This window comes from Drosophila grimshawi, unplaced genomic scaffold (genome assembly GCF_018153295.1).
Source record: "Drosophila grimshawi isolate 15287-2541.00 unplaced genomic scaffold, ASM1815329v1 contig_311, whole genome shotgun sequence".
NCBI lineage: Eukaryota > Metazoa > Arthropoda > Insecta > Diptera > Drosophilidae > Drosophila > Drosophila grimshawi.
In genome coordinates this window covers 23,457,136-23,529,224 of record NW_025063098.1, presented here as the reverse complement: position 1 = coordinate 23,529,224, position 72,089 = coordinate 23,457,136, and the positions used below count along the sequence as shown (strand labels likewise).

Here is a 72,089-nt window from a genome sequence, read left to right as displayed (position 1 = left end):
TGTACAAACTGAAATATTAAAAAATAAATCAACTTGAATATTTATTATATAAGACCAAATGCGACACGTGACTTAGCAAATGTTGCATAACATGTTTTAATTTAAATGATTATTTAAACATGTAAAATTGAGAACATCTCTTGGGTTGTTTTGTAAATATTTGGGACAAAATACATTTAAATGCAAAGCAATAACTCAAATCATGGCAGGTTAGCTTGTATAAGCTTTAAAAATTTTAATTTATCAGAAATCGAAATCGAATTTGGTTTTTTGATTGATTGGTCATTTGAGAATATTTTATTTGACAGTTATAAGATTATAAACTAATATATTCTAGTATGTATTTTATTTTATAATTACGCCGTTTTGGTAAAAATAAACCAAAAAATATATAAATAATTATTTTACGATTGAAAGCAACTCTGCAGTGACACGGAATTAAATAATTGATTATTTGAAAGTAATTCGAGTATAATTATTCATCAATTGAAAACGTATCTGAATTGACCAAAGTGTTTCTTTAGAAAATGACGTATTTTTAGATGTGAGCACAGTCAGGGCATATCTATAAATAGTTAATATACTAACTACATACATAATACGTGTGTGTATAATTTCTATCATTATTCAAGCCGGAAACAAATGGACTTGGTTGTGCGTAATGCCTAATTGCCAACGAGCAGTGAGCGAAGCGGCGAGAGAAAGTGTTTGTCATTGCGGCGATCGTTTTGGTTAATGGGTGAAGACGACACCGTTTTGGGGCACCTTCAAGCAAACTGCGGATTACGAACGCAGCCTTCGACTCAGGGGGAGGGGAGGAGGGGGGATACCAAAACGCATTAAAACCCAATCAGAGTGACGGGGCGTGGCAAACGCTGATATCGGAGCCATCAGCTAATGAGACTTTGACTGCGACTCCGTCTCTCCTTTCAGTTGCCCCTGGGCTGATGGCTGTTTAGTTTTCGATTTGGCTGCCACACACATACACACACACACACACCAAATAACAAAAGAATGAGAGAAAAAAAAAACAAAGAAAACTATGCCCCGCGCCCTGGCAGACCGACAAACTGTCAACGCATGTCAAATGAAAGATACATTTGACAGCCAGCCCAGCCAGGAAAACAGACAGACGCTCAATTAAAGCCGCCAAATGAGCCTGGTCAAAACGCAAACGAGGTTGGGGGGGTGATGGGGGAGGGGCAGCTTCGAATAGAAATCAATTAGTGCAAATTAGTGTGGCAGCAGCAAGTTTTTGGGCACAGACGCAATTCTCGAGGCGGCAACTATTTGACTGAGCTTTTTATTGTTGGCATTGTAAGTAAATTATTTGGCTTTCTACCATTTGGCTTATTGTGGTTTGGCTTTTGATACTCAATAATTTTGCGGCTAATGAATTTTTGAGTAGAAATTCATCAGAAATTTGACTCGAATTCAAATACAAAAATCCAAAAAAAGAAACAAAAACTACTTATGAATTAATCTTAAGTGGATTTGGCTTTTAAGCCGCTGGTTCATTGGCCTCCCCCTCCTCCTCCTCCTCTCCCTCGAGCGCTGAGTGATTAACGGTACTCGAATTCAATTAGTGCATTTTGAGTGCGGCCCCAGGCTAATGTCACCTAATTGCAGCCGCTGCAACTGCAACATCGACTGCGACTGCAACTGTGGCAATAACAGCAGCTAATGTTGCCACTCGTTAAATTATGCGCTTATCTTAATGCAACCAAATGGGCTTCCGAACCGGGGAGGGACTGCGCCTGGGTGAGGCATGAATAGCAGTCGAGTGCAGTCGACCAAATTACAAGAGTGCAAATGAAAAACGAAATGCGAAGCCAATTTAGGTATCAGTTTTGAATACACAACCATATACAAAATGCACAAATCAGACATAATGGAAAAATTACACTCTGATTGCAAATGCAATACGCACATTTCCACCCTGTACGCATCTCAGTTCCTAGCATGAGGCATATAAGACTTAAAAGTGTAAAGAAATTCAAAAATATACATATTAATTCTATATTTGCTATTCCACAATTAATGAAATCTAGTTTTGCGTAGCAGCTAAATAGTTAAGCTGTGCTCAATATTTAAAATTTATATCCTGAGAGAGAGATATAGATTCATTGAATAATAAATAATGAGACGAACGTCTAGTTGCTAATGCCCTTAAAATAGTATTTTGTACATAAATGTTAAACATTATATAGTTACCATTCATAAATAAATATAATTTGTATACTACGAAATATTAAGAATTCCGACGGCATTCATCCAGCGAAAAATACATTGTACTTATAAAAGAGTTCACTTGTCAATTAGCAATAAACAAATAAGTAATAAAGAATAGTTTTCGTTTTATTGAATAATTAAACAAAACACATGACTATTGTTGAAATATTTGTGAAAACAGACACATAAACAGTTTTTTTTTTTTAAATTAAATGTTCATTTATTCTATGACTCTGATTTTTATTGAATAAAAACTTTTGGTCAGAGAATTGTTTAACTTGGAATGCTTATTTATTAATTTTAAATATTTTATATTTCATTACATAAAAGTCACCGTTTCCTGTAATTTTTGGAAGATTGGTTTTAAGCTCATTTTGACAGTATATTAAGAGTAGTTCTGAAATATTTATAAGTTGATCAGATGTGGGTTGCCATAAAAATCAAAATCAAATGCCAGAAGTATCATCTTTCTACGACTGTCTTTCTCTCTCCCCCTCTCTCTCTATCACTCTCTCTCTCTTCTAGCACATATAGTCTGACTGGTAATTTTTAAGGTATATTTCTGGCTAAGTGTTTTCAATTATTCGGTTTCAGCATCAGCGCATTACAAGCCGATTAGGCGAAGTGGATTTGCCAGACCGAAAAAGCAAACATTTCATATTCAGTTTATTATTTGCAATTTTGTTGAATCTAGCTGTCCATCAATGCAAATGAAGTTATTGATTGACATTCGATCAGAGGGCCAAAACACCTTAATGACAAATAATTGCACCATTTTTCCGCGAAAAACATACGAAGCCAAAGAAAATTCGCCTTTTGCGTGCTTGTGATTTAGATTGTTGAATGTTTAACGAAGCCTTTTCGCGGAAACTAATTTAAGACACATACACTGGAAAGTAAACTAAGCCAATTGATTAAATTGATTTCACGGAAAGTGAATGCCACACAAACACACACTCGCACTCACTTGCTACGTAGGTAATTGGCTATGAATATTAGTGAGAGACAAGTGTTTCAAGGACTTCAGTGCAATTGTCTACGTATTCACACACTCGCACACACTCATACTCACACACCTACTCACTCACACTTGCATATAAATTATTCTAGTTAATTGAGAACACAAGCCTGCTAGCTAACCCAACCCTCCGTTCTGCATAGAAGGGAGTATCCCTTGTGCATTTCCGTTTCCGGCTTTGACAAGGTAAGAAATTGGATTGTGTTTCATGGGGCGGGCCGTGGAGGGGAGGGAGATAGTTGTTGCACTGCAACCAATTCTGATTTATAATTAAGTACGGTGTGTGTATTATTTTCAGTAAGTTCGCATAAATAAACTAGCAATTTGGGGGGATACAAATTGTACACTGAAAAACATGAACAATAAAATTGACTGTGATAAAGTATTTAAATGAATTTGCTTTTGTTTTTTTAACTATTTGTCGTCTTTTAATAAATAAAGGCAGTCCAATTTTCTAAGCATTATTTTATTTTTAAGTGGATTAATAAATAAGAAGTTAAAATTGAATTAAAAGTTAAAGGTACGAATTAAATTATATTCAATTAAAATGTAGAAATTCATTTAAAGATTCGAATTAAATTATATAAAATAAAAAGCAAAAAAAAAAAATAAAAATAAATAAATTGAAAGAAGTATATATAAGAAATATTAATATTCCAATAAGTAAACCATTATTGGAATTTAATTGAATGTAAATACAAATATGTTATAAGAAATTAAATTGCGTTTAATTTCTTACTGTGCAACTATGCAATTGCAGCACTGCTGTGCGATATGCCTCACTTGGCTAATTCTAGTTTAATATTCAAATTATTTTACATTTTCACAAGCATGGAAATTTCTACCAAGGGAGGGCTCCCCCCACCTATTCTCTCTCTCTCTCTCTCTCTCTCCCTCCCTCTATCACTTTGTACCTGTGGTAATATTATTCCTCGAGCAGGGGTATTGTTGCAACAAACTTGTTGTTATTGTGGCTGTTGCTGTTGATGTTGCCTGTTTGAATTTGCTGTTGGTTGTTGGTTGCCTCATAGGTAGGGCAGACGAGGAGGCATTGTGTGTGTATTTTAACAGATACAAATTCTGTTTTATAAACCTGCAAATACAGGCCCAAAAACGCAACCGAATGCTGCTCTGCCAGGGTTCTGCTTGGCTGCCTCAACAGCAACCAACAACAGCAATAACAAAAACTTTAGTAACAGAAAGAACAACACACACACACATTGCCAGTGTGTGTTATATAAATTCATAAACGGTTGAGTTTAACGAACTGCGTTTCTGTTTTTTTTACGCTTTGTTTTGCTTTGAAGCCGCCCCGCAATGGCAAACCAATTTGGCGATCTCCATTCGCTTTTCGCATGCTTCTCTGCACAAAATACCAAAAAAAAAAACAGCAAAAAAAAAAACGAAAAAAAGGCAAAACAAATCAAATATAAATTGAAATTTTTTCGCAAGCAATTTGTGTTGCACAAGAATTTTTAATACAATTATGATTTTGACTCTCGTCTACCTTTTGACGCCTTCGCCTTTTCGGCCATCTGCCCAACACCTGCCTATTCAAGCGATTTGGCCTTAAGATTATTTCTGTCTTTACATGCAGCAGACAAGAATTGCTAAGAGTTCTTGCCAAAGTGAAAACATTGGCAAATGTTTATACATTTTTATCCCGCATTTAATTGCAATTTGAGATGGTTTTTCCATTTCTTCAAACTTGATTATACAGATGTGAAAATTTATTTCACAATTTATTCAGCTGCAGTTACGGTATGTTGGTATGTAAGTTTTATTCAATTATATATAAGTTAAGCAACAGCTGTGATTATGATTATTAAAAAACAAATATCAATAATATATAAATTTTCAACATTTTTTATCTAAGCCGAAGAAATTTTTATATAATTATTTCATAAATTCGTTTTATTAATATTCAATATACACATGCAAATGTCAACGAGCTATTTTTGTTAATTTGTGTTTCATGTGTATGAATATAAATGTCTCAACTGACTATAAAGATGTTGTATCTGATCTCTAAAGCGAACAATGTAAATCACAGAAGACAACAAGGCGATTATTTTGCTTGCCTGTCGACAAAATTACTTTTCTCTTTCAGAATTACGTATGCACAGCGAAGTAGATATTTTTGTACCAGATAAAAAAAGCTTTTGAAAACTATCAAAAAATCACACAGGTAAAAAAAAATCAATTAAAAATCGAAAAACATTATTCGAGTATAAAACATATGAAAAGTAAACAGAGCGGCAAAACTCTTTAACCAAGCATAAATATTTTGGTAAGATACTTTTGCTATAAAAGCCTGCCTGATAATTAAATTGTCAAATTTTATCAAATGATATTGGAATTTTTAGGTCAATATAACTCTGAATACCTCTTAAATCAATCATTAACATTTTTAGTAAATTGCTTTTGCCGGACTAACTGTTCGACTTACGAGCTGTTGATGACAATTGCTAAAATTAAATAATATTCTTAATCTCAGTTTCAAGCCTTATGCAATTAATAAAAATGCAATGATTGAGAAATGTTTTTTGATTAGCTTATACAGTTTTCAGCTAAGAAATGAAACAGCCTAATCAAAGGTAAAAAGAGCAAACGCTTTCCATAAGCTATATAATGATAAGGGCACAAACAAATGCAAAGTAGATGTGCTGGAGGACTACTCTGTCAGTTAGCTACTAGGCCAAGTTTAACGCTTATCCTTTTATGCCTCAACTCCCCCTCTTCCCCCAACATAAGAGCGATTTTCTAACGGAGATGCAACATTTTTCTTATTTACGAGCCACGTAGCCATAAAACGCATACATAAATTTTGCGAGCAGTGAAAACCAAAATAGCTAAAAGAGGAGTTCGAGTTGAAGGCGATGTTTGTATGTAAATGCAATTCCGAAAGGAATAAAGAAATTGATATAAATGTTTGTGCAAACAGACAAGCTGGCGTTTTCTATGTGTGTGTGTGTGTGTGTGTGTGTAGGCAAGTAGATAGAATTATGTGAAATGTGCGCAAATTTGTAGAAACGGCTGAGAAATGTGTCATCAGCTGGAGCAGCTATTTGAATGGATGGCTCTTTTATGATATCAAGTTTATGCATGTTTTTTAAATTGATGCGCAAGGCGTTTCACTTTAATTTCTAGATTTATTTAGCATACATGTGCATTTATATCGGTTGATTCAAGTAGAATCAAACGCATCGATGTATTTGCCAAAATTTCTGATTATGCGCCAACAATAATGAATTAAATAAAAATTAAAAATAAAAAATATAATTGAATAAAAACAAAAAAGAAATCAATTATGAAAAATTTAAAAAATTTAGCACCAATGCAGTTATGTGTGTTTTGAACATATTCCTTTCAGTTCATTTGGCCTGGCTTGAGGCAAAGTTGCGAGCACAAAATTTTATTTGCTACATAAAGCAAAACACACACACACTGATAGACACACACACCAAGCACTTTAATATTTTCGATTATTGCGCCGGGCTTTTTTGTTTTGGCACACTTTACACTCACGGCAATAACCATTAATAAAAATGGCAGGCATTTAAAAATAAATGACTCCAACGCACGCGCCTCAAACAAAAATTTCGGAGTTGGAGTTGGAGTCTGTGAGCCTTGCTAACAACAACTTTTGGGGGGAGAGTTAAAAACAAAAACTTTTGGCCAATTTCATTTGAAGTGGTGTGCGGCGTGGAATTTAAGGCCATTTGCATATCAAAACAAAATGAAAGCCTCCACAACACACACAGCTGGCGCCGCCAATGGAAATAAAATGTTGTTTTCGTCCAACTCCTGCCTGCCTGACTGCCTGCCTGCCGCTAGTCAAAGTGGTATTAGGGACAGGACGAAGAGGGGCTGAAAAACAATTAGCGGAAAATTTCCACGAATTTGACGCGCGCGCGCTTCGAGTTAATTGCAGTTGTTTTTTGGAATGAGGAGTGGGTGGCCCCCATCCCCATAGAAAATTCCCCTAAAATATCATTAACATGAATTTATAAACAATCGAAATGCCGGCTTAATTAAATTTTATTGTGTGGCCGTTTAGAAATTCAAATTAAAACGCTGTCTGATTGAAAACTTGGGCAGCAATGTCAGTTCCCCAAATGACAGCTGACTCTCATAAACTGAGGCCAAGATGGCAAAAAAAAACAAAACAAATAATAAATGTAAGAGATTGCCAACAATCTAAGCGCTCAGAATCTGTGCTTTAAATAATTGTCCATAAATATCATTGCACATAAAAAGGGCAACCAAGCGTTTAATCCGTTGTCGCATTAAATACATACATATATCTGTATATATACATATATTTATCTTGTGGCCTTGGCCTGCCGTATTCTGAGATGAAAGGCGTAAGTCCTTCTTGGCTCGTAAAAGCCGAAGGCGAATGGCAAACTTTTTATTGATGAGCCAAAACGTAAATGTTGGCAAGATTTTTTTTTATATTTTTGTTATTGTTGCATTCTTGGCTTTTACTTTTTTTTGTTTGTTTTTTTTTTTTTTTGTTTTTTGAGGACACTTTTGGGCAAAAGTTAGGAGTTTAGCACGAAACTGGAAGTAAAAGTGTGTCAAAGAATTTGTTGCACGACAACACTGAAACTAATACACTTGTCTGCCCAAAAGGGAATAAAAACACAAACAGAACACAAGCACACGCAAACACATATGTATGTATATATATACGTATATATATATACAGTTACAGTTGGAGTTGTAGTTGTAGTTGTTATGCAGTACTAACCACAATAGCAGCTAGTTAAGCGCTCCTCGTTGCATAGTTTCTGGAGCACGTGACTTTTTGTTTGTTTTTTTTTGTTTTTTTGTTTTGCATAAAATTTGATTTATTTATTTTTCGATTTATTTAACTTTGTTGTGTATTTAATTATTTATACCTTTTGCTGTGCGTTTAGCGAATTTCGGTGGGGGCGGGAAGCTGGCCCGAGTTTTAGTTTCGCGTTGGGGTAGGTTACACTATTTTCTTATTTCCTTTTGTTTTCTATATATTTTCTTTTTGATTTTTCTGTGTTTTTCACTTGGCAGTTGGTGTGTTTACTGTCAGCGCGAGTCTCGCGTTCGCCGCTGTGCCGAACAATCCCGCACGAAGTCCCAAAGTGAACTGAACGTTAGCGTTGACGCTGCCGTTAGTGGAACGTAACGTCTCAACTTGCCGACTGTTAACAACTTGGCTCTCTGAGAGACTCCCAGTCGATACACATGAAATTGGAACAACATGAGTGTGTGTGTGTGTGTGTGTGTGCATGTACGTGGGTGGCAGGAACGAGCGACCTATGACAATGCGCTCAAACTTGCTGCATGCCGCTGGCCATGCAACATGTTGTGTTTACGTTTTTCATGCCGCCACGCAGCGCATCAGCTCAAATACAGGTTTGAGCGTTGCTGTCATGCGCATGTTGCTGCAACATGCTTTCGCAACTTATTTATGTTGCACGCTTTCGTTTCTTGTGAGTGAGTCTTTTTTTTTGCCAACATAATAATCAACTTTAAATGTGATTCTTAGTTTTTGTTAAGCTACATGATTTTACTTGAATCTTGTAATTAAAAAATAATAATTAAGGAAGTTAAAAACTTTGCGAAATTCTGTTGGATTATATTTTAATTTATATTAAAAATATTTTAAATAATATTGAAAATGTTGCGAGTAAAATTGTTTTCAATAAAAGGACAAACAATCATTTTGTGTACACTCCTTATAAAATAAGTATAAATTTAATATATATATATATATATATTATATTCAATCATAACAATTATTAAATACTTTACTATTACAATAAAAATTAGTACATTGAAAAATGAATAGTTTCTTACAGTTTTCCGCTTCGATAAAGATACAATGTACAAAATAAATATTATTATATATTTTATATATTTCCTTGAAAATAAGAAAATGAAAATGAAATGTTTTTGTTTCAGGCAATCATCCAATAGTCCACACACACATATATATATATATATATACATTTTCTTGGGCACATTTGCCGCTTCAATAAGCGAGTGGCTGTAACGGCTTTCAAGTGCTGCAAAGTCGAATAGAGTCGCCTATTTACGAATATGCCCTGATTATGTCGCACAAATTATGGGCCTAAGGTAAACGCATAAAACGCATCGCTGATTTTGTGACTCGTTCACGTTCTCCTTCACGATCTGGTTCCCGTTCCCGTTCCCTTTCCCGTTCTCGTTCTCGTTTCATGCTTGCGGTCTACAGCGACATTTTTCACGCCCGACTGCCCCCCCCAAGACGAACAGAAGCCACACCCCAATTTGGGCGGAGGGGCGTTCAACGTTTAATTAACCACTTTTGGGTCTGCATGCGGGGTCACTGCGAGTTACAGTTTTCAAAGTTTAAGTGACAGTCGTTAAACAAAAAAAAACAAAAAAACAACAACAACAACAACAAAGCTAACTGCCACACAATCTGGCGAAAACAGGCTGAAGTATTTCACCTGAACGAAAGTTCCGCAAGTGGTTAAGTATGCAAATTGCCAAAATTTATAAGTATGATTTTTTAGAAAGATAACTTTGAAATTCGTTAGGGTCAAAATGTCAAAATTAAATCAAGATTTTGACAGAAGAACTGAATTTATCGGCAATTATTAACTATACAAAATATCTATTTAATGCAGTAAATATATTATGTATTCTCGTAGATTAGAAATATTTACTCAATGAACAACGAATATATATAACAAATGTAATAAAATAATAAACAATAATAAATAAAAAAAGAAATGCCAAATTGGCTAATTAATGCGAAAAGTTAAGTCTGATACTCTGATTATAAATACATACTCTGCAAATGAAGTGTAAATTAAAATGTATAAATTATAAATAATTTTATATAATAATCTTTAATTATAAATAAATGATATGAAAATAAAAATGGCTAAAATCAATATTAATAAAAACTAATAAATCGTACATAATAATTGATTTAACAAATAAATAGCTACTAGCTGACATCAGCTGGAATTACACTGCCATTAGAGTATTTCGCAGTCGGATAAATTCCATTTTTGCCTTAATTTTTGTTCGCTATAAAATGCTCATATTTACATAAAGTCAAAAGTAATATATTTAATATTATTTATTTACTATTAATATTATTCGCTTTAAGTTTACAGTGCTAATGCAATGTAAATCTTCTTCTTTTTTTGGCAAATACATTATTCATTGACATAATATTTCAGTCACTTAACCCATTAAAAAACTCAACTGACAATCAGACGAAAATAGCTTGGGAAATCGCGTATTCCACCTGAACAAAATGCTCCCAGGTGTAGAATAATGCAAGATGTGAACTGATAAGTGCTTATAAGCTCAACCAAATTTTTACACTTGCCTACGTGGTTTCATGAAATAAATTTGTAACTAAAACCAGACAAAAGTGCCAAAGAAATGCAGATTTTCTAGTTTACTGTTCAGTGCAATTTGAAGAAGGATTTAATTTTTCTAGTTTATGAACTGCTTAAGCTGCAAAACTTTGTTGTTAACAAACTTGTTGTTAAGTATTTTACAAGCATGTAAACACCAAGTTATTTTAACAAATTCAAGCAAAAATTCTTTACTGTGTACCCACCAAAATTCCCATTAAAATCAAATGGAATTTCAGATATTTCAACGCGCGACGCGACGCAACGCTGGAGAGTGGGCAAGGAAAAGGGTTTGATGGGTGCACGGGGGGAGGGGAAGTGAGAAAAGCTGAGGCTGAGAAACCACTCAATGGGAGCTTGAAACTAAGACGAGGCGACAGCGTTGACAACAGCAGCAGCAGCAACAGCAGCAGGAAGCTTGTGACACTGACAACACGTAGCTAATGACTAATGGACTCTTAATGATCTAACAAGGTGTGCACATACACAACAACCCCCACACACACACACACAGAGCTGTAAACACAACAAACAACATGAAATGAAGCGAAGGATGCGATGTGGCTGCTGTTTAGCGGATGCGCGATGCCGGTGACAAAGTTCAAAACTTAATAATGCCACATTAGTTTCGGCTACAAGGACGCCAATGCTGTTACTGTTGCTGCTGCTGCAGGTAGTTTGCAGCTTGCAACGTGCAGCGTGCGGAATGGCAACTGCTTTAGCAGCACGTCCCAAGTGGGTGGCTGCTCCTGTTTTGCATACATTCAAAACCAGTGCTTAAGGGACACAGCAGCATCAGCATCGGCAGCAGCAGTGAATGTGGCAGCAACAGCGACAACAGCAGCAACAACAACTTTGTCTGGCAGCGCTAAAAACTCAACAAAATTGCAAAAATTAAATTAGTTAATTTTGTTACAAACTTGTCGAAAACTTGCAGCACGGGCAGCCAGACAGACAGCGGGGCAGCCAGAGAGTAAACTGACCAACTTGCCGTTCTCACGGCACAGGTCATCGTGTTCTGTCTCTGCCGATATACCCTGTAACAAACTAATATGGGGACTCATAATTTTGTGTGAATGTTTGCAACAAGCAAAAGATGTCACACAATTTTAATAAGAATAATTCAAAATTAATCAATCAACAGAGCTTATAAGAAAGTAAATTAAGTTACAATAACTTGTTCAATAAGAAAGTTTTTCATACAAGAACTTTCCACCAATCATTCCTACGGCAGTTATAGGACATAGTAATCCGATCCGTCCAATTCCGATATATGTGCTGCCTGCAGCAAAAATATAAACAAACAGACAGACGAACATTGCTATATCAACTGGGCTAGTGATGCTGATCTTCAAGAATATATATCTTCGACAAAATTATACCATCTAAAAATGAATAATCCAAGTTATTATTAAGTGCATTTGTAACCCAAACATTTGTAGTATCTGGAAGAAGCCCTCGATTTAATGTGTCTTTTTATTTTATTGACAATTTGTCTTAAATCACATTTATGTATGCTTATAAATCTTAGTATATATTAATATAAGAACGAATGGAATTTACGATACTTTTGAAGTTGATAAAGGGTATCTCGTCGTATCTCTCTCGTCTGGAGAACTCTGACAATTTGTTGTTGTACATTTTGTTGTGGCACATTTTGCGCTACTCATGCGCTTCATTTATCACATAGCTGTCAAGCTATGCTGCGCTGCATAAACCTATGGGCCAAGCAGCTGCCGCTTGCCATCTTTCGGTAAGGTCAGGCTGGGTGGGTTAAGTTGAGGCAAGGTTAGGTTCGGTTCGGTTGGGTTAGGTTTGGCTAAGGTAGAACAGGTAAGCTTGACTGCCGAAATTAAGCCCGGCTAACCGAGAAAACGCGAAACCGTTTTACACGCCGTCGCACAAAGCAAACGTATCCAAACATGTGTCGAGTAATCAGCAGCCAAGTTTGCTGCTCGCTAAAGCTCCTGACTCAAAGCAGAGGAAGCCAGGAGAGAGAGAGAGAGAGAGAGAGACAGAGAGAGAGAGCGAGACAGAGGGAGAGAGAGACAGAGATCTCTGCTGCTGCTGCTAACTGGGCGAACTTTATGACGCCAGGCAGCCTTCGCGGCACATGCCAAGCATAAAATTGAATATGTATCCAAGTATCCGAGTTTCCACGCCCCTGTTTCTCTTTCCCGCTCTCCACCATATGCCAAAATGAAGCCACCACAGACGGCAATCGCAGAAGGTAACTTACTAGACGAGCCGACGAACTGTGTGTGTTAAGTAAACCTTGCAAAACAAATCCCAAGCAGCGTCGACGCCAGCACCGACGCCGTTCACGCTTCGTTGCGCCCCCGGCTCCAGGTGCGGACTTGATGCGACCCGATTGGTAGACTGGTACAGATATATAACATATTTTAAAGTTATTATTTATTAATATTATTCTAATGCTTGCCCTTACCATCTTTAAGCGAATTGGATAAGAAAATTTAGGACAAAGGATGTACAATTTTTACAAACAGGAAAAAAAAGGTAAGCTGAATAAATGCAGAAGTTTGTGTCTAAAAAACTCTCTTGTAAATAAGAAAATATAGTGTAAATGAAATATGACTATATTTCAGATGCTAAGCTATCTTTTTTCAATTTGATGACAATTTTCTTCAATTGAAAGTAATATTTTTGAACATCTGTTATCGTTTTTTATTTAATGATGTTCCACTGGAGAACGATCTTGTGGCCTTTGAGTATTCCGGCCCTGTGCTCGACCCCCCCTTGTAGACAACGTTGTCGCTGTCATTCCAAACACAGCCAGAGGGACGCGGACGGACAATGAGGCCAACACTGGGTAGAGGTATAGATTTTGGTATAGGAGGTATATGGACGGAGCGACGCCGACAAATTTTGACTTGCTGTTACGCCCGACTGCATCGCGCCGGCCGACCCGAGAGGGGAAGTTTTTGTTTACGTTTAAATAACAACGGCGAGAGTAACATAGGCCCATAAAGCACACGGCAACCGCAAAAAAATTGAGTCTGAGCAGAAGGGGGAGGATAGAGAGAGACAGAGAGAAGGAGAGAGAGAGAGGGGTTTCACTGCCAGTTGTTCTTGTGTTTTGTTTTATCTCCATTTTATTTAAATGGGCATGGGAAATTTGACGGTTTTTAAATTTATATCTAGTGTGTTTCACTCGAGTTGTTAAACCAATTGACGATAGTTGGCACAGTGTTTAAAAGACCAAGCAGATCAGAAGCTGTTGAGTTTACCACAGGGAAAAGCTTGAGAAAAAAAAAAAACAGACAGTTTGTCAGCGAGCACAAAGGGATGCTTGTCTATGCAGTCGCTGAGTGGCATTTCAGTTTATTATGCGTTATAATCAACGACAACAACAACAACAACAAAGACAACGAGAGCAACAACAACAACAGGCAGCACAGCACATTGCCGAGCATCCCTTTTCTGGGCAACCCTCACTGCGCCACTTTGCCAGTAACTGCCTGGTAACGGATGTTTAACCTCCTGCCTGCTTGCATTTACTTTTTTGCATATCTTTGTTACCCCAGGGGGTTGGGTGGGAGGAGGTACCTGCCTGCTGTTAAGTGCTTTCCACCTGACGGGCAGAGAAGTTCCGCCATATGCCCCCCACCATACACATACACACACGCAACAGCCATAGGATGATGGTCGCGAGCTCGCGATCCCTTTTGCCCAGCTTTTTTTTTTTTGCCAGCTTTGCTCATTTGTTGGCCTTTCTCATTTGGCTAAGTGCGTTGAAGTCGTTGGCCCCACGCTGGCACCAGTCTGCAGAATTAGGCTGTCTTCACACACAAACACACACACACACACACCTCAGAGACGTTGCCTGATAAATTAAATCAACTTTAACGGACAGAGTTAAGCGTGTTGCAAATGTGTGGCGACAAGCACGAAACGAGGCAGAGAAGTCGTCGCACTCGAGACTATTCATATGATGTAACCTTCCGACAAGTGTCCACGTGTGGCGCAAAAGCTCTTGCCATCTTTTTTCTGTCATTTTTTATACCCGGTACAAAAATTCAAAATTATATGGAGGCTTTGGAAAAGTTGTATAAATGTATGCAACACATAATGCTATGAAAAATTGTGCAAATGATTTTGCAATGATTTTGGGAAATCAATCGGACTAAATAAATATTAAGCGTTAATATAAATAAATTAATATAAAATAAATATTAACAAAGAAAAGAGAGAGTAGATCGAAAAATGAAGATTAAAATAATATTTTTGCATTTTTATTATTATTGGCATTATTCACACATTTCAATGTTACTCTTAATCCTACAAATTACAAAATAAATAATCTATTTGTATAATTATATAACAAAAACAATTTACCAAAGGTTAGTAGTACAACGAACAGACTTAAAATAAGATAAAAAATGTGTGTTTCTTTTTAATTGATATTGAGAGCTAAGTACAGGGTATCTTCCAAATGTTAATTCTCGACTTACTTTACTGTTACTTTGTTGTTTTTAATTTTAGCGCTGCCAACGATATAAATGGCAGCCGCAACGGTTGCTGCTGCTGTTGCTATTGCAAGTCCTGACCTGCCGCTTTGGTGCACGCACAAGTGGTCGCTGGGGTTTGACACGGAGTCAGTGACACCCGCCTCTCAACACCAACACCAACACCAACACACACATATACTCACTTTTGTGACGTTTCGCTTTGTCGCATTGCCCCACTGTGTGGACAAGTCGACGTCGACGTTGACGCGCTTCAATACTTTAACATAATATAATAAAAAAAATATGCAAATTATTTTTTGTTGCAATGCAGCCGGGCAAATGCCACAGGCAGCGCTTGACAAGCAACCAACTGTGGGTGGCATTACGACAAGGACGAGGACCACGTTAAGGATGCGGAAGAGGAGGAACAGAAGAAGGAGAACGGGAAACGACAACGAAGACGTCACTTTAATTAAAATTAAATATTTTCATGCCCAGCGATGCCAAAATGTGTGAAGCCAAAACATAAATGAAGGGAGGAGTCGTTTAGGGAGGGAAATAACTGCACCACTGGGTTATCAGTAAATTGATTAAAAAAATTGCTATGGGCAACCGCTGAACAAATGCACTTCAAAGACTTTATTTATCTTTGCATCTTCCTTGCACTGTCGCTGATAAAAGATATTTATGCACATATTTATGTACTCTGAGTTAAAGGATTGAATAACATGCGGGTTGTCTTTGCATTAAACTAGTTTTAATTATGCCTGCTTTATATAAAAGAGATTACATTTTGTCACAGCTGGATAAACAAATGTATGAATAGAGAAAGTGAGCGAGTAATACAATACAGCTACAAATAAATAACTTATTATTATTATTATTATTATTATTAGAGGGTTTAATGAACTGCGACCTAGTTTGAAATATTGAGTCTATAGTTCTTCTATTAACGCTGATTCTTAAAATAATTGAATTTCACTTTTCTCAGGTTGAGGGTTTCGATGTCTTTCTTCAGGAATTTGCATCTTCTTCTGGTTGAGGCGACACAATCCACTATGATGTTCTATGAAGATTAATCGTGTCTGTCACAAAATCGCCAGATTCCTTTTCCCATGATACTTAGTTTATCTAGGTGACCCCTTAGCCTACAGTATCTTGTGAAGGGACTGGTGAATATTCTAAATCTACTCTTCAGAATACACATTTGGTTAAGACAACCCACCTGGCAGATTTGGAGATATTGGTCCATATTGCCAAATCATGCATTGCATTCCGAGCCGGACTCAGGAAACAATGCGGAAGCTTCAAATATATCTGTGTTAATTATACATATGGCGAAGATAACCAGAGTCCATTATCTATGCAAATATGTTTTTCTTCAAATGTTATATATTTTTGTTACCTAATTATAGTTACCTACTAATATTGAGTGTGCCACATATTCTATAACCATAATATGCATTCAGTAAGAGTATCGGAATATTTTGATATATATTCCAATCGACACTTTCAATCACTGTCTGCGTTGTGTTCTTTCATTTGCAAAAAAAGAAAAACTTGAGATAAGATTCAATTTTGAAGCAACATTAATGTTGCCTTCAGCATCAAGTGTCGACAATGTTGAATGCCAGCCAACAATTAGGATGCCATTTTGCCGTTGGTCCGTTGGTCCTTCTCTTAGTGAATTAAAGCGGAGTTATATCGTCAGTCGACAGTTGTCTGTTTTATATGTAGTTTATATAGAGTATAAATGTATATGTATGTATATAAATGTATATATGTTTACAGTTGAAAATCCTTTTAGCTTAAGCTCCATTTTCCAGCTCGCCTCCTCACTGGACCTCGCTTAAGTTTTTCCAACTCTTTTCACATTGTGCGTTGATTTGCTGTTTTAGTTGCTTGTTAAGCTGCGTACTTCTTGTCGCTACTTACGACTGCTGACTTTTGCTTGTCATACCCTTTGGGAATAGAGTCTTCTTACTTTGTCTTCCATTTTAATTTGTTAATTGCCATTGTGTGAGTAATCGAATTAAATGAGTTCTGCTCTTTGTGGTCCCTATGCAAAAGCTGTAGACAGAATATAAGCGAAACTAAAAAGTAATTAATAATCAACATTGTAGAACATAATAAGTCGCATATTTATTCATGTATTTATTCAATTTATTATTTATTATTAGACATTCGCCTTAATTGACTTATAAAATACAGCAATACTTCGGTCGTAAAAATTTACAAAAATGTTTATTTTTTATTTTGGTTGAAGCTTTCTTCAAAGATGAAGAAAAATTGATATATGAAACTATGTGCTTCGTTTAAGCTTTACATTTCTAAATTATATACATATATATTTTTAAATTATAGTTGAGGCCTTATAAAATTCTAATTAACATACATATTTTTGTCTTTAACAACTTTTTTGTATTGAGACAATGCAAAATTAGTGAATTCTAATTCCAAATAATATCTAATATTAAATAAAGTTTCTAGCTATGCCAAGTGTATTTAATCTTCGTCACCGCAAAAGGCTCTGCTATTGCTTTTTTTTTTTGCTTAGTGTCCTGGCGTCCAACTGGCAGCTAACTAAAAACTATTCATTAAGTTGTCTCTGTTTGCAAATTTATCATAACTTGGCCAAGCCGGATTTCAACTGCTGCCATAGAAATCTTTGGGCAATAGAGCAGCAGCAGCAACAGTAGCAGAGACAGTTTTTTCAACGAATTTAATAAAGTCGGAGTGGATTTTGCTCAATGCGCCAACTTTAATAATAGCTTAAAGAGCTCTTGCCGGACACTGTAAAGGCAAACGCAGCCATTGTCCACATGGCACTACAGAAAAAGTCAGAGCTGTATGAAATCGATTTAATTTCGTCACTGAACCGAGAGTAAACAATGGCCAAGAAACAGAATAGCATTGCCCCAAAGAACAACAACAGTCACAGAAAAGTTGTTGACAGCTCACGTTCGCGTTGTCCAATAGATGATGTTGCCGCTGATGTTGATGCTCTCTGTCCGTGGGCGTGTGGGTGTCAGTGTGTGTGTGTGTGTGTGTGTGTGTGTGCGTATAACTGTTGTTGCTGCAAGCAGGAGTGGGTACGTAATATTTTGGCGTATGCGTTTGCGTTGTCCAACCGACCGAAATGGCAAAACCAAATTAATCACAAATATTACTTTTTGTTGCGCGCATGTTGTGCTTTTTTTTCTTCATTTTTGTGTGTTGGTCTTCAAAATGCTTACATTTATGTCTTAGCGCCTGTAGTCAATATGCTTCCAATTCAGTCTATGTACTATATACAAATTTGATAGTGACATTTCTTAAAAAAAAAAATAAATAAATTAATTCATTTTCAATTTATTTATGTAAAAATTTTAAGCGCTTTTTTATTAAAAATCTAATAAAACAGTCTGTTTAAAGATGTAAGAATTACTGACTTATAACTAAATAAATGAAGGAAATGAATACTTCCATTTGTTAAACTATTTCCTTCTGTTTTGTGTATTAAAATTTATTACATTATATTTACACTTTTAAAAAAATCTAAAATGTTCGATACAATTCTGTCTTCAAGTCAAAGTCATTCAATTTATCCCTCTGCTCTTAACGTGTTTGTTCATTAGCTGATATTTAGTATAACTAGAACCAATTTTTTATGGACAGTCACAGGTATTTATTTGAGAAGGTATGCTTTAAAGGTTTTCAATTATATCGAAGACCAAAAATGTATCTATTTTTTCCATAGTCAATCGACTGGTGAGTTGAAAACGGAGTAGGTAAAAGAAAATTTGGGCCAGCGACGGGGCACGTGTCTGCTTTTCTTGACACTCACTCGATTATGTTTTCAGTTCATGTTTTTGGAATTATTTCATTTCATTTTTTGAAGTCACATTTTCCCAACAATCATTTCTCATTTCACATTTCTCAGTACTCAGTTCGTAGCTCTCAGCTTTCAGCTCTCAGCATCTTCGCACTCTGCACGTGCATTCGCTTGACTTTTGTGTTGTGGCACTTCATCATTGTTTGTGTGTTGTATATTTATTAAATTGACACATGCTGAGAACAAGCAGATAACTGTCCAGCCAGTGGAGGAGGCATCATTCCAGCCAGACACTTCACCAAAAGCTGTTCACAATGAGCAGCAGCAGGGCCGACAGAGCTTCTAACCAATTCCTGCCAGTTGCTGACAGTTTCTTCATTTTCTGACTCGAAATAAATCTCTCAAAGTTAAGTAACAGACAGCACACATACTTTAAGGGGCAGAACGCTTCAATTTCAGCTGCAGCACACAAAGAGAAATTTTAATTTTTCGCAAAATTAACTTTGTTCAAGTTATTTTGCTCGGCTATGCAAATCCCAAATGGAAACTTCAACTGCAGCTGCAATAATAACAACAACAACAACAATAACAACACACATACTAAAAGTAGCACAGTATTACACCCAGCTGAATCACTTAAGTGGGCTGCAACTAACAGTAAACCATAAAACAATAATTGCAACATCAACAACAAGAATCTGCGTTTTAAGTATGAGTTTGGCCTTCTTTGAACTCTTAACCCTTGAATGCACAGCTTATTATTTTTGAGTGATTTTCATCATTTCTAATGCGAAATTATAAATGCATGAGTGCAAAAATGCTCAAAAAATAAAAGACTGACGGCAATTACTTGAAATTTAATCTGATGCAACTAAGAGTGAGTAAATCTCAAGCCATGAAACTTTAATTCATAAGTGAAAAACTACAGTATATAAATAAATATACCTTTTTGAATGACTTGAAATGTGTTTTACATCTAAGTTTTCCATTCTTCTTATTAAATTTGAATAATATTATACTTTTAGTGATGCGATTTTATGGATTTAACAAGTAACATTTCAATATTTTATCTGATGTGACTTTATGCGAGTGAACTTCCAAGCTTCAAGTCCATAGCTCAAGAAGCAATGAAATAATTGATATATTTCGTAAATAAAAAAAATATTTTAATTTAAGCATAATACTTTTGCAAAATAATGACCAAGTACAACACGTCCCAGCTTAGTGAAACTCCCCAGTAAAAACAACACCCGAAACGGAAACGACTGTTTTTAATTGGTCGCACACAGCGAGCGTGTACTGTACAGTCATAAACGTATTAGCAGAAAAATGCACAAAGCGACAACCTTTTAATTTATGCAGTTAAATGTTTTCATGTCCAAGCAAAAAGCAATATCCCTTTATGCAACTTGGGGTATGTAAGGGTTAAGGGTGTGCAATGCACGCTTCATCATCTGCTTCTTCTTTTTTTTTTTTGGTATAGCTAATGCTCCTTCGTCTTCTTCTGCTTCTGTTTCTGGTTCTTCTTCTTCTTCATCGCAACTCGTTTTCTTTCTGTTCGCCTGATTAATACAAATGAGCAGCGATTTGTCATGTCACTGCGTTTAAATTTATCATTTTAGACGACAGGCGCGAGCGCCCCTGCAATTGTTGTTGGCGTTGTTGCCGCTGTTGCTGTTATTGTTGCCGTTTCCTGCATGCCTTTCCGTAACTACATTTTGTTCTTTCTTTCCTTTCGCCAACTCCATATATTCTCTCTCTCTCTCTCTGTGTGTGTGTGTGTATGTATGTGTATGTGTTTGCGTTCGCCATCTGTAAAATTCGCTTGTTTGTTTTTCCTGCTTCCGGCAGCGCCCCCAAAGCTGAGGGGACACAGCGGCGCCAAGATCACAGCCAATGCACATTTTGGCTCAGATTGCTCCTCCGACTCTGTTGTTGCCGAGCTAAATTTTATGTGGCATATGGCAAGGCGCAACATTTTTGTTAATGGCTTGTAACATTTTTGTACATACACACAAATCCGTTTGGCTAGCTACTTTTTACTAGCACTAACATTTTTCCCTCAGCCGGAAGCCAAATTTTTTGCAGCTTGCTTGCTGCCGGGCCATTGACATGACTCTGCACATTGCAACATGCCACGCCACACCCACAACAATTGTATGTTTGCTTATTTCGTTTCGTTTTTATTTTCATTTTCGATTTTTTTTTGGTTATAGCTGTTTGACGATTGCCAAAAGCATAATTCGATTAGCTTTTATCGCATCGTGCTGAAATGCAATCATTGCGGAAAAAAGCCAATTAGAAAAGTTACTTGCCCCTAAAAATCCAATCCGAAACCGCCCCTCTCCCTCTATATATATATATATATATGTATATTTTTGCTGTGTAATTGCTTCAATCACTGCTGACTGACTATCCAATCTGGAGCCGAGCTCTTGCAGCCATTTTTGATTTGCAACTTGCTGCTGCTACTGCTGTTGGCTCAACTTTAGCTAATGAGCAACAGTGGAGCATAACACAAAGTCAATGAAACTTTTTGCCTCACAATGGCAAAACACAAAACATGGCAAACGCACACCCACACACACGCACACCCGTACCCAAATCTAACAATTTGGCCAGAAAGCAGCCAACAATAAACTTCATGTTGCCGGCAACAGCAACAGTAGCTACAGTAGTGGCAGCAACAGCAGCAGCAGCAGCAACAGCAGCAGCAGCAGCAAAAGCAGTCGAAACAGCAGAGGTAACTAAAACTACTACACACAACACCTGTGATAACATGAGTCGAGTCACACACACACACACACACACACACACACACACATGCGGACAGACCTTTCCAACTACTTGCCAGTTTCGTTTTCACTTTAATCAAAAACTTTTTGCAACGCTACCAAAATTTTGCATTCATTTTAATTTTACGCTAAATAAATTATTATCTAAGCAGTAAATGGGTGCGTGTGTTGTGTGTTGTATGTTGTGTGAGCTGTAAGACTTGTAAAGTTTGTCTTGATGAATAGTTTCTCAAGGTGGGCTGCTGCAAGTGCAACCAACAACTGAACCGAAGAGCACCTGAGTTGCAGTTTGAAGGTTTGCGTTAATTTGGATTGATGAATGCTAGGAACATTTTGTTCCAGCTTGCAAAAAAAAGAGAAAAAAAATAGAAAAACGACCAAGTGGCATATGATGCACAGCGACAAATGGCAACTTTCAGCTGTACGCAAGCGTAATTAATAATTTAGCGAGCGTGCACAATGGCTCGAATGTATTTGTATTCAGAGCAAAAAATGTCTTCAGACAATTATAATACAAGAAAAATGGTTGTAACAAAGATTTAATTAAATTGCTATGTAATCAGAAGTCCCAATATAAATAGATTTGCTTAAAAGACAATTTTTATTTTGTGATATTCTCCATCAAACTATTAGAATTTGGAGCCTCAAATTAAACGTGATAAATAGATTCTCAAAAAGGAAAAATGTTGACAATAGTAAGACTACAAGATACGCTAATTAAGCCGTTAAAATGTCAATCGGTAATATAAAATCGATAAACTATATTTTGAGAACTACAACTGAGCAGTAAATGTTATTTAACTACACCACTATCTGTTTAGCACTTCGAAAATTAGAGATTTGAGTTTTGATCCACTGTGGGACGTGGCGAATTACAACCTACTTTGAGTTGTTTGGGATTAGTGGCAACTGCAACAGTTGCTACCGCTGCTACTGCTGCTGTTGCTCTCGTTCTTGTTATTGTTACGCGTATCTGTGCACTGACAGCCAACTGCAACTGTGCCATTATTAGTGTTTCGCTGTCATTTATGTTGGCGCCGATGCTGTTGGCTGTTGGCTGCTGCTCTTGGCTGCCAGGCACATTTGCGGTAGCCAGGCGGAATTCGCGTTTTTGATAACATTTTAATGAAAACTGTCAGTTACAGTGGTATGTGTGTGTGCGTTGCAACTTGATGGCAACATGCACCACGCCCAACACTCAAAGAGCTGCAACCAACTGCTGCTGCTGCTGCTGCTGCTGCTGCTTTGTCAAGTGTGAATTCAACACTTGTGACTTGACATTTTTAGGCAAAATGCAGTAACAGCAACAGCAGCAGCAACTTATGAAGATTGCCGCACCGCAGGCTTGAGGCAACCACATCTCGCACACTCTGCCTTTTGTGGCAGCAAGAGCAGCTGCACTCAGTTGTACATTAGGCGTTGTGCAAAATGAATGCACAAAACAATTCTGCGGCTTCTTTGTTTGCCCAGCCGATGTGCGATGTTGCCCCGTGCCTTGCCTCATTTTCCAGGGCATAAAATTAAAATAGCAGCCGTCAAAAGTGTGTGCCGCTGAGGTCGTCACAAGTCGATGGAGCCGGAAGTAATGTTTCTTCACACAATTTTGCATTTCAAATTTACACAAATTTGTCAAATTGGATTCGCTTCTAGCAGCAATTTGTTCGGCTTCCTGCTGCATAAAGACAAATAATTATCCCTACACTTAGAAAATAAAAATTATCCTGAAATTTAGAAAATCGCCATTATAAAAGCAAAATGCTGGAATTTTATTAAGTTTTACTGCTCTTTAGAAATGTTTAAGAATTAACGAAAATAATTGCTCAAATTCGAAACGTTTGTCCTTGGTTAAAAAATAAATTTTTAAAATTTAATTTTAATTATTTGTACGACATAGTTCTAATTTGCAGGAAAAAATTCAGCATTTTAGTAATTCTTGTATGAACATAGAAAAAAACCCACGCCGATAAATTAGAAGTATTTTTCTGTGCGTATATATCAGGCTACATGCTGTCTTGAGGTCTTCGCGTCCTGGCTCGTTGATTAACATTTTAATTGTGGCAACGGAAATGAGCTTTTCGTTGGACGTCAAACGTGACAGCCTAAGCACAGCCACAGCTGGGCAATTAAGTTTTGCCGCTCGCGACCTAAAAAAAAGTATGCAACGAAACGCATTTAAAAATGGCTCTCGGGCGAAAATTTGTGAGTTGTGTTCGCCAACTGCTGGCAGCTCAATTTGAGTGCGAACGACCAAAGCATTAACGGAGGGCACAGGCACAGTCAAGCCACATACACGCACACACACACACACAAGTGTGTGCTTGTATGAATCGGATTGGCAGGTCAGTTGGATTTGTTTGTGCATCAAATTGCAATTGCCGTTGCACATCTATGCATATATATGTTGCAACGACAACAACAGCTAATACATACACACACACACACACACACACACCTATCTCTATTTAGGTGCAACGGTCTGATTTCTGTTTTATCTGTGTATGTGTGTGTATGTGTTTGTGTTTGTCTATGTATGCCGAGCGGAAATAAAACCAAAACGGATATGCTTACTAAGTGCCTGTACACACACAGCGACCACATCCGCTCCGGCGCTACGTTTGCAGTAGACTTCAACATCAGCAGCGAAGTTGCCACGCCTCCCGTTACAATGCGCTATGTTCAGCATATTGTCCCGTTGATCCAGTGTGGAAGTCTACAATGCACTCGCATTCATCCATTTTCGTTATTCTTGTGCTCTTGCCAAAATAGGAATGCGAATCTCATCACCAAATGTGTAACGCATTAAAATTATAGTTCCCTCAAGATTGTTTCACGAAGCCTGTTTTGTTCTTGAGTATAATAATAATCCCTTCAAAATGAATTTATTTAAATAAATAGATGCAAACACAAATTGGAATAAGTAAAATAAAAATCATAGAGAGACATCTCTAAATATTTATATATATATATATATATTTATAGTTTTTGAAAGCACTTAATACGTAACTTTACTGCATTTAAGCGAAGATTATCAGTTAAAGTTATTTGAATTGGAAATCTAAAAAAATTATAAGTCTAACAGATAAAAGTTAGCTGGACTTGACGATTATTGCATAGTAAATGTTTGGTGATTAAGGAACATTCATACATATGTATACTAAGGTTTATTGAAGTAAAAGATAAGTTTAAGTAAGAGTATTCAACTATCGACTGTATCTATTTAGTAGCTTTTGTTATTTAGCGCTTTGTCTAAAGTTAGTTAGCAATTCGTTTACGTTCAACGCAGCCCAAATTGTATCGGCGATAATAGACATAGTCAATTTAGTAGCGATTTTTTGCTGAGATTTATGAAACAATTGGACTGCCAGTTAGTGTGTAGAGGTACTAAAGTCAATTTCCAGCTGATTGCATGGCCATAGGGCAGAGCCATAGACAGTAACAACTCACTAAATTTAAACATGGATTACTCCATTAAAGCAACGACAACAAAATATTCGAGTACTCTTCAATAAATTTGCTACAAGTCTTTGTGTCAGTGGAGCTAAGAAGACGAGGTAAAGTTAAAGGACGATGTATTTGATGTCCAAGCTTGATCAATAAAGTCAATTTGCAGCACAGATTGAATGTCACTGTGGATATCATATGCGCTCTGCTGGCGCAAGATGTTTCACTCCAACAATAAGTTTTTGGGTGAGACCGCCGTAACCGTTATACGTTGTCTGGCGCTGTCAAAACTTGTGGCTGCAAAACTTTCGAACAAAGTACCAAAAACTTTGTCAGCTTTTGTTCATCGTATTGCAATGAATATATATATATATATATATATACCCCGATATATGTATAATGCCCGACGTGCACCTTACACAGTACACAGCCAAGTTGAAGTTGACGATTTTTGCAAGTGAGTCAGTGTCGGATTGCAAAAGGCGATTGCAATGCCAGCTGCTAATTGTTCCAGCCTCAGAACTCGGCTCTTTTGTCTTGTCGTTAACACTTTTGGCAAAACCGTCAGTGGCCCGTTAAAGCGCCTTAGCATACGCCTGGCCGCCTCTACTCCTCGGGCAGAGTGAGGATTTATACAAAGATTTTCGCCGCTCGGCGCTTAGTCAAATTAATCCTATAAATGAGTTTTGAGTAACAGCCATCTGGGTCCGTTGTCGCTGGTACGCTTATCTATATTTATTTTTGGCCCAACGAATTTAGGTAAGGCCCAGCGCGATGATTTGCTTATGCGACAATAACAGACAACACCCCTATTGTACACATATGAAGTGCATAAATGAACTGTGCAAAACAATGTCACTGTGCAATAATATAAATACAATAAATTGAATATCATTTGCTTATGCGCCCCAATGCGTTTACCAACTGACAGCATTGCACGACAACAACAAATACTCTCGCACACATGCACACAGTGCACATGAAATGTAATAAAATGCGAACATTGCAGGTGTCAGCCAAGCGACGTGAAACTGTCAGGGCGATGACGCTGGCAAAGGCCACACTTTTGCGGCTAAAATATACAAGAGCACAAGTGAATACAAACACAAACACACACACACACACACACACACACACACACATACGCATACACACGCCAGCTGATATTTATGCAATTTAAAGTAAAACACAAAACTGTCCCGCAGCTGGCCAACGTGACGTATACGCAATATGCATGTGCATAGAGCAGTGGGCTGTCACACAATGGTAGGAACGGCACGGGGTACGAGTGAGTTGTATGCCGCACAGGTGCAGTTGCATGATGGCATCTGTACGTAACCCATACCACTGCTGCATAAGCTTTTCAATTCTGGCCAAAAAATGTCGAACGCGCTTAGCCTAAGTCCAGCGCCGTTGGCGACGCTTTGACACGAAACAAATTTAACTTTTTCATCTCGAGCGCACAAGCATCGAAACAAACAAACAAACAGACAAACACATATGCACAGTTACGCACACACACACACCCACATATATGCACACACATACACCCACACATAAGCACACACAGACACTTCGAGAATGAGCGTTTGCGGTGGTTGTTTGTAGTAGAGATGACTCTTGGGTCGTGACTTCGTTGCCACAACTTTGTAAATATTTATGTATTTAGAACTTATAAATCTATTTCAGGTATTAAATAATGTTCAATATTTACAACACTAACAAAATAAACTTCATTTAAACTACAAAGTTGCTTGCAACCAAAACTTTTCAGTATTGGATAATTCAAAACAAGTAGTATATAAGTAATTTTTATGCATCGGCTTCTTTCGTAGAGTATTCGCTTCCTTTCTTTTATTTCTATATATTTATTTTATTGTATTGTATATTACACAAATAATGTTGTATTGTACAATTACTTTATAATTGGGGTTGTGAACATCAGGCCTTTCTACTTTGGCTTTGAATAAATCAAATATATGTTTTAAGTGACTAATAGATTGATTATTATTCTTTAAGCACAAGCAAATAATATTGTTTTGGCTGCTTGGAAAATTATTTAAATTTTCCTTGCTTACACTTGCTTGACTTAGGATCAAAGAGCGTTGTAATATCGAACATAGATTGAGCAAATTAATGAGGCGGATGACTAAGAAAAGTGCAATTTGAACTATATTTGAAAACTCGCATAGGAAGTGAAATTGTGTGTAATATATGTAAATAATACAACTTTATACGTGTTTTTTTTTTATTTTTTGGACAGCTGCCCACATTGCGAAAGTAAATTTTGATACCCGTTTTGGCAAGCTAATTTTCGATCCTGTTGTATCTGTGATTTTGGTCTGTGGTCTGATGTGGTCTGCTGCGACAAAATGACTCTTCCGGCCGTGGGTCGTGGAACCGTGACACGAAAGAATGCACGAATCATGGTCAACTCTTTTTTGTTTTTGTCTTTTCTCTTTTTTCGAGGAGCAATCGGTATTTGGCTCTTTGCATGCTTTACGCTCTGCTGCATACTTTCAGGCAGCAAAGCGATTTTGCGTTTTTGGCATAGAACGAAAGCGTCCAAGAAGTGAGAGAAAAAAAGTGTAGTATAAAAAAAAAATATAGAATGAAAAAAATGAAAAAGTGAGCATCGCCGTAAAATGCATAAAATATGCGCATATATAATTTTGACTAGGCGTGCGGCCAGCAGCAGCAGAATCCAGGTGCAGATGCCAGTGCAGTTGCCCCCTGCAAAGCTGCATGTGTGTTGGTATTGGTGTCGCGATTGCTGTTATTGTTGTTGTTGTTCTTGTTCTTGTTGTTGGTGTTACTGTAGCCCACTTTCATAAATATGCATGCGGCAGTTTGTACTTTTAATTAAAATGCAGCGCGGCAGTTAAAAAAATATGTAAAAAAAAAACTGAACACTCATAAAACTAAAGACAAGAGCAATGCAAAGTGAAAGCACAAATTTTGAGCCATGAGATTGATTGAGTTTTTTGTCTTGGGCGCAACAAAAGAACAATTTCAATTACACGAAGTATTCGCGAACGATGGGATTTTTCAAACTACTCGAACGGCTGTGCCACAACTTTTGGGCTAATTAATTCATGCAAATGTACACCCCAAAAACTGGCTACAATGGGGCTAATTATGCGGAGCCAACCCCTCCCTCCTGCTACCCCTGCGACCCATACCACTCCTTGTGGAGCATTCACAGTAGCATTGACATTTTTGTCAATGTTGTCAACATGAAATCCCAAACTGAAGTGTCATAAACTTTGACAACGGCAAAACTCGCAGCGACAGTCTGCCCCCACTTTTACCCGTCCTTCTCTTCAACGTTCAATGAAATACAACAGGACGTCATTTGTTCTGTCATTTTGTAAAATTAATTAAACAAAAATGTAAGAAGAGTGCAAATAATTTTCCAGCGCGTGCTTCAAAGTCGCCAAAGTCCAACTTAAATGAATTTCTCAACAGAGTATTACTCCTTGATAATTGTCTAAAACTTATTTCATCGGTTGTCTTTAATTTTTAAGCGCACCAAAAGTTTGTACAGCAATTCGCACCTTGGTGCGTGAACTGGAGCATAAGCTGTACACCATTTTAATTGAAATTTAATAAAAACTTTGTGCTTATGTCTGACTAACAATTTAAAAATATGAGCTGCAGAAATTTTAATTAAAAAATGCAATTAAACACAATTAATTATATCTAAAGAACAAAAAATACATTCTGTAATTTTTTGGAGCTGTTGGTAATAACGCGATCTAGCTCTGAAATTCATTTTCAAACTAAAATTGTTAAAAATGGTTGTATGGATTTATGGATGTATAATTCAAGTATGAAATGTAATACATTTTTTGTGACACAATTGGAAATTAATTTGCATTAAAATGAAAAATCCTTTAAGTGTGTAGATTAGTGGAAAATTGCAATGAGCATATCCTTTGACGAAAGCACCAAGAACGTGATGTAAATTATGGTACAACTCTTCGCCGACACACCCACAGTAACAATGTAATTTGCGACAAAAGGTTCTGCACTCAAAAACAGGAGGCAGAGGCCCAAAATAACCGCGACAGCAATAATGGCAGCCGCCGACAGCGCGAACAGTGAAAATGCACGGCAAGGAAATCAACTCTCGGCGCAAAACAATGAAAATTGCACTTTAGAAAATGAATTGCATGCAAATGAGCACGTACGGGGTGAAAGGGGGCGATGAGGGTGCTGCTACAGCAACTGGCAGGTGGCAAACGGCAAGCAGTTGTGGCAGCAGTTGTATGGTGGCTGTCGTTGTTGCCGCAAAACAAAACCACAAGTCAACCACTGAACAAGCAGCTAAGCAGCAGCAACAACGACTACACAGCTGAGGTGCAAGTCGCATGGTGGCGCCACCCAAAACACAATCATGCATTGCGATTCGACGAGCTGCGAATTTGCGTTGTTGTTGATGATATTGTTGTTGCTTCTGGCAGCGCACAATAAAAATGCGCAAAGTTCGTACATTTGATTTGCGGCAACTTTAACGACATTTTAATGCGCTCGGAAAACAAACTGAAGAAATGGCCAAGGACTCAAACTCACACATTACAGTCAAAAGACAGTCAGCAGCAACCGCCGTTAACGTTACTCGTGTGTTGCTGGCAAATAAAAATGCGCACTTTTAATCAAATTAATAGTTACGTGCTCGCAGAATGAGATGCCACGGCCACAGTGATGTCAAGCAGTCAACATCCACACGCTTTACTACACACCTTCCATTCCTTCCCCTCTCTCTATCTCTCTCTCTCTCTCTTTCACTTTCACTCTCTTTCATTCTATTTATCTGCATATATTCCTTGGATGTGCTCTTTCCTATCAAAAACCACTTAAGTTTCCACAACTAGCACATACTTGATATGAAACAACGCACACAAATTCTTTATAAAAGTTTATCCATAAACCCATATAAAAATAAACTCCTAAAACTATTGGAGTACACAGAAAATAAAACAAAAACTTGAATTTTAAATTGAAAAAATTAGATAAAGTATTAAACTAATATGCGACAAAAATAGTTGTACTTAATTATTAAAAATATATTCTTATTTTTTGCTGAGAAAATCTTAATTTTCAAGTCAGCATACACATATTTTATACAGATATTAAAAGTTTTGTGTCTAAATTTATTTTTATAACTGTTTAGTATTCAGGAAATATGTAGCATTCAACAATAATAGCTCTTCTAGCCTTTGATATTTACACAACTACACATTTGAAAAGATGAACTATCATCATTATCAATATCAGCCCCAAATTAACCTTCGGCGGTTATTAAATATATTCTCTTTGGGTATATTTGATACCCTTTTCAATAACCTTTAATCAGTTTTATGGGGATGGCATATAAACCTGCAGTTAAATGGGTGCGCTGAAGTGTGCCTGAGAATGGTGAAAACACTAGAACCAGTTTGGCAATCAAATGCGAAATCAAAATCCGAAATTGAAATACGCAAACGAAATTTTGAAGTGGTCTATATATCGAAAGTGTTTGAAATTCGCTCACATACCAAAAGTTATGGTGCATGTGTGAGTGGTGAATGAGTGTGTGTGGTGGGAGTGAGTGTGTGGTGAGGCGTGGTCATTGGAGTAACGGTAGTGCATTAAGTACTAACTGCAGGCGCTTAACTGTGGATCAACTTTTAAACTGTAAAACTGCTGCCACTTGAAGGCTTGTAACTTGTGGACTGCTGAATTCAAGTTGGGGTCAGCTGCAGTGGGGAGGTGGAATGCCACGCATCTAATCAATCAGTGCACAGCTGTTTCCACAAATAAGGATTCAGCTCGACCACACTTTCGAAATGTTCTAATTACTTTAACAGCCGCCAGCAGATTGCCAAACCTGCCCAGTGGCCTTACCACAGCTAGTGGCCATGATTTGGGAAGGTGGGGCGACGAACGGGGATGTGTGTTAATTTTTTTTTACACCATTTGCCAAAACTGCCAGCTATGCAATTTTTATTGAACACATTTGCAAATGGAGTCGACAAACAACCATCTCGACCAGCGACCATAAATAAATAATTCAATGAGAGATTTTTGTTTTGTTGTTGTATTTTTATCCATTTGATTTGCTGCTGCGGCCTAACCAATAAATCACTCATTAAAGTGCCCCAAACTAATGCGACAAATGTGCGCAGCGGCCACATAAATTAAAATTAACATTTGGTTCTGGTTACAAGTGGAGCTATGTATGTATGTGTGCGTGTGTCTGTGGTTGTGTGTGGGTGACATCATGTGAATTAGTAAAATGAAACCCCAACATGACGACCACAAGCTGCCGCAGCAGCTTTGCTGCAATTTAATGAGTTCAGACGCACACACGCACACACACCCGCATTGGCACATACACTGCAAATAATTCCAATTACCTAGATCGTCAGCAAGGTAATGTGGCGATTTTTTGGCAAAGCATTTAAATTTGGCGAAATACATGTATAATATATGCAAATACTGGCAATGGAGAAGAACAGACTGAGAATATTTACAGGTACTTGAGTCCTTAAATCACATCATGGCAGATTGTGTCACCTTAGTCAGAAGAAGATGCAGCATTCTAGTGCAACATGTTTAAAGCTCAGATAACATAGAAATTCTCAACTCCACCAAGATTCTCGCATTCAAAATATCTTTATGCATCGCAGATATTAACATAGAGCTTTAGTAATTCTGCTTAATCGAATAAAACGCATTCACTTTTGTAAGAACTTACCAACAAAAATATATAAATTACTCTTTTTGTGTCAAAAACAATAGTACTATTTTTGTATCGAGTTTATTATTATTAAAGTTCTGATACTATTGCCAATACATCTTCCAGTCGTTTATTATGCTCATCTTTGAGAACTCTCTGTTAAGCGATAAGCCGTAACAAAATAAAGCCCTCAAATACTGGTTGGACTGGCCAATTTGATGCCTAATTAAATAACAACAAAATGAATTGCATTCAAAATTCGTATATATAATAAATTATTTATGATAAACGTTTAAGGGGTCGCATTTCAATTGACGCTCCCCTCGCACAACAAAAACAACACCCGAGGCCCTGTGACAACATTAAAAAGATGCTTGTCCCCAAAGGAAAGTGGCAAAAGTAAAGGGGTAAAGGGAAAGGGTTGGTTCTTGTGCGCACCTGTTAAGGCCAAAGCCGAAACGGGCAACAAAACAAATTTGCACAGCCTCAAGGCGACATAAATTTTTCCTTATGAATAAATTATTAAGCGAACAGCCGCTGGGCATTGAGTCATTATTTTGTCCTTGGTCCTCGTTCCGCTCGGGCATCCTTTCGTGACGCGACGAAAAATTGTCGGTAAAGCGGCTACTTAGGACATTTTCGGGTTCAACCACTTGACTTGGTCCACTAACTTGCCCGACCGTAAATGTCTTGCTTGTCTCAACTCACAGCGAGATTGCATGTACACATGTTAAGTCCTTGAGGACGAGCAAGACAACAGCGTCAGAGACACTTAACACTTGCTCCGCAAGACCATAAAATGTGTCTTGTATTTTATATACTCATACATACATATAAACTCTGATGATTTATCATCATTTGTTCTAGATGGGCGCCAAAAAGTAGGCAACAGTTTTATGTTTGCATTTTTTCTATACACTGAATCGGCATTTCCAAATCAAGTGGGAAGGTCTTAGGCTCCAAGAACTGCAAAGTTTCGCCTGAGCTTATAAATGATTCCATTCATATTTTATTATCTGTAAAAAATAATGATATGGTATGATGAATTAGATATAGTTTAATGAAAAGTCAATATCTGCATATTATGTTTCGCTACGAAATGTGTTGCTCACAATTATAAAGATTTTAGCACTGAATTAGACAAAAATAAAAATAAACAAAACAAACAAAACAGAATCTGCTCTAAATTTGTTGTCCAGTACATTTTCTCAGTGTAGCAATATTGCTTTAAATGAGACCTCTCGTCTTAAACGTTCTCACTTTTTAATGTAATTGTCAAATGTGCATAATTTTAGACAATTTTGTTTCTTTATTTTATTATTTATTTAGTACTATGATTATTTTATATTTTTTCTCTTGCCTAAATTTTCTTTAAGGGAAATAAATGCTTCTTTTGTGATACTGAAGTATACAGGAAACCTCATCTCTTATGGTTCGTTACAACTGTGGACCCTCCCCTAATCTATCTATTCAATTCAGGGCTTCTTAAAACATTTTTTTAATGCGATTGGTTTGTATAATATCCCTCTAACTATTTGCACTGTAAACATGCTTTTGTGTTTTTGGTTCCCTTAACAAATAACAAAATGTAAATATGCAAATGAATATTATTGTCAATTCAAATATTGTGTAAATAAAAATTGTTTTCAACAAAACTTTGCGCTAATTTGCGCCTTATTATGGACTGGCAACGACCCTAGATCATTCAATATAACGACAGCCCGAACAAAAGCAAAACCATTAAATTTAAATATTACAAAAATATTTATGTATATTATATATATAAATAAATATATATGAAAACAAATTTAAACAAATGTCGCAATTTGATGGGAAGTATTTTATTTTGAATTGCATTTTAATTCAAATGCATTTCAGCTTTTAATGTCATTTTCAAAATTGCATTGATTTATGTGCGAGAATCCAACAAAAACCAATCGACAACAACTGAAACGATGACAATAACAAATGCAAATATCAAAAATGATTTTCAGTGATGGTAACGATTGCATTTTGTGGAGCGTTGCGCACTTTGATGCTAATTTAGGGGAATTAAAATGAAATCAATTTTCACCCCCGGGGCACAGAGAAAAGAATTCAATTGCTTTCATTAGGTTGCGAGAGTGAGAAGGAAATTGGTGGTTGAACTTTGTGTGGAGAGTTATTAAATTGTTGTAAATAAATATGAAATAAGTTTGGCAAACAACCGAAAGGCATGAAAACGAGAAAAGTTGAAAACATATTGCCAAGTTTCTTATCCTTTTCACCACTCCGGGCCAAATCGAACTCAAGCCCTCAAGCCAAACATCAATCAATCAAGAACGGCCGACAGAAAAGTCCCGAAAAGCAAACGGACAACTTTTCAACTGTGGCCGGACTTGAACCCAAAGTATTTACAACATATGCAACGTGTACAACGTTGCGTTTGATGAATACTTAAGAGCAAGCATTTCATTATTATCTGGCAGGACTTTAACGGCCGATGGGCTTAGAAACTCACTCACAAAATCGCAGACAGTCACTCACACAAAACACTCAACACAAACGAATAAACGCAGATGCAGCCTTTGTCTAGTTAAATAAATCCATGGGAAAAAGTTTTTTAGGTTTTAACGGGAAAAACTTTTACGCTTGGCTTTTCTGCGGCTTTTCTATTCATGAATAATTAACGGTATTGTTGTTGCTCAATAGAGTCGGCGGTTTGTCAAAGCACACACGACTTCCAAATTCGAGCCCGAGAAGTAGTTAAGACTCGCTGCAATTGCCAAGTTGCACGCAGAAAAACACATAAACTACATACATATATGCAGCCAAAGAAAGATTGTGCTTAAAGTTTTAGCTGCGCTCGGGGGCATGCTAGGGCAGCTGAGCTTGAATTTGCCAACCAAGTGCGCAGTTGCCGAGAAAGTAGTCGGAGGCATGGCTTATAAAATTTAATTGGATTTTGATGCCAGCAGCGAGGTAATTTGATTTCCCATTCAAAGTGTGAGTTGCAAAAGAATCACGCTCCCTCTCTCTCTCTCTTTCCATCTCTATCTCCCCCTCTCTCTCTACCCTCTATATCGTAATATTTTTCTCTTCTCTCATTGCTTACTTTCATTTCATAACCACGCATATATCTTTTTACTATTTGCACCACTTTGTACGCACCACTGACGCTTTTACTGCCTTTTATGCTGACCGGCAATAAAATAGTTTAATTCCGCGAATACTAATGACCGACTTCGATGAAATATATTCACATGCAGCACATCATTTAAATGCGCGCACGTGATTTCTGATGCAGCTAAAAGATTTGCTCTCAATTCGAATTGAACGTGTGTTCAACTTTTTATACTTTGATACAGAAGGTCCAAGAGTATATTAGTTTTTTGCAATGTCCGTCATGCTGTCTGTCCGTCTGTACTCAGTTAAAGCCTTGAAACATTAAACATATAATTTTATGTGCCCGCGTGAGAAAGTATTAAAATTTATTGTGATACGTTCACTAGGAGGCAGGTAACTCACCTTAAATATCGATAATAACGCTGGGTGACGACGCCCACTCCGCCTCCCAAAACCGATACACCTTATAGTATAATTCGATAAAACAATATATCTCACACAATTTGAAAGCTAGAGTCTCTAAATTTAAAAACTATATTGCACATCAAAAGGCGGCAGAATAGTCCCTCCCCAAAATCGATAAAAGCCTACATCTCGAATAATTTAAGAACTTCAGTTACTTCAGTTACTTGGAAGGCAGATTACTAGGAACCTTCTTGCTACATATTGTTCTTCCAAAATTCAAAGTAACGTTCTCACTTGTTTTCAATTATCGTTAAATCAACCAATTAATTATAAAATATACATTTGATTATTTCGTGGTATATTATACTTTCATCATAATTTAAAACACATTACTATAAAATCATGATCAATGAAATTAAAAATACATGTTTTAAAAATATCTCAAAGTATAAATATATCCGTTAGGTAAGTTCACATAGTCATCAGTTTTTCAAATGCATTTCACGTTGACGGTGTTTGTGTGCTTTGCACAGTTCTTGAAAACGGTAATAACGGTAATTACTTACTTTGACGAATTAATAAAATTCTGTTAATATGTTATTAACTTGACAGAACGCTGATCCGCCCGTGATATATAAACTAACAAATATAGAGTGCGGATCCAATGGTAAACACATTACAAATATCTCCTGCTCTCTTAAGGCCGTGAATTGGAATAAGGCAGTTGCTCAAATGGACTGTGATCTCGTTTTACCATTACGTAACCCTGAGGTGAGAAAAAAATGTAAAATGTTAACTAAATATTAGTTAAATATTAACATTAACATATTAATTTGTCTGAGAGTAGATTCGGATGGAACTCCAGAAAAAGGGTTATAACAATCGATATCATCCATTCCTTGTCAATGTCACAATGAATTTGTGCGACGTCATAGCTAATAGAAATTACATTCCCTACGGACGGATATCTTGGAAGATTTCGAAGGAATTCTCAAATTTAAATCACAGTTGTCCTTTCACGGTAAAATCAATATATTATCTATTTACATTAAATAACTTTTTTTTCGACTCATTTTCAGGGTCACTTAATGGCAAGAAACTTGTGGATAAATCAGAAGTATATTCCAGTACCAATACCATTGGGTTTCTACGTGTTTTCAGCTCATTTTAGTGAAAAACAAGAGATTGGCTTCATGAAGTTCTATTTTGAGGCTAAAGAACCGGTGAAAATAAATCAAAAGAAATCACCAAAGTTATAACATAATTGAAATCATTATTCATTAATATTTACCTAAAAATCGAATATATCCTATTTGTATATTACAAAACTTGTTAAATTGTTTCAAAATTAATATTCGACGAAAATCTCCCTTATAATATAACATTTTCAACATTAGAAAACAATTCCACTTTTGTCAGATTCAATGTTTAATGACGAGAATAAATATGAATGGTTATATCTTATTTTGTAAATATTGAAACAATTCTTAACTATTTTGATGTTAATCAGCATAACTGATGATTACGTTAAGCTTCAAATATTTCTAAAAATAACAAATTGTCTAACATTTTTTGTTTAAAAAAACGTAGATTATATAATTTAAAACTGATTGGTTTGAGCTTGCCAAATTTTCGCCACATCACTCATAGATACATTTGTCATACAGCCCCATTAAACTGCAGTTAAGTGATATTTTGTACAGATAAAACTATCTGTTATATGTCACCCAATTCGCGGTTGCGACAATGCAATTAAAATTAGTGTTTGTTTTGTACCTTTCGCACCTTATCAAAGTGGTAAGGTAAACACTTTGCTATAAATATATCTTTGTTACAAGAAATAACGTCTACTGTGAAGTGATTCCGTGGCTGTGTATAAAGCAACAAAAATTGAATGTTTGCCAAAAATGTGTCATTAAAGACCGATAATTGAGATAATGCAGTTGCTCAAATGGACTGTGATCACATTTTGCCAAACGCAACGGCAAACAAACACTATCAATACGCTTCATATGTACATATATACAGAAGAATTCAAGCGATCTTCCAGGTTCTACAATAGGACCTATATGAATCGATATAGTGCCTTTGTGATCAATGCTACTATAAATATCAGCAAGTTGAAGGCTTAAGGAAATTTCATTCGGTACGAAAAGTTGTTGTTGAATTCTGAAGAATTCTCAAATAAATATCAAACCTTAAGCTCGACGTATACTTTTGAAAACACTTATATCTCACAAGTTAATTTAACTGTTTTTATTCACAATACCGAACAAAAATCATCAGAATATCAAATTTTATGGTGTATTCGTAAACCGATAAAACCATACTTCTCACACAATTTGAAAGCTAGAGTTACCAAATTTCAAAGGTATATTGATAGTAATACTCTTCAAAAGACCGAAAACAAAATGCTTAGACCACGCCCAATACCAGTGCAGTACAGCACAAAATCAATGAATTTCATAATAACAGTATTACATGCACTGGTTTAGAAGCGATTTTCTTTCTGTTAATTAAATTAAAATAATCTCTACAAATGTGCAAACTGTTGTTTAGAGAATATTTGGAGGTGGAAATTACTCACTACTTGCCACACTTCACTTCTTTCCTTGCCGATCAAAGAAAAACTCCGAACAATTATATAAACTCAGTAGGGTTAACTGCACTGGAGGCACACGACCCATTACGGGTCTGCAGCTAAGTTAACAGTTACTCGCGACGATTTGTGTGCAGCACTTCCTGTGTCATTGTCCGTCACTACGCTGGAAAAGATTTTGTGTCTCCCATTTTTTTTTATTAGTTTGTTGCAATGTCCGTCATGCTGTCTGTCCGTCTGTACTCAGTAAAAGCCTTGAAACTTTAAACATATACTTTTATGTGCCCGCGTGAGAAAGTATTAAAACTTATTGTGATACGTTCACTAGGAGGCACCTTAAAGATCGATAACGTTGGGTGACGCTACCCACTCCGCCTCCAAAAACCGATACACCTTATAGTATAAATCGATAAAACAATATATCGCACACAATTTGAAAGCTAGAGTCTCTAAATTTAAAAACTATATTGCACATCAAAAGGCGGCAGAATAGTCCCTCCCCAAAATCGATAAAAGCCTACATCTCGAATAATTTAAGAACTTCAGTTACCAAACTTGGAAGGCAGATTACTAAGAACCTCCTTGCTACATATTGTTCTTCCAAAATTCAAAGTAGCCTCTATTAACACAACTTTAAATTAAAATTGGAAGTAGATTACTAGACGTAATCTTCTATTCGAACGTTCTTCTATTCAAATTCGACATGTCAATCTCTAAAATTGTGCTAATTATGGTGTATTAGTGATTATTCAATTGTTGAGGCATTAATGCTACTTCCACACCCGCATCCACACAACAACCAGAAGATTCATCGCCAACTATGATGGTATTATCACATTATTCCTCAGTGGGTTGAACTCATCTGTAACGTTCTCACTTGTTTTCAATTATCGTTAAATCAACCATTTAATTATAAAATATATATTTGATTATTTCGTGGTATATTATACTTTCATCATAATTTAAAACACATTACTATAAAATCATGATCAATGAAATTAAAAATACATGTTTTAAAAATATCTCAAAGTATAAATATATCCGTTTGATAAGTTCAAATAGTCATCAGTTTTTCAAATGCATTTCACGTTGACGGTGTTTCTGTGCTTTGCACAGTTCTTGAAAACGGTAACAAATTACTTACTTTGACGAATTAATAAAATTCTGTTAATATGTTATTAACTTGACAGAACGCTGATCCGCCCGTGATATATAAACTAACAAATATAGAGTGCGTATCCAATGATAAATACATTACAAACATCTCCTGCTCTCTTAAGGCCGTGAATTGGAATAAGGCAGTTGCTCAAATGGACTGTGATCTCGTTTTACCATTACGTAACCCTGAGGTGAGAAAAAAATGTAAAATGTTAACTAAATATTAGTTAAATATTAACATTAACATATTAATTTGTCTGAAAGTAGGTTCGGATGGAACTCCAGAAAAAGGGTTATAACAATCGATATCATCCATTCCTTGTCAATGTCACAATGAATATGTGCGACGTCATAGCTAATAGAAATTACATTCCCTACGGACGGATATCTTGGAAGATTTCGAAGGAATTCTCAAATTTAAATCACAGTTGTCCTTTCACGGTAAAATCAATATATTATCTATTTACATTAAATAACATTTTTTTCGACTCACTTTCAGGGTCACTTAATGGCAAGAAACATGTGGGTAAATGAGAAGTATATTCCAGTACCAATACCATTGGGTTTCTACGTGTTTTCAGCTCATTTTAGTGAAAAACAAGAGATTGGCTTCATGAAGTTCTATTTTGAGGCTAAAGAACCGGTGAAAATAAATCAAAAGAAATCACCAAAGTTATAACATAATTGAAATCATTATTCATTAATATTTACCTAAAAATCGAATATATCCTATTTGTATATTACAAAACTTGTTAAATTGTTTCAAAATTAATATTCGACGAAAATCTCCCTTATAATATAACATTTTCAACATTAGAAAACAATTCCACTTTTGTCAGATTCAATGTTTAATGACGAGAATAAATATGAATGGTTATATCTTATTTTGTAAATATTGAAACAATTCTTAACTATTTTGATGTTAATCAGCATAACTGATGATTACGTTAAGCTTCAAATATTTCTAAAAATAACAAATTGTCTAACATTTTTTGTTTAAAAAAAAGAAGAAAAAACGTAGATTATATAATTTAAAACTGATTGGTTTGAGCTTGCCAAATTTTCGCCACATCACTCATAGATACATTTGTCATACAGCCCCATTAAACTGCAGTTAAGTGATATTTTGTACAGATAAAACTATCTGTTATATGTCACCCAATTCGCGGTTGCGACAATGCAATTAAAATTAGTGTTTGTTTTGTACCTTTCGCACCTTATCAAAGTGGTAAGGTAAACACTTTGCTATAAATATATCTTTGTTACAAGAAATAACGTCTACTGTGAAGTGATTCCGTGGCTGTGTATAAAGCAACAAAAATTGAATGTTTGCCAAAAATGTGTCATTAAAGACCGATAATTGAGATAATGCAGTTGCTCAAATGGACTGTGATCACATTTTGCCAAACGCAACGGCAAACAAACACTATCAATACGCTTCATATGTACATATATACAGAAGAATTCAAGCGATCTTCCAGGTTCTACAATAAGACCTATATGAATCGATATAGTGCCTTTGTGATCAATACTACTATAAATATCAGCAAGTTGAAGGCTTAAAGAAATTTCATTCGGTACGGAAAAATATTTATATTTCACAAGTTAATTTAACTACATGTTTTTATTCATAATACCGAACAAAAATCATCAGAATATCAAATTTTATGGTGTAAATCGATAAAACCATACTTCTCACACAATTTGAAAGCTAGAGTTACCAAATTTCAAAGGTATATTGATAGTAATACTCTTCAAAAGACCGAAAACAAAATGTTTAGACCACGCCCAATATCGGTGCAGTACAGCACGAAATCAATGAATTTCATAATAATAGTTTTGCATGTATTGTTTTAGAAGCAATTTTCTTTCTGTTAATTAAGTTAAAATAAACTCTACAAGTGTGCAAACTGTTGTTTAGAGAATACTTGGAGGTGGAAATTACTCACTACTTGCCACACCTCACTTCTCTCCTTGCCAATCAAAGAAATACTCCGAACAATTATATAAACTCAGTAGGGTCAATCTCTAAAATTGTGCTAAATATGGTGTATTAGTGATTATTCAATGGTTAAGGCATTAATGCATTACTACTACTACTTTTTGCTACTTCCAGGCCCGCATCCACACAACAACCAGAAGATTCATCGCCAACTATGATGGTATTATCACATTATTCCTCAGTGGGTTGAACTCATCTGTAACGTTCTCACTTGTTTTCAATTATCGTTAAATCAACCATTTAATTATAAAATATATATTTGATTATTTCGTGGTATATTATACTTTCATCATAATTTAAAACACATTACTATAAAATCATGATCAATGAAATTAAAAATACATGTTTTAAAAATATCTCAAAGTATAAATATATCCGTTAGGTAAGTTCAAATAGTCATCAGTTTTTTAAATGCATTTCACGTTGACGGTGTTTCTGTGCTTTGCACAGTTCTTGAAAGCGGTAATAAATCACTTACATTGACGAATTAATGAAATTATGTTAATATGTTATTAACCTGACAGAGCCCTGATCCGCCCGTGATATATAAACTAACAAATATAGAGTGCGTATCCAATGATAAATACATTACAAACATCTCCTGCTCTCTTAAGGCCGTGAATTGGAATAAGGCAGTTGCTCAAATGGACTGTGATCTCGTTTTACCATTACGTAACCCTGAGGTGAGAAAAAAATGTAAAATGTTAACTAAATATTAGTTAAATATTAACATTAACATATTAATTTGTCTGAAAGTAGGTTCGGATGGAACTCCAGAAAAAGGGTTATAACAATCGATATCATCCATTCCTTGTCAATGTCACAATGAATATGTGCGACGTCATATCTAATAGAAATTATATTCCGTACGGACGGATATATTTTAAGATTTCGAAGGAATTCTCAAATTTAAATCACAGTTGTCCTATTACGGTAAAATCAATATATTATCTATTTACATTAAATAACATTTTTTTTTTCGACTCATTTTCAGGGTCACTTAATGGCAAGAAACATGTGGTTAAATGAGAAGTATATTCCAGTACCAATGCCATTGGGTTTCTACGTGTTTTCAGCTCGTTTTAGTGAAAAAGAAGAGATTGGTTTCATTAAGTTCTATTTTGAGGCTAAAGAACCGGTGAAAATAAATCAAAAGAAATCACCAAAGTTATAACATAATTGAAATCATTATTCATTAATATTTACCTAAAAATCGATTATATCCTATTTGTATATTACAAAACTTGTTAAATTGTTTCAAAATTAATATTCGACGAAAATCTCCCTTATAATATAACATTTTCAACATTAGAAAACAATTCCACTTTTGTCAGATTCAATGTTTAATGACGAGAATAAATATGAATGGTTATATCTTATTTTGTAAATATTGAAACAATTCTTAGCTATTTTGATGTTAATCAGCATAACTGATGATTACGTTAAGCTTCAAATATTTCTAAAAATAAAAAATTGTCGAACATTTTTTGTTGAAAAAAAGAAGGAAAAACGTAGATTATATAATTTAAAACTGGTTGGTTTGACCTCGCCAAATTTTCGCAACATCACTCACAGATACATTTGTCATCCAGCCCCATTAAACTGCAATTAAGTGATATTTTGTGCAGATAAAACTATATGTTATATGTCACCCAATTCGCGGTTGCGACAATGCAATTAAAGTTAGTGTTTGTTTTGTACCTTTCGCTCCTTATCAAATTTTTACCAAAAATGTGTCATTAAAGACTGATGAATTAGATAAAGCAGTTGTTCAAATGGACTGTGATCACATTTTGCCAAGTGCACCGGCAAACAAACACTATCAATACGCTTCATATGTACATATATACAGAAGAATTCAAGCGATCTTCCAGGTTCTACAATAAGACCTATATGAATCCTTTGTGATCAATGCTACTATAAATATCAGCAAGTTGAAGGCTTAAAGAAATTTCATTCGGTACGGAAAGTTGTTGTTAAATTCTCCAGAATTCTCAAATAAATATCAAACCTTCAGCTCGACGTATACTTTTGAAAACACTTATATTTCACAAGTTAATTTAACTACATGTTTTTATTCACAATACCGAACAAAAATCATCAGAATATCAATTATTATGGTGTAAATCGATAAAACCATACTTCACACACAATTTGAAAGCTAGAGTTACCAAATTCCAAAGGTATATTGATAGTAATACTCTTCAAAAGACCGAAAACAAAATGTTTAGACCACGCCCAATACCAGTGCAGTACAGCACGAAATCAATGAATTTCATAATAATAGTTTTGCATGTATTGTTTTAGAAGCAATTTTCTTTCTGTTAATTAAGTTAAAATAAACTCTACAAGTGTGCAAACTGTTGTTTAGAGAATACTTGGAGGTGGAAATTACTCACTACTTGCCACACCTCACTTCTCTCCTTGCCGATCAAAGAAATACTCCGAACAATTATTTAAACTCAGTAGGGTTAACTGCACTGGAGGCACACGACCCATTACGGGTCTGCAGCTAAGTTTACAGTTACTCACGACGATTTGTGTGCAGCACTTCCTCTGTCATTGTCCGTCACTACGCTGGAAAAGATTTGGTGTCTCCCATTTTCAGAAATATGTCGGACTTCAGCAAAATTACATCAAAGCAACTGGTTTTGTTGATCCAAGCCTCTGCATGGGCCTCAAGCTTAGTGATGTAAAGGTATACGAGGAAAAGCAGAACGGGTTGCAGTCCGTGCAGGTTTACAATGATCCAAAGTTAACTCAAGTGGGTTTGGTATAATGGGGATCGCTTTTCATCTCTCCGAAAACCTTCCTAGCCTAGAACTAACTTAAATGGGTTACTTTTGTGTATGATTTCATCTTTTAAGGTCTACGATATTCATCAAAATATTTATATATTACAAACTTACATAAACAACTTTAATATTTTTATGTTTTATCCTATCCGATATTAAAATATAATCAGTTTCATACAAAAATCTTCTTCCTATTTTCTATTTAACTATGTGAAAATTTCCAAAATCCCAACTTTGTGCTGACTTACACAACAAAATAAGAAATATTTAACATATAATTGATTTTATGAAAAGAGTTGTGAGTTAAGTATAATTTTAAGGCGTTCATTCGTGATTCGAGGCGTTTTATTAGAACAGAGACACAAGATAAGGCACTCTCCACTTAGAACTTATGCCAATTGATTCCGATTCAGTTAACTGTGCAGCATCCATTTCGGTCGACTGACTACATATATTGAAGTCATATCAGTAATAAACTCCCAGCAGGCCAGCGCAAATTTCACAAAGTGCGAATTTTAACAGTTGCTTTGCGAAGCATTTCCAATTAAATTAATTCACTGAATGCTAAATACAAACTGCAACAAGAACAACAGTCTAACTGCGATATCCGTTTCCGTTGAGCTACAGTTACAATTCCAAATACAATTACAATTAGAAATTTCGCGGCATTAAGCAATTCAATTAGGCAAGAGGCAAATCAGAAGTGCGACACAAGCGCAAAGAATTCTCAACTGATGCGCACTTTTAATTACTGCATAACAAGAGGAAAACCAATCCAAGTTTGTTGACTGCCAGCTGACAGTTTGGCGAGGGTGATGATGCTTATAAGTCCCTTGGTAGATGTAAGGCTTGCAGGAGGAGCAGCGTCCAGGCGCCGACAAAATGAAGTCTTAAATCACAGCATGTTATTTCCGCTGCACGTGCTCCGAGCAGGGGGCCAAGGAGGGCGTAGGGGCCGTGGAGGGTTTGAGGAGCTGCCGGCGAGGCGCATTTAAGGTTCCGTTTCCGGCTGCGAGGACAACCCGCTAAGGACGATTATGTCGCCCGCGCACACAGATCCCAATCGCCAGTGCGAATTGTTTTTTCTATTTTTTTTTTTTATTCCCGCTGATACTGCTACGTCTGCTGCTGCTATTTCAGCAACGATTGGCTTGTTTTGCCCTTTTGGGTATTATCAGTGGCGGCTTTATGTCATCATAACCGCAACGATGGGCAATGGCTGAGCGCCGTAACAACGAGCTGTCCATGTCCATGTGCTGGTCCAGTGTCCTGCGGACAAGTATGGGGATGGGGATGGAACGAGCAAGCGAATGTCCGTTTACATAAATTTCGATGCGCGGCAAAAGGAAAACTGTCGAGCGTGCAGAAAAATGAGATGACAAATGAAGTTTGTTGGCTAATGGCAACGGAAATGCGAGCAGGATGGGCAGAGAGGGGCAAGGAAGGTTCAGTAGGTAGCCCAAGCTCACACTTTTTGTGGCGTGGCAATGAACGGAAGTTGAAACAAACAAGTAAATAAATGGCGCCAATTGGCCGCCTCCCGACAACGACAACGCTCCACTTTTCAGCCAACTTACTGCCCGGCTGCCTGCCTGCACTCAAAAAAATCTGTTGACCAGAACTCTTAAATAAGACTATTTTTAGTTGCTTGTGTTTTTTATTGTGCTATTAAAATTATTGAACACAAATATTTTACAATATTTAAGATAGCTTATTAATTAAAACAGAAATAAACTGAAAATAATACAACAAAATTTTTATGCAACTAGAACAATTTTGTGAGTTTCTTGGTGACTTGCAAAATTTTAGTGTGCATATTTTTTTCAAAGTGTAGGTGTCGTTTGTTGTTTTAAAATTGTTGGGCAGCAGACGCTGAACGAATTTATTTGGTAATCTGAACTGAGTCAGCCACAGCGATTATTACGAGAGTAAACACAATCCATTTTCGCGTGTTGATTGCTCGCTTCTCCCGATAATTAACAGCCAGCTGAAGAAGGGATCTGGCCGCTTAGTCAGCCTCATCAAATATCGTAACACCGCTACCCCTTACCCAACGTTCCCATATCGTACACCAACAGTTGCAGCCGTAATTCAATATTAAAAACCAATATCTTCAACGTGCACAACAACACTCTGCTGTATAAGTATGCCTTCTAGCATAGCAGACACTGCATATCCTATGATAACACACACACTCCCTTGCCTCCAGTGGCAAAAGCTGGAAACATAAACAAGCAGAAAATCTAATCGCCAGCTATGATCAAAGTGTCCAGTTTTGATATTAAGTTCAACATTAAATGTGAAACTAGCCAAGTGTTTGGGCGGCGAATAGTCTTTTTGCCCAATGGCCAAAAGTCTCCAGCTAGCTATATATACATACATATATTATATATATATATATAGATATATATATACATACGTAATTTGAGGGGCGTCATGTGGCATAATGTGCCATAAGCTTTGGTTGTCGCTTCGTTTTTGGCTTCAGGGCTGCAAAGCATTTACCAAGACATAAAGTCAACTTTGTCGCTATAACTGTATATATATATATATATATGTATATACTCTCTTGGCGTGTGCATGTGTGTGTATTGGTAACCCCTGGGCGGTGTAAATATTATTCTTATCTTACACTATAAATCTACATATGACAATTTTCGCACAGCTGCTGGCGAGCGGGCAACTGGCAACTGGAGACTCTGGACTGAAGTAGCACATAAAACCAACATTTGTGCATATTAAAGATGCCATTGATTCTGATTTGGCTTTATAAATTATAGTTTAATGTATTCTCAATTAGGTTAGAGTTAGTTAACCTTTTTTTTTTAATTACTTAGCTGTTATGAATGTTAAATAGTTGATATTGTTGTCTCTTAAAATATACTGTATTAATCGCGTATGTATTTTAAAACATCTCTGCTATTGAAAGTAGATTTTTCGGTAGACGTATTTAATATATTATCTTAGAATCACTTTTAAAAACGACATTTTATAGCTTTTTATAGAGTAACTCATAGTCAATTACTTCTAAAATTGCATTTCTTGTTTGTTCGTGCATTTCTCTATATTTTTTGGTTTTTATTTTTGGTTCGCTATGGTTCGCTTTTAATTGGCAGCTGCCCATAGTACTCACTAATTAAAAACCATATGTTTTGTTGCCTTTCACAGTTCCCGAAACTACACAGAAGTCATCTAACGAGGCGCCATTCAAAGCCATGGCTCCGAGTGTGGTTGCTTGGAGTTAACAACTAAATGAGTGGCAGAGTGAGCTTACACGCTTATCTAAAACTCGCACCTAAGGTTGTGAGAGAGAAGCTGAATAAGAGATTTCCAGAGTTGTCACAGAACTCGCATAAGTCTCTGTCACATGCTACACAGTTGAGCGTTGTGGCAGATTTTGTGGTTGCTGCTGCAGTTGGTGCATTTGGCATGCATGTACAGCATGCTTTGCATAAATGTGTGGCACATATATGAAATCGCATAAATCAGGAAACTGGATACATGTTACACTGCCATACAGAAGGACACACAATTGCTGATTGCAAAGAGCCATGTAGGAGAACAACAAAAATCTATACCCAGAGTGTCGAGAGTTGCGGAGACCGACTGAATGATATCCTGTACCAAGCCCCAAAATACACTTAAATTTAATTTGCATATAGAAATTATGAAGTTCTGTAGAATAGATATCAAAATAGTAAATTAATATCGATGTGTGTATCCTAATCGATTTGCCCAACTCTTATAAATATCTAAATATGTGCAAGAATACTGAGTAAGAATTACTTTTGGATGTGCAAGTTAAACTTACTTGATCTGTCTCAGCCTCAAATTATAAATACAAATCTCCTGGTGGTATGGTCTCTAAAAACCCCTTCACCTATAGGGTATAAGTAGACATACCATCCAGCACTCGGCTGCATAGCAACAGTTGTACACTGCACCAACCACACAAGGGGAACTGGAGCCGCAACAACACCAGCAGCATCAGCAAGTACAACAGCATGAGCTGGACATGTCGCGCAGCATGAAAGCAAAAGGCAAAAGACAATAGAGTGTGGGATCATAAAGGCAACGGTGGAAACGATGATTAGTTTTAAGGCCAGCGACTGAGCTGTACCACACACACTCACCCACACCGACTCTTGCACTGTGGGAACAATTGAACATTTTTTTAGACATTACTCAAAGATAATATTCAATTTTTGGGCTTTGATCGATTGGCTTGTGTGCCTGAAGTTTGTAGAAGTTGAGAAACTAAAACCAAAATTATTTCATGGCATGGCGCATTTTATTTAAATTAATACTAATTCCACTTTAAGTACTCATTTTTCTGGCATCGAAATGATGTATTATTTTCATAGTACATTTAAGGTGCTAGGTGAAACAACAAATAGATAGTCACGCCAAACCGGGTTGGCTGGTAAATCTGAGAGGAAGGGAAACATACGTCAGCCGGTGTGGTTGGCATCAAAAGAAAACAACTGATATGGGTTGGGTGCTGGGATGGCGATGGCTGCACTTAACTTTGACCCTAACGAATGCGCAATAGTTAGCCAAATCAAGGCAAACTCTTGCGTTGTGGGCGTGGCCATGTCGGCTATTTTGCGTTGCGTTATCAGCGTTCAACGCAACATCCGCATTCGGATCGGCCGCGGCGCAACGCAGCAGCGCTGCTTTCGCCAAAGGCAAGTTGTTGACACTTTTATGAACTCTACAGATTGCCCATGTTGCGTGACTTTTGTTGCGGCTTGTTAGCCTTAACAGCAACCGCCTCTTGTCCGCCCGCCTTTTTTAACAGTTGGGGCTGCGGCTGCGGCGGCTTCTGCTGCTGGTGGACTTCAACCACATTTTTGTTTGTGGGACCGATGCTAACAGTCAATGCTTATTGCATTTTTACACTGGTTGAGGTTTGAGTTTAAGAGAAACTGCTAAGGCTATGAAAATTTGTATTTTAACACCTATTTGATTTTATACAGATTAAAAACAGTTAATAAAAAAATATTTATTATCTGAAAATCCTTTATAATAATTAACCTATAAAACGTTTGTTTATTATTATTATATTAAATATATATTATATTAAATATAAGTTATTTCAAAGCTTTTAAACTTTGATAAACTTCGTATCACAAATCAAGAATATTTAATTTGTATGTCCAGAAGAGTATTAAATTTCCTGTTCTTTATTGGTCTTTGGACAGTTTGCACATATAAGCAAAATTCAAATTATTTTTGTTTTTTCTGTTCTATGTTTTATAAAACTTTTCTTTCAAGTTTTAAGAACTTAGCAGCAGCAAGGCAACGTTTTAAAATAAATAGACAGTCAGAATTCCAGGAAATACTCGAATCGGCCAACTTACTTTTAAAGTGCGGCATATTTGTGTATGCTTGTTGGTGGCAGACAGCTTGTTGTGTTGGCCACAAGGCCATTAGATGGTGTCCCTTCCGGCTCAGACATTTTGAGTCAGACTGTGGCAACAAACCGCCTGCCATCAGCATTGTCAACTGACAACGTTAACCCTTAAATGACGTTGCAGTTAACGTTGTTGGCGACCACGCCGTAATACAGCTGCCACTCGACAAGGTGCGAAAGCCTGAAATCTCCCACATCAGCAAGCAGGTAAACCTAAAAACAAACAGTTGTAGAGAATAACCCGTAAATATTTAAACATTGTGCTAATCCAAATAGTTTAAGGATTTATATTTTTATAAATTGTTTATTTGATAACATTTTGAATATATATATAGAGACATGAAAACGAATACATATTCTTATTATTTGCCCTTTAATCGAGGAAATGGAATTAAGCCACTGGAGCCTTAGTAACATTATTTGACTAGGTTATTTATATTTTACATTTTATTAGAAAACATTTTTGCTTAAGCTCGTTACCAAATTTTCAAAGCATTACATTTATTAGAATGCCTTCATGTAAAACCAAGATGGTATTCCATAAAAATCAATGGCATTGGAAATATAAATATTTATATTTAATCTTATTTTGTGTTTGCTTTTCTCTGCCCGTGCCTATTTCAAATTCTCGAGAATTTGTGTTTTATGCCCAATCTGCCATTTGCAAGCAATAAGCAAATTTATAAAAATGACTGTTGAATATTTTTGATTTCTGATTCTCAAAATTGTAGATAAAAAAATCTGTCAGTCTGTGATCCTGATCAAAAATATATTCATTTACTTTATAGTGTCGGCGATGCTTTCCCATTCCTGTAGTTGATAGATGGTATAATAAAAAGGCAAAGACACTTGCTTGTGAATGAGGGTCAGGTCAGGCAAGATAATGACAGTGTGATGGCAGTTTCAACAGAGCCCTAGAAGTGGTCAATTTAAGGACTTAATTGCAATCGTGATGGCTCAATATAATGTCAATTTTCATAAATTCAAAAGTCTATGCATAAACATAGAATCTACGCTTTTTATTTGCCTGCTGAGGCATGGCAAAGCCATCCTGACATATTCATTAGCCTGTCTGCAGCAGCAGTGACTTTTGCCAGAAGGGCACTCATCAACTGAGCATTGTCTAGGTGGTTACTTTTCCCATCTTCCGGTTTCTATTCCAGTGCTCTGCGCTTTTAGCAATATTTTAATTACAAAATTTCTGCGCAATGCGTTGTCAGTCGGACAGCTAGCTGCGAATGCTCCTCATTATGCGCTTGCATTGTATTTGGTTTGATAGCACATTAAACGGAGCCACTGTTTCTATCGTCTTCTGTGCATCCCCCCTTACGAATTTCACTGGTAAAGCCAAGTGACAGGCTGACAATTGTTACAGTCGCACAGCCGCAGTTGAAGCATAAGACAAACAGCTTTTCATTGAAATGACTGCATGCTGAACAATTCTAGCGTGCCCTTGGCCAGCTTCCATAGAGTCCCCTTCGTTGCAGCATTGGCTTTGCCCCAACCGATTTGTCAGGCTTGAGGAATGACCGCACAAAAAGACGCAATAAGGCCAACTGGCTATTCCGTTTTAAATTAATTGTTTGTGCACAAATTGTATCTACTCGCAAGTATAAATGAAATGGAAAACAAACGCAAAGCCAGCTGCTTCTTGTGTGTGTCTCTCACTCGCTCTCTCTCTGTCTTTCTCTCTCTCTGTGTCTTTCTCTCTCTCTCTCTCTCTCTCGTTGTGTGTGTGGTTGGTGTGTGTGTGTAAGCAAGAATCTTGCAGCAACGCCCTTACATGACAGGAACTGACGGGCCACATGGCGTATGCGTGCTGCCAGCTGTCAACAGCTAATGGGATACAAAACAACTGCAGCCGCAGTGAAAGTCTGCTTCTCTCCTACCCAGCCCCGTTTCTAAATGTGTGTATGTGTTTTAGCCAAACATAAATAATGAAAAATACCACACTTGATTATAGACCAAACGCGACACAACGCTAAAAAAGTAATTAAAATTTGTCAACATTTTTTCGCATCTCTCTTTCTCGCTGGGGTTTCTCATTGCAAAACGCTTGGAGATTTAAGGGGTCGCTTTCAAGCCATATTTTTATGTCTGTTTGCGTTTGTTATCACACAGACATACACACACACACACTCAGGCACCCACAAGAGCGCAACTCAAACAACGTCCATGTTCAACACCTAACCAAATACCATATAAAAACCCATTAAAATGCAAACTGTCGCAACAATTGTTGTCGGCCTGGTAGCAACCACAAATGCTTAATAATAATGTTTTTAAAACGCAAATATTTGTATAGAACACAAATATTCAACATAAGTGCAACATTAACAACTGTTCGTGTGCGCGATTCAATTTTGATTTATTCATCAGTACCGTTTATTGTTGTTATGCGCTACACATTAATAAGGAAAACAGATAAAATATATAATTGAGTGCTATGCTTGTGCGAATAAATAACAGTTCTGTACATATATACATCAAATAATACATTAAATATAGTGCTTCTCGGTTTAATTATATCTATGTGAGTATAATAGCAGAGTAAATATTAAAAACTAATAACTGAATTAAATCAAAATTATTTCATTTTCAGATTAAGACATAGATTTAATTTTAAGACTCAAATTAAAGTTTCCCCAATGTATATGAAAATTATTTTAATTTGAGTATAAAATCATAATTTTTTGGTGAAGCACAAAAGACTTAGTAGACCGTATATATCACTATCTGTATCTGCTGATCTCATCAGATTTTAATTGAATTCATTTATTTATTTCGTGTTGTTAATGTTTATAAACACATATTAATTGCATAAACGCTGTCGACAAATAAATTCAGTAAGTAAAACATGTTCCCTTAATAAGTATAAACAAATAATGAGTAACGAAATAAAAAGTCGTTTACCATTGTCGGCGCCGATTATTTGAATGCCTGTGGGCGTGTCAATCAATTGTTGTCATCATATTTATGCGATTTTCGGCTTATCATTATTTACACGGGCTGAGCTGTAAGCGCTAATAGCTATACTATTCTAATCCATTGTAAATATTTGCACAAATGCCAAATCATAATGGCGGATGTATATACATACATTTAAATACCGATGTGTGTGTGTGTGTGTGTGTGTGTGTATGTGTGTGTGTGTCTGAGTCATTGTGTGCTGATATGTGGGTCGCACAGCTTCATTAATATTGCGCAAGCACTGGACCGTAGCAAATGTATGTAAATACTGACACACTTTCTGTTACCACACCCCCAATATATATTTTGAATAAATCTTATTCGTATTTTGAGTCGACTATTCGATAGAACGCAAATAATTAATTCAATTTGAGAATCAATAAAGCTTGATGCACAGCTTCCTTAAGCCTCAATCAACTTTTTACCGCACATTTATTTTAATTTCGGTTCTTGTCTTAAGTTATTCAACAATCAATTAAAGTTTTTTAGATATTTATAAGCAAATTGATTTGTACTAAACGTTAAGTTTAATTGCATCATTTGCTATCTGAGGCGACAAACACATTACAGTAAACTGTTGTCAGTCATGGCCAGCACAACTACGACTTCCACACAAAGTATGAAAAAGCTGTATCTGTAGAATTATTTATTGTGTTTCATGCCCTTGCTCGCAATCAATTTGTAACAGTCAAATAAATTTCTGTGCATTTTCCAAAAAACCAACAACAAATAAAGACACTACCAATAACGAAATCTAACAATGAAGGTATTTCAAAAAATACAAAATCAATTGCTTCCATTTTGTTATTTCAGTATTAAATATACGTCTACTTTGAAATTTCATTCGTGTTAGAAATAAATTATTAAAAAATGTTTGTAAATAGTTATAGAATCCCAATTCAATTTGCAATTAAATTGGCTTATTTTACATTTGTCCATTTATACATATTTATACATAAATCGATATGTGTTTGTGTAATTTTGTGTGTTAGCACGTGCTGTAAGCCTAATTTAATTACAAATGCCATAAAATTGACCAGCAGCAGGGAAGAACAACAAATACAAAAAAAAAGGAAACGTTCAATACTTTGGACAATAACTGTGAATTTTAATTAAATGCAAATAAGTGGTGATGTGCGTGTGATGTGTGGACATGTGAGTGTGTGTGTGTGTGTATGTGCACTATTCCATATTAAATTTGCACGATTTGGTCGGTTTGATGTTTCGAGGACGGGCCCGTGCGACTTTTCCATGTGCGCAGCAGCTGAACGCCACTTCGAGCGCCGCCCAAAAGTATGCAACATTTTCAAATCAAATTTTGGCTGTTTTATGCAATTATGCATGTGATTGTGGCCAAGTGTACATGTGTGTGTTTGTTTCTTTTTTGATGTTAGAGAATATTGCATTTCCATTGGATTTCATTTGTGGCTATCCAAATTTGCAGTGGCAAACAATTTTTTTATTTTACCCTATTTTGGATTTTAGCTGGAATGTGGGCGACCATTAATGCCACTTCAACTAAATAATGACAGTCCAGGAGGCACACACTAACACCACGCACAAAAATTTGCGACGGCTGGTGCGGCAACTGTTAAAGCTTACGAATAACATGGAAAAGTCCTTCGCATCCTTTTGCACATCAACATCAACGGCTGTTGGGCGCATGTTAAACACTCGAATGCAATTTGTTAGACAAGATATGTGTGCGGCAAGCAAGCGAGCTCCAAATGTACTACGTTCTCCAACATGCCGCATCCCTTTCACCACATACCCTGTGCCTGCAGTGCTGTCGGCTATGTTGGCAGCTGCAAAATTTATGCAAATGCATGCGCCACCCGAACGCATAATTCACATAATTTGTAGCAGTTGCATTTTTCGCCAAATGTTCATACTTCTACTTGCTCTTGTTGTTGCTTGTTGCTGTTTGCTGGTTGCTTGTTGCTGCTGCGGCATTTGCGTATTAGATATGTTCCTTTTTGGGTGCCAAGTGACGGAAGGCAAAAGGCAGCAATCGCCGCTGATGCATTGTTGATGGTCGAACAATTTTGCTAAGGCACTTAGCATAAAATAAAATTGCAATGCAAATTACCAGCAAGAGCGCATCCATTCATCCTTCTGGCCAAGCATAATGCTTTGTTGCGGCCCAAGTTTCACATGGCTTAAGGGTTCTCCCAAGTGTACCGCAACTGTCACTCAGCTTTTGTGTGGCGGGAGAAGATTGGTAGGACAGCTACTTAAACGCTTTTCAAACTTCTTTCCTACTACTTTAAGAGGGATTTGATTTAAAGTTGGCTGCCTCTTCTTTTTTCAATGGCTGCTGTCGACATGCAGACAAAAGCAAGGGGTTTATTAAGAAAGTATGAGAAAAAGGGGTAAAAAGGTAAAAGGTAGCGAGTGTTAGCAAACGGTCTAGTTTGGGACTTAAAGATTTTGCATTTAGGCAGCTCACACACACCTGATGGCCATAAATTAAAGATCCCCAGAGTCGCCTGCCAGTTGACACATGGGCATAGTTAGATAGTTAGGTCTGTTGCGCCAGATGCGTGTCCCCATTTGGAATACCCTAAAACCTCCAACGAATTGGTAAAAAGGGTATAATGAAGGTATTTGCACACCTTCAAAAAGGTAGGTAAACTTTTTTATTGTGTTATGGGTATCTGCTAGTCGAGCTCCCTCAACTAGTATCTTTTTGTTTTTTGCTTGTATTTCTTTTATAGTTTTATCCACTTAACAAATTGATGGTTCAATTGGGCACATCGCTGTCGTACTACCCAACCTTTGATCTAAGGAAACCTTTTTTTGTCATGGGTTTAATATTAAAGAACATAACAAATTAATAGTGTAAGACAAAGAAAAGATGTCGAGAGTTTTCAATTCAAGTATTTAAAAGTATTTAAAGCATATAAAAGATTACTACAAAATTAATTAAGTGTATTCAGGTTGTATTCTCAAACGCTTTCTGAACAATGTACATAAATACATCACAGCTCCTGTGTCACTGAATAAAAACAAGTAAGAATGCTGTAGTCAAATGGGCTTGAAAGTGACATACTCTTAACCCAGTTATTAAAAATATTCAAATTTTATTGCCAATTTAAAAGTGCTCACATTTCTTATGGCAGGCACATGTACAGAGATGTAAATAAAATGAAGGCCTGCTGATAGTGTTTACATCAATATGAAAATACGTTTTGGCATATAAGTTGTTCAATGAAATGTCAATATATATTAAATGGCTATTGCTATCGATATGAATCGATACTATATTGAAACGGAGACAGTGAGCGATAAGCTGAAATCGACTAGGCTGCTGAACCAATTGTAATATGTTGTATAAGGGTATATGACTCGGACACCTGGAATTTAAATAGACATACTGGCATATAACATTAGATTTGTGGTTGTTAAAACTATAGTTTAAAGTGATTTTACATACAAATTGTACATAGCCAATATACTGACCCTCTTGCGAACAGTGTAGAATAATCATTCTTCTACAAATTTATGGCCGTAATTTCGAATTTTGTTATCATCAATAGCAAATGCGTGGATGGATTATGGGGTGGCGTAGGAGGCAAAGACGTAAAGTTTTTAATTAAAAATCTGCCAATAAATTATTTGTCACTCGAACAAAGACGTTGACAAAGCAGAAGAAACAGCAGCAGCAGTAACAATGATGATAATGATAAGCAACCGCAACTCAAAAGAAAATTCATTACAACAAATATTTCTCATTAACTGATTATGCAAAGGCATTAGCATAGCCAACAAGAAGCCAAGTTGTTACCACAGCGTCAGTCAACCCGCTGCACCAAGCACTCCCCCCCCAAAGGAGTGCCGCTTGCAGCCGTTGCGCACTTCTTGTCAGGCGTTGTCTGCGTTGCAAAGTTTTTCTAATTGAAAATGCAAACACGGCCTTCAGCTGCACTCGGCCACGTCTCCTGGGTGCCGCCCACTGTCCGCTTAAGGAGTGGCGGGTGGGCCGTTAACAAAGCGCTGCTCTACAGAAAATACAAATAATAAATGTAAAATAGCCACGAAATAGCGTTGGGGCTGCACAACATACAAAAGCGTAAAAGCGCGAAAATACAAAACAACGGATGCGAAAGGATTCGTCGAAGCAGTCGATGGGATGGGATGGAACAAGGGAGGGGCAAGGCAGTTGGCGTTTTGCGTTTGCAGGCAAGTCAAAGTCTTAAATTGAAAATGAAACTTAAATTAAAATGCTAACTGAAGTGGAACGAAAATGATATTAAAACCAAAGCAGCAGCAACTGCAGCCACACAAGAGCAACAGAAAATAAGGCGTGCCACTAGTTGACAGTTTTCCAATAGCAGCAGCAACCAATAAACTGTTTCCAGTGGCAGTCTGTGGCATGCCACAATAGCCTCAAGTCTGTCAACATTGATGAAAATGTCGCTGAAGCCATTGTCGCACTCTTCTAATGAAGCAGCAAAGAAGTAATTTATGTGTAGATGCCACATATGCAAACTTGTAGCTCGTTAAATACATAAATAACTCGCAAATAGTTTGCCTCTCTGCGTATGCGCAATATGTATCGTAAATACTGTTACGGTTGTGTATCATATATTATTTGTATCAACCATGGAATAGTAAATATTTCTTAGACAATGATATATGTATTTTGGAACTTATATTCAATAACGGTTGTTCTATGTCCTCAATAGGAATTAGGACTCGCAGTTGAGCTAGTTTTATTTCAAATTATGAGCAGTTAGAAGTTACATTTTATATTCAAATTGTTCATTATTTGTAAAGGTGTGCAGGACATCTTATGAACTAGAACTAGACTTGCAATTAATTCCTTTATTAATCGTTTAAAACTTTACAGATATTAATTTGTATCTAAACTTCAATGTTTATCAATCTCATAGTTTGCACTTTTTACATAAAATTGAAAAATATGAAAAATAATTGAAAATGTTCACATGTGAAAATTTAAGTTTAATTGTCAATACATAAAAACAAATAAAATATTGATAAATGTATATATACAATGATTATAATTATATTCGGATTTGTGTCATTTAATTAACAATAAATGATAGTTGATACAGTAATCTGGCCAACTAGTTAATAGCGTCGAAAATTAAGTTAAACTTATAGTGTTATTATTTTCAGTACAATGGGAAACTAATTAGGTTACTTATTAATTTAAAAAAAAAACTTAGAAAATAAAAAATGAACATAATAAAGCTGTAATAAATTAAAACAGATTATTTTAAAAAGGATCCTGAATTTGAGCGATATTTTTAAATTTTATTCTTGCAGTATGAGAAAACCTGATAGTTGAAAACATTCCTGTCATAATTTAATTCCTGATTCCTCTTTTGAGCAGTAGAACGTTTTGAAAATTCACTTCAAATCTTTTGCAAGCAGCTTACCAAGCGGAGCCGAAAAGAGAGTCATAGTCAGAGCCCCAGCACAAACAGTTTAGGTGGCTTAAAAGACATTTGATGGTAATGTTTTCCGTTGTGCAGTCAATAAAAATAAATGTCATAAAGGGCAGCTTAAGCGACAAATACGTCAGCGTGCAAACACAAGTGAGAGTACTCTTCAAACTGGTAATACCTTTACTCCTTCTGCCACTCGAATGTAGAAAACCAGCACTTTTGCCGGCCTTTGAGCTTAGAGACAAGCAAAACAGTCAAACGAGCAATAAGCACAAGTTCCAGATACGCTTGCAACGGCATTTGATGTTTCGTCCGCTGCGATTACAACAGAGAGGGAATGAATACGCTTTAATTTATTTTTAGTAAAATGTGTTTACATATATATATATATATATATATATATGAGTTGCTGCGGTGCCGTTCAATTTGCCATGCAGCAAACTAATCAAGACATTTTGCCACTTTTCCTTAAACTCAATTTACTGGATTAATAATAAAACTGCTGCATACTTATTGGCAAGAGCAGACAATCGCCGCACGGTGGGCAAACTTGAGACATTTTCTGTGAGAATTTAATATATATAATTTAATAGGTAAAATTAAAAATACAGCTTAATATTTTTTAAATACTGACGAAATAAATTATAAAACACCAAGTTATTTATTTGGCTTAAATAAGCAATATGTGTCCAAGCAATGGGCTTGGCAACCGCCCCGGGCTTTTATTGAAACAATATCACAGAATATTTTATTACATTTTGCAGAATTTATTAATTTTTAATGAAGTTTATTAAGTGATTAGTGAACATTTTTTGGAAATGAGCTATTCTAAAAATGTACACGTAAGGTATCTTCACCAATATAGACTTTGCTTAACATTTTTTTTTCATCGAAGTCAATTACAAATAGAATTTAAACTTAGTTTATTTTCGATATGTATATATTATGTAGAAAACATTTTAAAAATTACTTTCTGTCAAAAAGATTGCATATTTCCCTATAGTGCATCGTCTGTTTGCATACTAATGATGTGCACTGCACATGAAGCTGATTTAATTTCCGTTGCACCTCCACATACACAGACATATACACACACTCATGAACGCACACATTGTAACGGACACCACCGCAAGTTACAACACACAGGCATAAAAGTCAACTGCAGCAACTTGCTGGAAATATACATATATATATATATATATATAAGTATATATATATATGAATATATATATAGATGTCTAAGTTTGCCTGCAAAAATAGCTACTTAGTTGTATATGCGACTGTGTGCGTGAATGCGTCTAAGAAGGGTGGATTTGTGGTTGTATGTCATGCATCAAACTTTAACATAAACTTGGTTGCCGCATCCGTTTCCGCTGCCTTCAACGACTCACAGCGAATGTCGACTTTCTAACGTAGTCTGTTTCAACTTAATTTTCTTCAAAGAAGTTTTTTATGCATGTGTGCGTTGGATATGTTATACATTAGTGTGTGTGTGTGTGTGTGTGTGATTGTGTGCGTATGTGTAGGTGCTGCTTATAGCTACTTAACAGGCATACCAGTGCCGCATTTGTTGCCTGCGTCTCTTCTACTGTCGCCAGCGTTTTGTTGTAATCTAGCGTAAAAAATGAATTATGTGTACATGCATTTCTTATACGATGCTCCGAATGAGAAACTATAGTAAGGCATCAGCCTGCACAGCCCCGTACCGTTAAAGCCGTTGAGTAATGGGCAACTGAAATCCGGGTGCTTATCTATGTGCAAACACACGCAGCGACTCTTTTGCGGCCGCTTTATGTGTCTCAACAGCACATTAAGTCCTTGTCTCTCTATTAAGTACATTTTTCTTTCTACTTTGAATATAGCAGAGATCTTTTAGTATCAACCTATTCAAGAGCTTATCTCTTTATATGTATCAATATCAATTTATATGTATCAATATATTCCTGAAGTAGCTTCCCAAAGTCATTTGCATTTTGATAATTGCAAAACTCACAAGTGTCTTAAGTGGTTCACCTTAAGGACCTCTTTCACCAAAATACTTAAACAAATAAGTCAACAATGATACTTGTACGTATATATATTTAAATCAACTATTATTTGTCAAAGATATTAAATTTGATTCTAATTTTAGTAATATTGGAAAGCATTTGAAATAATTAAAGTATGAAGTGCGAATTAGTATAATTTTTCTTTTGAAACTTATACAAGAACCACTACATAAAGCAGAATTGTTCTGAATAGAGAAATTAATAAGAATCAAGCCCAAAAATTTCATTGACATTCCATATATAAAGACTTGTGTGTCTCTTTGAAAAGAGGTGGAAAAATAACATTTTAGACAGCCATTTATGACATTTGTTCACTTATACATATAACTAAATTGATGGTCAGATATAACAGTAAATTGTTTGACATCAGAAATGGTAATTGTTTGGTATCATTCACATCATCAATCCATTTTGGCAACATTGTACAATGCAAATAACCCATTTGAAAGCTGCTGACTAAAGTTGCAGTTAACTGCCTATTCTGCGGTCTTTCAGTCTGTGTTTATGATTAAACTCTTTCGGCCATTTGCCCATTTGAACATTACGCACACAAAATATTCAATTAACATTTCGATTTATCATTGCTGCACCCAATAACGCACTTAGAAGCATTTCACAAGAATGCTTTCAGAAAATATGGTTCGACGACCTCCCGGAAAGCCAAATGGTAACAGTGTCCATTGGTTCTGCACGGACCAAGCTATATAACTGGCAACGCAACACTCGCACTTTATCGCTGTCGACTATTTGACAAGAAAAACTGCAAACTCGAAATCAATAAATCATACGATGGCAGACAAAGAACTCCGCTAAGCTGAAATGAAACTACAATCGGGTGATTAAAGGCTGGGAAGGGGATGGTGTTGGAGGTGGGTGGACCACATATTGTCTCAATATTTGAATTCAATTTAATGGTAGCTAATTGAAAAAACAGAGCCCAATTTGCGCCAAGAATGATACATCAGAGTTTGCTCACCAACCGGATCACATTTATATACCTTGTGAATCAAAAGTGGAGTAGAAGGCATATAGTTGAGCATCATCCATTGGAATTATATGATATTTTCGAGACATTCGATAGAATAGTAAAAAAGAGATAAAAACCAAACTGTTGCTTCTTTGAAAACGTTTGACTTTTGTATCTAAACAAATAAATGACCTTAAAAACAGATAAACATTCTTACAATTTAATTAATTGGCCGTTCGAAATAAATATTATATAAAACGAAGACTATATTACTTTATTATATACATCAAATTAATTTATATATGTATATAAGTCAGTAGAGAAAATTATCTATTAAGTTAACTTAAAATTGATTATGAATAATATTTAATTGAAAATCTTTTAGTTTTGCGCATTATAAATATTTACTTATCCCATAAAATAAAATTCGGAAAACATATTTTGAAATTTAAAATCTAAATAAGGGGTAGCCACAATTCGATCACTTTTGACTAGAGTATTTGAATTTTTTTTAGATTTCATATTTTTTTTTGTCGAAAAATTCATCATTTTTTTGTGAACTAGTCAATGGACATGGTTCACTGGGTCATGTGAGGTATATGCATATCCATGTGACTGTATACGTGTGTGTGCTGTGTACCTATCCCGGGTGTTGAGTTATTTGCACGTTTTGATAAGTGGATTTAACAATCAGCAGAAAGCACAAAATGTTGCAATAAAAATTATTTCATTTTTGCCACACACAGGTATATCAAAGAGTGGATGACTTTTTTATTGAAAGTTAGTCTATATAGCGAACAACAGTTTAAATATACATACATGTTTTTTTATTGCAATCAATATATTTTGGGTGCACTTATGTCCATTAAAAATATTTAAAATAATATCGATTCGTTTTTTTTTTAAGTTTTTTATTGAGGTATAAATCAAATTTAATAATGTTTTGCATATTAAACAACAATTTAGACATTTATTTTCAAATGTTCTCGAGTTATATATTTATTTTACTGATACATAGTAGCCAAGAATGCTAAATTTGACTTTTATAGATTTTGTCCTAACTTTTATGGTGCGATTTGAGAACAATTTTGTCTAGATACATAATTGTATTACATCTCATGATTATATATGGCGAAATCTAAATTTTCAACAGCCATAACTTTGTACCAAGCATGGCTTTTCAATCATTGCTTGAACTCTAAATAAATACTACATACAATGTTGGAACCGCAATTCTAGGTTTCATGTTAAGATTATTTCCAGAAGCTTCAAATGCTAAATTAAAGTTTGGGAAATTCTATTCATTGTGTTACATACCGGGTTGTGTGACATAAAAATTCAATATTCGGAATTTAATCAGAAAATCGACTAATTGGCTTGACTCTGTTGCTTTTTGACGTGGTAATCATTTTGCGCTTACGAGTATATTATAAGGTTATGGCCATATACGGCAAACAAATGCACACAAATAAGCAGATAGCAGATATTGAAAACTGACGATGTTGTTGGAATTTGTAAATCATACAAGACGTGACCAGAAATTAAATGTTTGTAGCACAGTAGAAGCCTTATAAAAAATTTATAAAAATGAAAAATAAATCCCCAGAAAAAACCCACCCAAAATGAAAGCGCACATATTTATAAATATTAAAAGTATGTGCTTTTGTGTAGACAATTCGACCAGGAGATACCCTGAACACAGCTTTATAAGCCCATATGAAGGATTGCTGATAGTAAAACCCAAAACACTAAATACATGTACTTTGAAGATTTGTCTGATTTTTCTGTCTTTATAAATCTGTGTTTAGTTTAGATGATGTTAAAACCAATTTAAATATCTTTCCAAAAAGACGGCTAAGTCGATCAGCTAATGCTGATCAAGATTATATATAATTTATGGTATCGGACATACTTCCTTCTGCATTTTACATAATTTGCTCAACTTCAGTATACCTCTTTTCCCCATTTTTAATGTCAGTAGGGTATATGGAAAACTGTCATACTAGTGCACGCATATATATAAGAAAAGTAGGTAGGAATGGAAAAAAAATAAAATAGTACATATATTTTAATATTTTTTATGAGCATGGCTCGAAACGACGGTCGGCGAACTGAAGCGAAAATCGTGCGAATGCCAGTTGCAGGTGATTTATAAATTCATCAAATAGGCAATGCATTCTGGTCTTATTTTTATCCCACTGGTGGCGCGAGAACGAGATCCAAGGAGTACTGGGTGGTATGAGTCTAACCAGCCAATTGGCTACTGCGAAACTCACATATGTAGTGCCACATATAGTGAGCACCAAGAAAATAAAGCATCCATTGGAGCCTGAGATCGCATTTTCGCAGTCGTTTTGTAGCAAGTTCGCACACTTCAGCGCATAAATTGGTAATAATGTTGAGTGCGAAGTCAGAATACACCCACACACTCACACACTTCATAGAAAGTGCATTACATTCAATCAAACAGCTTTGTTGAAAAACGTCCATTCCGAAGAAACATATATAGAAACGATAACAACAAGAAAGCAAAATGCAACTGAAAAACTCATAAAGCCTAACTTTCGTCCAGAAGAGCGTCAAATACAGTACGAACATTTTTTAACACATGATGTTAAGTTTTTCTTTCATTTTTTCCACAAGATTTCAGTGGGGCAAGTGCTGGACTAATGAACGAGAACGTTATAGAAAACGAACATGCGTTTGCATAATCAAGAACCGACCTATTACTATGTCGCGCTTGATCCTTTAAAAGCATATGATAAGTGTCGAGTTAAGCATTTGTTTTATATGTGTACTACTCGTGTGTAAGTATTTGCAGGACATTCCTATCCGGCATACATGGTGCGAAGTAGCGCAAAAAACTTGTACGATAATTGCAGCAGCTGAAAAACAGAGATAAAAAAATGACAATTATATTAAGGCTATTTAAAAGAAGAAAAAAACAGGAAGGAATATTGTAAGATCAATTTTCGTTGCTGAAAATTCGTTTTTTTCCCTAGCCATATAATTCCTATATAATTTCATTTCTTAAATGCAAATTTGAGGATTACTTTAGGACCAAAATCGCGTCGAACTAATTAAAATTATTTTGATACTCTTTCACATGTTATTTTTGTAATTAAAATTTAAGCTTATCTTTTGAGCAAATAAGATAAAAGCTTATTCAGCTAGCAAAAAGCTACATATTAACATAGTTTCACATTATAAATCGTTAAAATGGAGTATAGCATTTGAAAATCACTCTTGGAATATAAACAAATTTCACTCTTGCACACATATTGTTGCTGCATGATATGCTATTGTGAGTTAGGAAACTAACAAAATTTTCCTTTAAGAGTATTCTAGTGATGATCAAAATTTGCATTGAAAATCTTTTGAGTATCCCCTTTAGATATTTTGGGTGAAATATCTTGGAAAAAACAATAATTAATAAATTAATAATAATAAATAAATAAACAATAAATTTCATTTCTAGCTATAGTCATATAAACCATCAAACATCATCAAATTTACCCTCTAGCTAACTTAGTTCCAAACTGAAAGTCTATTCTATTATATACTGAGATACTATAAACTTTGATTTTGTAAAAAAATTAAGAAAAATTAAAGTTCATAAAATATTTGAAATGCTCACTTCCGTCATGGTGGCTCTGGTGATAGTCATAAGAACCGTTGCCTTGAGATAAACTGGATTTTGAGATCGCGCTATGATTAAAATCAATGATCTGCGATATCGCACATCCGCATAGTTCCAATTCTGATTATAGGCTGCCACGGAAATACTAAAGGCTCTGAAAAAAAATAAACGAGAAGCGGAGGTTTAATTTAAAAATCACAACAATCACAACAGAACACGCACCGCGTCGGCTATCAGTTGTCCATGATGGCAAATCAAGTAGGCCTCACACATTGAAGCGATTAGAAACAGAAATAATTTAATAAGTACAACAAGCGGAACGCCAACTGTCATCTGAAATCCCACGAAGCAAATAACAAACGATGAGATGAGCAAGTTCATAAGCAAGGGCACACCAAAGACCTCATTGAGTTGATTAGAGAGAAGCAGCAGGCGCTCATGATACTGAACCACATCCAAGAGCACGCGCGAGTCCTTTGACCAATCACCGCTCAGCACCTGCTTCTCAATCGTCCTGGCCAAATAATCAAAGTGCATGACGATCAAAGTGGTAAGAGCACAGATCAACAAGTCTGTCGCTACCTGACCTGCTGCCGCCACGCATGCAGCAAAGTCCTGATAAATGAGCATCACATAATAACTCCAATGCTCCTGCCAGTGCCACGGGATATAAACTGGATAGGGCAGCCGGTGTGGCACTTCGCGGATACCGAGCCACAAATCGTATACGCAATATTCCGTAATATCAAATAAATTATATGTCCAAGTGAGCACGGTATATAGTATGGAAAAGATGAAGCTGATGCGCAAACAGGAATTTAAATATTTGTCCAAATTGTAAGCCGATTGAGCCGCCTTGTCACATGGAAACAATTTCTCCAACTCCCATATAATGTGGCTGAGCGCCGGTTTCTTTTGCCATATAGACATTATTTTAATTATGCCCACGAAAACGAAACCAATATACGACAAGTCCATAATAGCCTCCAAAATGTGCTCTCCGGTGGCAAAGGCAACCAGCACAAAACCCATCTCGCCAAACATATTGACACTGAGGGTGATTATGTTGCCTAAAAACACAGGACTGATCGAGTGGCTGGCGACACTCGAACGCGACGTTTTCGTATAGGGCTCAATGCCAACGACCGAGTAAAAGAAGTTGGCATACTTAAAAATACTATCCATTTTGGCCAGCGGCATTTTCAATGGACTTCTTGACTTGTACTGCTCTAAACCGAATATGAACTGTGGAATGACTGTACGCACTTTTATAGACAGAATCAGGAGCAAAAATTTACTATGCATTTAAATTATAGTTTACAGTCAACAGTTAAATGTTGACAGTTGCAGTTAAAAGCTGCCCATATGCCAAATTAAAAGCTATAATATTCAAATGTACACATAGATTACAATTATTTTCTTAATATTTAAACGAATGTATTTGGCATTGAAATGAATAACATATATCTTTCTGCAAAGAGTTCTAATACCTATAAAAAAAATTTACAATTAAGCTAGTATCCAAATAAATAATTTGGACACGTCAGCTAATTCTCAAACTTATCCTTTGTTACCTTGAATAAATATCTTATATAAAGTTTAAAAAAATAATGTCATTTTATAATTTACAAAGAAAGGATTAACAGCCGATTAAGCTAAAGCTTAATGAATAATTTGCAAACGACTTCTTATTTTTATTTAGTTATCTTATATGAATATCTGAAATAAAGTGAACAAATTACCATTGGAGCTTGATATTGAAATTTCGCCGTCATTGTGCGCATAAATTAGTAATATTGTTGAGTGCGTAATCAGAACACACCCACACACTTTATAGAAATTGCATTACGTTCAGTCAAACAGCTTTGTTGAAAAACGTCCATTCCGAAGAAAAATATATAGAAACGATAACAACAAGAAAACAAAATGCAACTGAAAAACTCATAAAGCCCAACTTTCGTCCAGAAAAGCGTCAAATACAATGCGAACCTTTTTTAACACATAATGTTAAGTTTTTCTTTCATTTTTTCCACAAGATTTCAGTGTGGCAAGTGCTGGACTAATGAACGAGAACGTTATAGAAAACGAACATGCGTTTGCATAATCAAGAACCGACCTATTACTATGTCGCGCTTGATCCTTTAAAAGCATATGATAAGTGTTGAGCATTTCGAGTTAAGCATTTGTTTTATATGTGTACTACTCGTGTGTAAGTATTTGCAGGACATTCCTATACGGCATACATGGTGCGAAGTAGCGCAAAAAACTTGTACGATAATTGCAGTAGCTGAAAAACAGAGATAAAAAAATGGACAATTATATTATCAATTTTCTTTGCTGAAAACTAGTTTCTTCACTAGACATTGAAATATAAATATAAAATATCTTGAAAACGAACAATAGTTAGTTATATAATAAATTTCATTTCTAGCTAAAGTCATATAATCCCTCAACCAGGAATAAAATTACCCTCTGCACTGAAAGCTAACTTAGTTCCAAACTGAAAGTCTATTGTATTATATACTGAGATACTATAAACTTTGATTTTTTTAAAAAAATAAGAAAAATTAAAGTTCATAAAACAGTTGAAATGCTCACATCCGTCATGGTGCCTCTGGTGATCTTCATAAAAACCGTTGCCTTGAGATATACTGGACTTTGAGATCGCGCTATGATTAAAATCAATGATCTGCGATATCGCACATCCGCATAGTACCAATTCTGATTATAGGCTGCCGCTGAAATACCAAAGCTCTAAAAAAAAAAAAATAAATGAGAAGCGGAGGTTTAATTTAAAAATCACAACAATCACAACAATCACAACAGAACACGCACCGCGTCGGCTATCAGTTGTCCATGATGGCAAATCAAGTAGGCCTCGCACAGTGAAGAGATTAGAAAGAGAAATAATTTAATAAGTAAATCAATCGGAACGCCAACTGTCATCTGAAATCCCACGAAGCAAATAACAAACGATGAGATGAGCAAGTTCATAAGCAAGGGCACTCCAAAGACCTCATTGAGTTGATCAGAGAGAAGCAGCAGGCGCTCATGATACTGAACCACATCGAAGAGCACGCGCGAGTCCTTTGACCAATCACCGCTCAGCACCTGCTTCTCAATCGTCCTGGCCAAATAATCAAAGTGCATGACGATCAAAGTGGTAATAGCACAGAGCAGCAGGTCTGTCGACACGTGTCCCGCTGCCGAAGTGTAACCTGCAATATTCTGGGAGATGACCAGCAGATAATAACTCCAATGGCCTTGCCAGTGCCATGGTACATAAATTGGATAGGGCAGCAATAGTGGCACTTCGCGCATCTCGAGCCACAAATCGTATACGCAATATTGCATAATATCAAATAGATTATATGTCCAAATAAGCACGGAATATAACATGGAAAAGGTGAAGCTGATGCGCAAACAGGAATTTAAATATTTGTCCAAATTGTAAGCCAATTGAGCCGCCTTGTCACATGGAAACACTTTCTCCAACTCCCATATAATGTGGCTGAGCGCCGGTTTCTTTTGCCATACAAACATCATTTTAATTATGCCCACTGAAACGAAGCCAATATACGACATGACCGTAATGGCCTCCAAAATGTGCTCTCCGGTGGCAAAGGCAATCAGCACAAGACCCAACTCGCCAAGGAGATTGAGGCTGAGGTTGATTAAGTTGGCCCAAAACACAAGACTGATCCAGCGGCTGGCGACACTCGAACGCGACATTTTCGTATAGGGCTCAATGCCAACGGCCGAGTAAAAGAAGTTGGCATACTTCAAAAAACTATCCATTTTGGCCAGCGGCATTTTCAATGGACTTCTTGACTTGTACTGCTCTAAACCGAATATGAACTGTGGAATGAATGTACGCACTTTTATAGACAGAATCAGGAGCAAACATTTATTACGCATTTAAATTATAGTTTACAGTCAACAGTTAAATGTAGACAGTTGCGGTTAAAGGCTGCCCATATGCCACATTAAAAGCTATGATACAAATAATTTCTGAATATTTAAGCTAATAAGTTTCACATTGGAATGAGTAACATATACGAGAATAAGTTATATTCATATAGAAACGCACAATAGCCACTTAAGCTAAAATCTAAATAAAAAACTTGGGCACGACAGCCAATTCTCAGTTTATGCTTTGCATTTATTTATCTTGTATAAATATAATTTATAAAGTTAAAAATTAGATCGAATTTCCTTGAAAAGCGTTATTTATAAAATTCAACTTGTCAAAAAATAATAAATAATTAATTCATTTATGTTTTCTGCATTGTGCAACATTTTACCTGGCATCGACGAGCAGATGCCCGCGTTGCTTCCGGAACTATGATCCTTAAAGTTCCCTACGCTACGTGCTTGCTGTGCATAATACTAATTAAATGATATCGTGGGGAAGGGGGAAGAGAGGAAAAAGGAATTGAGCCGATCTCATAAATGTAATATGTAGGCGAGAGTCCAAGGCATCTAATCAGGCATAGGGGTAAATTGATTATTAATAAATTAAATTGAATATTTTAATGTTGGCAGTTATGAGTGTTGAAGTGATTTTATTTGATCGCTTAGCATATCTTTTAGCACTTTATGTGGTTTGCATCTCTCATCACACCACCTAAATTATTTAATTATATATTATAACATTGCTTAAGGGATCGTCAGATGATCTGTAGAAGTATTTGAAGCATAGTGATGCTGTGCCGTGCAATTTTCTCCAGTGGAAAGTTTGGTCACAGATTTTATTATTTTTTTTTTTTTCAACTGCGATTGGCGGCGATTGGGCTTGAATTCGCTAGTTACTGATTCAATGTATATATGGTGACGATTCAGAATAAGAAATTTAAGTATGTTTTCAAAAAAGAAATTGCCTTTGTTTATTTGTTCGAGATGCAGTTGTCCATAAAGGATTTTCTGTTGATAGCTATTATTTTTATTTATTTAATTGTTTTAAAAAACTTTTTTTTGTTTAAAGTCGATTTTATTAATTTCCACATGTGCCTTAGACAACTTTACTAGGTGGAAAACAACCCAAAGTCCAAATACTTTCCGCAAACAGAATCAGAGTAAGAATTTGCAAGAAGAAACATGTGAAGAAATTTAACAAATAGGGCTCGACATTGTATTACTTTACCTTATAGAGGACATCAGCAAAAGCTCGGCTTGGTATGGCAAAACCCATAGCATAGACTTGGGCATAATATATGTATTAGTAAATTAGACTAGCGCACTACAATTGCTTTATTTATATGGGATGTGGAAGAAAATTAATATTTAATATACTTTACACTGTAAATTATACAGTATTTGACAGTATTTTCATGCTAAAATTTGAGATAAACGTTAACAAAACCAAAAACCTATTCAATCGTTATTTATGATTTTGATGCCATTAATAACATTGTGAAAATTTATTATCAAAGATATCACCTGCTTGGTTCTCAAGCAAATATAAAATTTATTATGAATTCACGTTATGGCTCATAGTTAAGAGTTAAATGTTGTATGTCGACAGTTGCGGCGCGTGCGAGAAATAATTGGCCGTAGGCTTCACATATGCCAAATTATAAGGTACGATACGAACATGACCACAGACTTGGAATTTAATTGTTATTTACATTCAGTGAAGACCACTTTTAAATTGGTATACAAAATGCTGAGACACGCCACCAACGATTGCATAATATATCACTTGAAGATAAAATCGACATCAGCACACACACACACACACACACAAACACTCACACATACAGCAAAAAGGAAATAAATGTTAACGGCAATAAAGGAAGCCAAACAAATCTGAAATCGAGCAATTGAAACGTTTAAATAATTGCAATGGAAAACGAATCAGCGCATCAAGCCAAACGAAGTCATTTTTCATCAATCGATAGATGCGAAAGATGGATTCAAAATGGGTAAACGGGAATCGAAAATGGAAATTGCAGAGTGGCTATCCCCAAGTCGCCAGGAGATGAAGCGTACTTCAAATAAATTAAATCTTCAAGTTTCTCGACAAGCTAGCGCGCATTAAACAGGCTAGCCCAATTACAAAGTATGCAATGTGCACTGAGAGAAATATTTCAATTTATCTCGAATTTTAAAACTCTTATATTAATTCGGATGTTGTGACGAATAAATATATTTTACGTTCGATGTCAGTTTAAATTCAACTTTATATTAGTTAAACTTGATTTTTGGGAATATTATTTTATAAACTAAAGATCGACTAATACACAAAAAAAATTATTATTATTTTTTGTCATATATATATAACAAAATTATTAAATTATTTTTTTAAGTTGATGAATGAATATTACTCTCTATTATATCCTTTATTTAATAATTTTCATTTTAAATATACATCACTCTTAATTCTTTATAAGTTAATTTGTAGTTTTCTCTTTAATTAAAAAAAGTTTCGACTCCACATTAACTAGGAAAATAAATAAGTTGATCGATGTAAAAAGTAAACTTAAAATCCACTTGTTCGACTATCAGATATAAATCTTTATTTTTTCAGTGTACTCTGTGGCGGCGGTTTTCTCGTTTCTTCGTTAAAGCTGGATGATGATAGACCTGCCCGGAAAGGTGTGCTACACAAGGAATGGCAACGCAAAGAGATTTTCGTGTGCGGCATAAGTACAAAAAGCACGGCAGGCAGTTATTTGAATTTGGGCCAAATTGAAAGAAACCCAACCGCGGTGCGCGAATGCAAAAAGAAGATTTGCGATTGTGGCAAAGAAACAGGAAACCGCGCTTCTGAACGGAAAACAGACCAAAAGGAATTTTCCGCACCTATCACGCATGGAAATTCAATGTGGATGCCTTTTCTGCAATTTTTCAAGTTTATTTTTCTTTCGACAGAGAAGCTTGAAACTGCAAAATACAATTAAACCATTGGGATGAAAGTTGCTCAAGTGATGGTCCCAGCAGCACAAAATTGTTTTGTGTGGTACAAATCAGTGCGCCGGGGCACAGGACACGCTGGAGCGAGAGACAGATAGAGAGATAGAGAGAGAGAGGGAAAGAGAGAGAGAGAGAGAAAGAGAGAGTGAGAGAGGAAGCGACGGAAAACTTTGCCGAAACTTTTATGGGCAGTGAACTAATTTCTGTGTGTTGAAGTTTGCCCCATGTTTTACATTGGTTATTGCGCCGGAGACCACGCTGCCCCATAGCGGGAATTGATTTGAAATTTCCTGTAAAGCATGTGCACCAAACCAAAAATTTGCATATGCGCAAAAGAGAAACACCGAAATTTAAACCAATTGGGCAGAAAGCTCAAAGCATTTGCACCTGCTCTTTGAACCCACGTCAAATTATTTGGTAATGCATTTTGCAGTAGCAATGCTGCAATGGCTGCTGTTCGATTTGAAATCCTATTACATTTCATTATGGTAATTTGTTAATATGAAGAGTACATGGACAAGTGAAACAACTTGCCCAAGACATCAATTTCAATTCAGAGCTCAAAGTACTCATTCGAAGTATAATGAGAAAATTAAAAAAAAAATACTCAGAGTCTGGAATACCGTGGAACTTTCAAATAGTTTCATTAATTATATCTGTGCATTAAAACAGCATTAAAAAAATATAATTTAAAAAATAGAGTGGTGTTTCTTTTTTTTTAAATCACATTAAATACGCAATCTTGAAGTAATTTTA

At 36.0% G+C, this 72,089-nt stretch overlaps 3 protein-coding genes across 3 annotated transcripts; 1 reads left to right on the top strand and 2 right to left on the bottom strand.

Annotated features, from left to right (window-relative positions):
- Positions 1-41,579: 41,579 nt before the first annotated feature.
- LOC122322477 lies at positions 41,580-43,947 on the top strand. Its single transcript, XM_043214770.1, has 5 exons — positions 41,580-41,630; positions 41,693-41,851; positions 41,928-42,101; positions 42,163-42,306; positions 43,777-43,947. The coding sequence occupies exons 1-5, from the start codon at positions 41,580-41,582 to the stop codon at positions 43,945-43,947; spliced, it is 699 nt and encodes a 232-aa protein (XP_043070705.1).
- Positions 43,948-63,606: 19,659 nt separating this feature from the next.
- On the bottom strand, positions 63,607-65,618 carry LOC6571358 (odorant receptor 85c). The gene is made up of 4 exons (XM_043214769.1): positions 64,746-65,618; positions 64,641-64,648; positions 64,416-64,572; positions 63,607-63,663 (listed from the first exon to the last, which is right to left on the bottom strand). Exons 1-4 carry the CDS (start codon positions 65,616-65,618, stop codon positions 63,607-63,609), a joined length of 1,095 nt encoding a protein of 364 aa, XP_043070704.1.
- A 1,030-nt stretch (positions 65,619-66,648) lies between these two features.
- LOC6568334 (odorant receptor 85c) lies at positions 66,649-68,249 on the bottom strand. Its single transcript, XM_001994648.2, has 3 exons — positions 67,254-68,249; positions 67,017-67,172; positions 66,649-66,705 (listed from the first exon to the last, which is right to left on the bottom strand). Exons 1-3 carry the CDS (start codon positions 68,229-68,231, stop codon positions 66,649-66,651), a joined length of 1,191 nt encoding a protein of 396 aa, XP_001994684.1. The 5' UTR covers positions 68,232-68,249.
- Between the last annotated feature and the right edge of the window lie 3,840 nt (positions 68,250-72,089).

Coding starts and splice junctions, on each gene's coding strand:
- LOC122322477 (XM_043214770.1), top strand. CDS start 41,580: ATGCATTTCACGTTGACGGTGTTTCTGTGCTTTGCACAGTTCTTGAAA. Junction 41,631..41,692: donor TTGCACAGTTCTTGAAAGCG/GTAATAAATCAC, acceptor TTAACCTGACAG/AGCCCTGATCCGCCCGTGAT. Junction 41,852..41,927: donor TACCATTACGTAACCCTGAG/GTGAGAAAAAAA, acceptor GTCTGAAAGTAG/GTTCGGATGGAACTCCAGAA.
- LOC6571358 (XM_043214769.1), bottom strand. CDS start 65,618: ATGCCGCTGGCCAAAATGGATAGTATTTTTAAGTATGCCAACTTCTTT. Junction 63,664..64,415: donor CCAGAGCCACCATGACGGAA/GTGAGCATTTCA, acceptor TCTGTTTTTCAG/CTGCTGCAATTATCGTACAA.
- LOC6568334 (XM_001994648.2), bottom strand. CDS start 68,231: ATGCCGCTGGCCAAAATGGATAGTTTTTTGAAGTATGCCAACTTCTTT. Junction 67,173..67,253: donor GACAACTGATAGCCGACGCG/GTGCGTGTTCTG, acceptor TTTTTTTTTTAG/AGCTTTGGTATTTCAGCGGC. Junction 66,706..67,016: donor CCAGAGGCACCATGACGGAT/GTGAGCATTTCA, acceptor TCTGTTTTTCAG/CTACTGCAATTATCGTACAA.